This window comes from Bubalus bubalis, chromosome 8, assembly GCF_019923935.1.
Source record: "Bubalus bubalis isolate 160015118507 breed Murrah chromosome 8, NDDB_SH_1, whole genome shotgun sequence".
Taxonomy (NCBI): domain Eukaryota; kingdom Metazoa; phylum Chordata; class Mammalia; order Artiodactyla; family Bovidae; genus Bubalus; species Bubalus bubalis.
In genome coordinates this window covers 89,511,574-89,583,662 of record NC_059164.1, presented here as the reverse complement: position 1 = coordinate 89,583,662, position 72,089 = coordinate 89,511,574, and positions in this window count along the sequence as shown.

Below are 72,089 nucleotides of genomic sequence, written 5' to 3'. Positions count from 1 at the left end.
TTATAAGTACAGAAATCATACTGAATCAAGAGCCCACCCTTAAGACAGTGTTCTCTCACCTAATTACAGGGCTTCCCTGAAGCTCAGTCGGTAAAGAATCTGCCTTCAATGAAGGAGACCCTGGTTTGATTCCTGGGTCGTGAAGATCCCCTGGAGAAGGGATAGGACACACTCCTGTATTTTGAGGCTTCCCTTGTGGCTCAGCTGGTAAAGAATCTGCCTGCAATGCAGAAGATCTGGGTTCAATCCCTCGATTGGGAAGATCCCCTGAAGAAGGGAAAGTCTACCCACTCCAGTATTATGGCCTGGAAAAATCCATGGACTGTATAGTCCCTGGGGTCACAAAGAGTCAGACACAACTGAGCAACTTTCACTTTCAACTAATTATACTTGTAACAACCCTGTTTGCAAATAAAGTCACATTCTGAGGCCCCAAGGATTAGGACTTCAACATATTTTTAATGGGGGACACATTTCAACTCAAAACATAGGAAACACTGTAAAATAGTTTAGAGTATGTCATTTTAAATATAACAGGGCAAATAATCAATTATGTAAAGCCAAATTACTCAACTGAGGAATCTCAACATCTTGCAGTTTCTCAAATAGCCAATCTAAATTTTAACCCATTTAGTTGGTAATTAATCTTTTAATAGCCAAGGCAATTAAGAATAGCAAATTAAGCAAATTGTTGTTTTAGTGATTAAACAGAATTAAAACCTCAAGTTGAAAGCAGGCAGAGCAAAGGGGGACATTACAAATATCCTGACTATTTGCCTTCTATCCCTTTTTAGTGTGAAAATTATTATGACGTTATTACCCATCAAGTACATAAATGAAAAGATACTGAAAATAAGTATTATCTGGTTAAAGACAACTTAGTAAAACAGTATTTGCCATTCATCTGTCTCAAATTTATTTTCTTTATTTTACCTTTTTCTCCTTATTATTTTGCTCAAAAGACTCTCATATTTTGGCCAGATAAGCTCCATATAAGGACCACATGAAATCACTGGGCTCAGCACAGTTTCTGATTCAATACATCTAGAATGTGATACAGGTATTTACATCTTTACTATCTCCACCTCTATGATTCTAATCCAACTATATCACATATTACACTTTGAGAAACACTACTGTTTTGCTACTGGAATTTACACAATATTTTTAAGACCTCATACTCTTTTACATTTTGTACATTTTCTATCAACTTATGATTTTTTCAGTTGATTTTACTTTTTGGTGCTAGAATTTTGATCTACCCATGAAACTTTTTTTTTTTTTTTTTTTTTTTTTTACAAAACTCTCTAACCAAAAGGAGTAAGTATAAATCGATTATGAAATGGGTAAGACTCCTTCAACTATTTGCAGAATTCAACTTCATTCTCCCTGATTACTACCTTCAGGACTACATCAAAATATTCCTTTTCCACACCTGGATGATATCAAAGGGAAATCCTATAGTTTTCCAGGCAGAGCCAGGATTAGAACAATTTCTTTATCATATATTAATAAACCCAGTTATCTGAATCCATACTTTAAGATTATTTGCGATTTAAGGTTTCTCCCACTTCCCTATATTTAACTCAGACCAGCCAGAGAAATCTGAAAGAAGAAGTCAGGTGCAGTATTTGGTACTTGATTTCTCTGCTCATCATGCTATTAAAAATTCCTCCATCTGTGGTCTGATGAAGGAAGATGAGGTCAGGCACAGAGAAGTTGCAATTGTCTATCTCACCATATAACTGTTTTCTGCTATGAGGGTCTCTCCACCCCAATAACTGGCCCTGTCTGAAACAGGTATCTGAAAATGCTCTAGCTTCACTACCTTCTTTCACCTCTTTGTCCAATTCTAGACACCAGGATATTCCTACTGCACCTCTAACCTTTCTCTGCTATCACTAACAGCTTAGCCAGAATCTCACTTTTTTTTGGCATTTCCAGATAAGATTAAAAAAATGGAATCTTTATGCTTTTTAAGTTCAGGAGCTCTAGAGCAATCAGTTTCAAGAACATTTTCACTCATTCCACTTTTGCAGCAATGCAAGTGGGATTAAGGTGTTTTCCACGTCAGTAATATCCATTTCAGGGGATAAGATGTCATTCTACACTCCTAGTAGACATCCTAACATTTCAAGGGGGTTGTTCCCTTTATGCACCCCACTAGTCTCCCCCACAGAGGTATAACAGTGATACATAAATCAGTTTGGATAAACTTTCTTCAAAGGGATTCTCACTCTCTTTGATTAACCTCCTGTCTTTTAAGGCACAAGTTAAACATCAATGACCATGAAAGTATCACTAGCTTGTTCTGAGACCTCTAATGTAAGAAATGGAGGGTTTCCTGCTATGTCAGTAAACAACAATGTCACAATCATCAGCGATCCCAGCTCTCCAGGGCAACCAGGAAGGAGAACGAAGCCTGTGATCTGGCAGCCATGAGGTTACAGGCACTCCCTACGGTGAGCGCTGAGGACAAATGCATGATACTGGCCCCAGATAGCTGAGATGCATATGGAAGGAGTGATTTCAGTGAACACAGACTCTTGCATCTTCCCATATATAGAAAAGTGCTCAATCCCTTAACCTGAGATATTTGGTTTTCATTCACAAAAATACTTTTGATGTTCAGACTACCTGTCCTTTGTTGCAAACTTCTATATAACCAGACCCCTCCCCTGCCCCTCAGAGCAGTTCTCTCAGGGTCACTTGAGATGCTCTCTCCCAGGCTTGAAGTCCTAAAAATTTCCACTTAATAAACTATAACTCTCAAATTTTAGGTTGTGACTATGTTTTAAGTCAACAACTACAAATAAACATCTCCCATTTGAACTTTGGGAAATTAGATGCCTATTTTCTCAACTCATCAGCTTCAGCCAGGAATCTCAATCAAACTGCACTGAGCTATTTAATATTCAAGTGCAGAAGATTCCTCTCAACTATATAGTTCTGTTAAGAAGGTAAGTATCAACACTGCATGTGGCATAGACTGCCCAAAGTACCCAGATTCTGATCATTTTAGTTGCTTTTCTAGGCTACTGGGATGAGGGTCAGGACCTATGGTGCATGGTTTCTCTCAATCTTATTTAAATTGAATAAAATTAGTAGTTGTATGTGAGATGAGAGCTGAAATGAGTAACTCTAAATCCGGGGGAAACATCCAATGGATTTGGAAGAGAAAAGGAACCAAATAGTTAAACTGAAAACCAGGAATATGTGAGCCAAGGAGACACAGATCAGGCAAGATAGAAAGACATGTGGAATAATTCCAGAGAAACGAGGTGCTGTTTATTTCCTCCCAGGGTGTCTCAAGCACAAAGCTGAAGAATACTGGCTAAGACACGAGGCAGCTCTGCACAGTTTTCAAGATTCTCAGGTGTTTTTGTTTTGAGAAAGTTTGCATGCCTGAGCTCAGTCACTTCAGTCGTGACCAACTCAGCGACCCCATGGAGTGTAACTGACCAGGCTCCTCTGTCCATGGGATTATCCAGGCAAGAATACTGGAGTGGGTTGCCATGCCCTCCTCCTGGGGATCTTCCCACCCCATGGATTGAATCTGCATCTCTTATGTCTTCTGCACTGGCAGGCAGGTTCTTTAGCACTAAAGCCACCTTGGAAGCCCATTGAGAAGGTTTAGGTATACTTAATTATTTATTTGCCAAAGTGCCTTGAAATAAAAACATTTTTTTTTATTTCCACTGTAATTGAACCTTTTAAGATGTTATCATCTGTCTAAATACCAAGGCATACACAATGGAAATAGCCCTTATATGACTATATTCCTTTAATGTACATCTATTTTGAGGACATGGCATTAACTGCAGATTTTCCATTTCTGATATACTGTTTTAAAGTGGTTTAAAATTTTATTTTACATTTTGAAGAGGAAAAACTAAGAAATTTATAAGATTTTCATTTGTTATTAAGCTACTCTTTGGTTTGGCAAATTTAAAAAAGCATTACCATTTCTCTCTCCTGTTCAAAATTATTTTAATCTCATGAATTTCAGGCTATTTAAAAATTTGAAAGTGTATCCGACTGAGCTTAATTAACACATTCTCTTCTAAGTCAAGCTCTCTCACTATCTGTTGGAAACCAACTTTTTCATTAGTGATTGTAATAATCTTTCCTAATTGTGAATCTCTCTCTGTGTTTCTCTATCCATGTATCTCTATCAATCTATGTTTACTTTCTATGTAATTTGTCCATATATATTTTCTAGAATTCCATTTCCACTCCAATTTATTTTAATATCATACTCAACATGATCTTATATTTGCCTTTAGTTTATACAGGAACAGTGCAAATGATACTTTTAATATTTCAAGGAGTTTTTTTATATTTCATAAGACTTTGAGCATAAACATCAGATGAATCTTGCAGCTGATATATGAGGCATCATTATTGATGGAGGAAGGAAGAATTCTGGACTCTGAGGCTTTGAGATGCTTTGGGTCTTTGGAATATTTTTGAAAAAAAAAAAAATTCCAGCCACCAAGCAGGAAATTAAATGGGATTGTTAACCTTCAACATTCAGAAAATGAAGATCATGGCATCTGGTCCCATCACTTCATGGGAAATAGATGGGGAAACAGTGGAAACAGTGTCAAACTTTATTTTTTGGGGGGCTCCAAAATCACTGCAGATGGTGACTGCAGCCATGAAATTAAAAGATGCTTACTCCTTGGAAGGAAAGTTATGACCAACCTAGATAGCATATTCAAAAGCAGAGACATTACTTTGCCCACAAAGGTCCGTCTAGTCAAGGCTATGGTTTTTCCAGTGGTTATGTATGGGTGTGAGAGTTGGACTGTGAAGAAAGCTGAGCACCGAAGAATTGATGCTTTTGAACTGTAGTGTTGGAGAAGACTCTTGAGAGTCCCATGGACTGCAAGGAGATCCAACCAGTCCATTCTAAAGGAGATCAGCCCTGGGTTTTCTTTGGAAGGAATGATGCTAAAGCTGAAACTCCAGTACTTTGGCCACCTCATGTGAAGAGTTGACTCATTGGAAAAGACTCTGATGCTGGGAGGGATTGGGGGCAGGAGGAGAAAGGGACGACAGAGGATGAGATGGCTGGATGGCATCACCGACTCAATGGACGTGAGTTTGAGTGAACTCCGGGAGTTGGTGATGGACAGGGAGGCCTGGTGTGCTGTGATTCATGGGGTCGCAAAGAGTTGGACATGACTGAGCGACTGAACTGAACTGAACCTTCATTAGGGCCTCATAATGGAGAAGGCAATGGCACCCCACTTCAGTACTCTTGCCTGGAGACTCCCATGGACAGAGGAGCCTGGTAGGCTGCAGTCCATGGGGTCGCTAAGAGTCAGACACAACTGAGTGAGTTCACTTTCACTTTTCACTTTCATGCACTGGAGAAGGAAATGGCAACCCACTCCAGTGTTCTTGCCTGGAGAATCTCAGGGACGGGGGAGCCTGGTGGGCTGCCATCTCTGGGGTCGCACAGAGTCGGACACGACTGAAGCGACTTAGCAGCAGCAGCAGTTAGAGACAGAACATTTAGTGCTTTTTAAGCAATGATCAGAATCAAATATTACAATCAACATTAAGCAACATTAGTGCTCTGTTAGCACAGTTGTCAATAAAGAGCTTGGCTTTTATCTCATCTGTGTTTATTATACTTCCTCTGTTCCAGTCTATACACCTTTGGGCAGATATTTTGTATGCAAACTGCTAGTTTTAAGATTGAACATGATAAGTATTGCGGGTTGATGAGCCCAAATTTTTCAACTATCACTCCAGAGAAGCAAGGCAGTCTGGCAAAAAGTACCTTTCCTAGATTCAGGTGGGGGTATGTTAGAATAGTTAACCCACTGTATGCTAGATGTAAAAGTCTGTCTATATCACTAGCCCTCACTTCAAAGTCTTTGGGAATTCAGCTAATTCATCTCTGTCCTAATTCCCAGAGCTGTTAGTAGAATTTAGGTGAGAAAGCTAACGAGTCTGAGTTCTGGATGGGGTGTGGATTTTGCTTCCCACATACAGTAGAGAACTACTCCAAACTAGGAAGTGTATCTAGATGCAGGGGAACCAAAAATTGGCAAATGCTCATTGTGGTGAGTAGTTTTTAAAAAATCTATAAGAAATCTGACACAAAGATGAAAATTCAGCATGCAACACTCAGCATTAATCAGAAAAGCAGTATTGGAGGGAAGATCAAGATGATGGAGTAGAGGATGCAGAGCTCACCTCTCCCAAAGTGAAAGTGAAAGTCGCTCAGTCGCTTCCAAGTCTTTGCAACTCCATGGACTATACAGTCCATGGAATTCTCCAGGCCAGAATACTAGAGTGGTTAGCTTTTCCCTTCTCCAGGGGATCTTCCCAACCCAGGGATCAAACCCAGGTCTCCCACACTGCAGGCAGATTCTTTACCAGCTGAGCCACAAAAAACACATCAAAATTACATGTACATGTGAAGCAATTCTCACTGAAAAAAAAATGAAGACTGGCAGAAAGACTCTTCTACAACCAAGGCTGTTAAGAAATAGCGACACATAGGAAGGGAAGTGATCACATAGGGGCCTGTGCCTCTAGGAAGGGACACAGAAGAGGGGGTTATACTAACTGTTCATTCATATACTGTGCACCCTAGCCCTGAGGATTTGACAACCAAGGGTATGAATCTCCTTAGCTGGCTTGCAAACCAGTGGAACTGACAGTAAGGCTGTAAAAAACCTAAACTGCACTTGTGAAGAACACATGCATGCTTTCTTACTGCCGAAACAGGGACTGTCAGTACCAATCACAGTACTTGCTGTGTAAGATGCTCAGTGAATGTTGAATGACTTACTCTATAAAGGAGCTTCAGTTTCTTCAAAAGTTTTATTCGAGGGAATAAAATAATATTTATTGTATGTTTCTTACAAGAATTTGAGGTATTATTTGTAAAGAACTCATTTAGTTTGTGATTTTATTGTCTGGCAATAGTAGAAAAATCAGTAAGTGCTAATTTTCTCTTCACCCTGTTTTCTGAACACACACATACACACAGAGCTCATTCAGTTACATTTTTGAATTTATAAATACTTTTATAGCCATAATCATGCATATGAGAAAAATATAGTTATCACACTTAAAACTAGACATTAAAATTGCATTATGTATATGAAAAATGATTATTAGCAAGCATCGCTTTCTTATTACTTTTGTCAAACTGATTTCTAATAGAAGCACATCACGTCTTTTGTTAACCATGTACTATGATAAAGGAAAATATGGGATTTGCAGCCTAAGCATGTCAAATTAAGTTGAACATAGAAATATTACAGTAAATATAGATTTTCTACTGCACATAATTTTAAATGGAAAGCTTTATGTCAAGTCAATGTTTACCTATTTATCCAGGCCTCAACATGGTACTTAACATTCATTTAAATCATCATGAAAGATCTATTTATAGTTGACCCCTCAAGCATTAAGTCACTTGAGACATATATCTTGTACTTGGGTTTCTATAGAGAACTGTTTGTCACAAATAGCTGAGTGGTGATCAATTAGTCTTTTTTGTATGTTATCTCAAAAAAAATCTTACTTAATCATTTTTCTGAATAGATTTAGTCATTTATATAGTATTTTATCACATCATATTATGTTATACAATGTTATACTATATATGTCTACTAAATCTCTTACTGTGTATACCTGTTAAATAGGAAGGTAAAGTTTTGGGGTCCTTGACAAGAACAGATAATGTATTGTGCACTACAGTGTATCACATTTTATGTGAAATGATCGAAATTATGGTAGTCCAGATTTGGATTGAATCTATTCAGATTCAAAGTCCTTGTTTTCTACACCTTTGACAGTGATATGGTTTCATCTGTTATTGGTTTATTCGATAGCACTGAATGAGATGAGTTTCGTTTTTATATTTCACATTCTCATTTAATGCATTCCTACAACACAGCTGGGAACAGTTGTAGTCGTAAACTCAAATGATTATGTGGTTTCTAAAATGAAGGAAAACTAATAGAACTGATAGAGCACAGTTTTTAAATCAAAAGTTAAAATCTTAGAGATTTGCAGTTCATTTGTAGCTTTAGGCCAGTCTGATCACTCCCATCAGCCCGAATAAAATTAGTTCAGTTGAGTGTAATTCAATTACTATGTTTAAAAGCCGGTAGCCTCTCAGAAGGGTGTGGAAAACATTCATTGCAAATGTATTTTATGGTGTGTGAAACAGTTTCTATTTTTTACAGCATGTATATAGGAAGTAAATACTTTTCCATTTGGTAGAGAACCAAAGAGCTCAGGCAAAAGTGTGTGAAGATAAATTTAGGAAGCTGAGTGCAATTTGATTTTCATATTATTTTTAATATTTTGAGTTTATTTTCCTGTGATGTGTGTGTGCTCGCATGTAGTTTAGACTGCAAGTGAAGTGGCTGAATTTTGCATCAGATCTTCAAACAAATGTAAGATACATACATATACATACAAACTATATAAATATGAATATAAATTAAGTAATAACCACTTGTAATAAAATTAATTTTACTTCATAGGAAATTTTAAACCCAGCAGTTATTGCTAATTGTTGGCAATATAACTTACAGGGAAGGGACATAACAAAGAACTACATAGCAAGCCTGGCAAGAATACTGGAGTGGGTTGCCATGCCCTCCTCCAGGGTATCTTCCCAACCCAGGAATCGAACCCACATCTTTTACTTCTCCAGTATTGTAGCAGGGTTCTTTACCACTAGCGCCACCTGGGAGGCCCTAACTACCACTGATTGTAAATCTTAAATAAATATCTACATGTAAAACATTTTCGCCAAGTACATACAAAGTGATTGAACCAAACATTTGGTATATTTCTCCATACTTCCTCCCTTGATTTGCATAGGCACTCAGATTTGAAACAAAATATCAGCTATCTGTGGCATGAGATTTCAGGACTAGATTATTTATACTACTTGCTGCTGCCCCTAAATCACTTCAGTTGTGTCTGCCTCTTTGTGATCCTATGGATTATCGCCCGCCAGGCTCCTCTGTCCATGGGATTCTCCAAGCAAGAATACTAGAGTGGATTGTCATGCCCTCCTACTGACTATCTGCTGTACCCAGGGATCAAACCCACATCTCATAGACAGGCAGGAGACACTGCTTAGTTCACATATTTAACTTTTTATAGGAGTATGTTTGCTTTACAATGTTGTGCTAGTCTCTGCTGTACAACAGAATCAGCTGTATGTATACATATATTCCCTCCCTTTTGCACCTCTCTCTCACCCACCCCCATCCCACCCATCTAGGTCATCACAGAGCACTGACCTGAGCTCCCTGGGCTATTTAATTTCCCTATCATTTCTTTCTGACCCTTAAAGCTAAATACTAATTTAAAGACTAGTATTTGAAATAGAGCAAACTCATACTGGAACATAGAATATATTTCCTATATATAAGATTATTGAGTTTATTCAAACTTGATGTGATCAAACTATAAAACTGTAAAATTCTTTATTTCATGTATAGAAGGAGCTCCCTCTTTGAGTAAAGGGCATATAGATTGCATCTCACACACAAGGAAAAGAAATTCAAAGCAGAACACAGGGAATTTTGTTCTAAGAAGCTTAGAGCAAATTTTAGCATATTTTGTTCTAATATTCAGGAACATAAAATACAATAGTTACTGAAAACACAAGCAGGGAGAATGATGCCGTCTACAGTATATGAAGCCATTCCTCTGAGCGACAAATACCATTTAGTTGTGCTCCGTTCTTACTAGAACAAACTCCTAAAGGAAGGAAGTTTCAGCCAAATTTTCTCATTTATCATGAAATGACATTTTGCTTTCACTTTCTATAACCCAACTTTGTTCTTTAATATCTGCCCATTTTATTATCTAACCAATGTGAGAACCTCAAAAAAAGTAAATTTAAAAAGCCAATACATTTCTGCCAGCTGTGATCTGTGCTAATGTGAAAAGAATACATTGAAGTATCGGTTGGCATCTTCCCCTAAGCTGTACACATGCAACGCTGCTCTCACAAATATGCAGAGATATACTTTCACAAATTATGTTATTAAAGATGTGGCTCCCGGCATTAGCTACTAAGCCTGACTTTGTTCTCTGAGGCTTTTATATACATTTTTAAAATAAAAATCTTATGAAAGTGAAAGTGTTAGTCGCTCAGTCATGTCCGGCTCTTTGTGACCCCATGGACTGTAGCCTGCCAGGCTCTTCTCTCCATGGGATCTCCAGGCAAGAATACTGGAGTGGGTAGCCATTCACTTCTCCAGGGGATCTTCCCAACCCAGGGATCGAACCCAGGTCTCCCACATTGTGGGCAGATTCTTTACTGTCTGAGCCACCAGGGAAGCCCAAAAGTACAGTGTGTATTGTACAATATATGTACAATAGTGGAAAAATACTAAACCATCATCAGTAGACCTATTAGATGAAAATTACTAATACCAATCAAATCATCTATTTCACTACTGTGGTTAAAATATGTCTGATTATTTTGCTAACTTGATTCATGCTTGTTTTGTACAGAGAAGAGAGAGCAGGACGGGGTAAAGAAAGATGCAAAAGATATAATTATGGGAAGATAGCGAGCTTATGTCTCTGAAATACTAATCTTGTACCCATCTCCCTATATTAAAATAACTCAGAGAGCCTGGAGTATCCCTATGACCTTAATTTAAACAAAATCTCCAGTGGAAAGGGCAAGTGAATAGATTCATCCTCTGGGCATTGGGTGAGAGCTAGGGAAATGAAGTCAGAGAAGAAAGCCATATATTCTACCCGAAGATCCAAGAAAGTTAGTGAGCTTCTCTCTGCATCTCAACTGTCAGGTAATCCCTGACCAGCTAGTTTTAACTTCAGCAGATAATGTCACAGCATCCATTTTTACATGTCTGTCATTATTCAAGTGATCCCATAAGTCTACCTTTACAGCTAATGAAAGGACACAAAATAAACTCTAATTAAAGAAAAGTAATATATTCATCTTACTGAAGGAGGATCAGTAAACTGGGGGAGGAAGATCCAGCCCAAAATACAAAATTATGGACTCCTGAAATGGCAACACACTCCAATACTCTTGCCTAGAAAATCCCACGCAGGAAGAGCCTGGTGCAGGCTACTGTCCATGGGGTCCTAAAGAGTCGGACACGACTGAGAGATTTCACCTCATGGAACTATAATGAATGGAAAAAAACAAAAACATGTTTTAGGAAAACTATAATAAAAACTCCCAGTGACATAAAATCAACAGTGCAAAAAACTTTTCAGAATTAAAAAAAAAGACAATGAAAACATGACTTTTAAATGAACAGACTGAAATAAACAAAACTGAAAAATAGAATGACACCACTAAAATCTGAATCAGTGTTCTGAACGATCATATGGAAACATCTGACAACATGAATATAAGTTCCAGAAAAGCAGGTACATAATGTAGGTACCTTTCTATAGTTTAAGCACCTAAAATAGTACCTATGGAAAGGCTTATTAATGAATACATACCAATACAAAATGAGTTAAGAGATTAAGAATGAAAGAGAAAAACACACTTAAAAAGTTTAAACTGTACACACCAAGACAGGAGATCTAGAAGGAGAAAATCATCAGTCTACAATATAATAAACACAAGAATGCTAGGATAGATTGGCAGTGGAGATATGCACAATATACACATACATATAAACATGCATATACATACACATATACATATATATATAGTGTGTATCTTAGTGAAAAATACAAGTGATAGAGCAATACGTTTAGTGTGATTTCATTTTTTAAAAACAAAAACACAATTATGTATATTTAAATAATGGTACACATACACAATGGAGTATCACTCAGCCATTAAAAAGAATACATTTGAATCAGTTCTAATGAGGTGGATGAAACTGGAGCCTATTATACAGAGTGAAGTAAGCCAGAAAGAAAAACACCAATACAGTATGCTAACGCATATATATGGACTTTAGAAAGATGGTAACAATACCCCTGTGTTCGAGACAGCAAAAGAGACACTGATGTATAGAACAGTCTTATGGACTCTGTGGGAGAGGGAGAGGGTGGGAAGATTTGGGAGAATGGCATTGAAACATGTAAAATATCATGTATGAAACGAGTTGCCAGTCCAGGTTCGATGCACGATACTGGATGCTTGGGGCTGGTGCACTGGGACGACCCAGAGGGATGGAATGGGGAGGGAGGAGGGAGGAGGGTTCAGGATGGGGAACACATGTATACCTGTGGAGGATTCATTTTGATATTTGGCAAAACTAATACAATTTTGTAAAGTTTAAAAATAAAATAAAATTAAAAAAAATAATAATCCAAATATTATCAAATCAATGACTCAACATGTGTATGAACTTAAGAATGACATAAGCATAACAGCAGGTATTTATTAATGTTTACATCAGAGGAGTAGAATCGGGAGGTGACAGGGTCAGTTTCTACTCATATTTATGCATTCTGAATATTTTATTCATTGTTCAACTTTTTAATAAAGATAAATCCAAATGGAATATACATTACACACAAAAGGCAAATAAAGCTAGTGAATCTGAGATGTTGATAATGTTAGCAGCTGAGTCTAAAAGGAAGTATATTTGATTAGTATTACTACAGAGCTTCCCTGGTGGCTCAGATGGTAAAGAATCTGCCTGCAATGCAGAAGACCCTGGTTCAATAACTGGGTTGGGAAGATACCATGGAGAAGGAAATGGCTACCCACTCCAGTATACTTGCCTGGAGAATTCCATGGTCAGTATTTCTATAATTTGTGACAGCATAAAATTTGTTTGAGTGCAAACACTAGGGTTAAGCTGCTTGGACTGAAATCCTGTTTTTCCAAGAAGTCACAGGAACTGCAGGAACAATTTCCTCTCTGGTAATGACTCCAACCTCTTGCAAGGTGGTTGAGAGGATTTATGAATTAACAAATGCAAAGAATTTATAAGATGAGAGGGAGGATTATAAGATTAGAGATTTTAGTTGGCATTACTGCCCTGCCCAATACTTTGGGCAGACTACTGGGCATTTTGCCCACATTGAAAATAGACCTTAGCAAATCTGAAAGTCAGAAATATAGGTGAAGTCTGTTTCACATAATAACCCTCACTCACAAGTTTCCTCAACCAGTCTAGACTTGGAAGGTAAGCTGAACGCTCTCCTATCGTCCCCCAGATGGATAGGATAATTTGAAAGTGATCCTTTGCTCAAGGCCTGTAAACAGTCTGGCCACTTTCCTAGATACCTCCTCATGCCAGGGCACCTGCAGGGAAAAGAGATAGAGGAGGATACCACTAGGCCAGTGTGTTTCGAGCAGGCAGGGAAATTCCTAATACCTCTCCCTAGGCTCCCCAAATCTGAAAATGTGGCTGTAGATAATTCTAAAGGTGATGCACAAAGATTCTTGGGTCAGGTTGCAGTTTATATTTTCCTGCTAATGGATTTTAGAGCTTTTCTTGAGGGCAGTTTTTCAGTTACAAAATATAACTGAAATGAGAATAAATGTTTATAAGTGGAAAGCCAGGGATAACTAGTGCAATGTGGCACAGGTCAGCACTTCCCTCACATTTAAAAATATGTGTAGTGAATATTCATCAGTATCTCCCCTCACCGAATGGGTAAGATTAGCTCTTCATCATAAGACACCCTCTCACAGGTTTTTTTTCGTTTTATAAGTTACATAATTTGATGACAGCTTTGATTCAAGGAAGGATAAAAAGGAGATAAATTTTCTGAATCTTTCTTCCAACTTTTAAAATCATAACCACTAACTTATACTTTGTATTGTTCATGATATTAATTTTACGTAAATTCATTTTTTAAGTCTTTTTCTCTTATAACATGGAGTGTGTGTATATATATATATTTTTTTTTTTTTAACAGACGAATTAGTATCTGTGTGCTTATGTGGGTCTATCGCATGTGTATGTGTATAACATAGTTCAGGATGAATGTTCTACTCGTTTCTCTTTACTTATCTACCTAGCCATCTACTTAGTGACTGGCTGCCACTGTTTGGTAGTACAGCATAATTTAACTAAATCTGTATTATAACCTACTAATATAATAAAAACATTGTAACACATATTGTTCATGTATTTTTGTGAACTTATGTAACTTTTCCCTTTGAACAAATTTCAAATACAGAATTCAGGATCAAGCATTTATGTTTTTTTAACTTGTCGATACCTAATGACAAAAGTCTGCAGTACGTTATACACAGCCACAGAAATATGTGCTATTTTAGAAAGATTAGGAAAAAATACATCAGATTATTGCTTTTCTTCCCATTTCTTTTACTCACAGGAATAAAAGATTACTGATAGAAGTTTGTACACTTTCCATATCATGTTTGGCACCTATTTCTTTTATGTGTTCTCTGTGAATTTACATCATAAGCTGACTTTTCTGTAACATTTCGGAGATTTTTTTTTTTTTTACTGATTTGTAAACAGCTTTTTACAAATTAAAGTTATTAACTCTTTATCATTTTACATAACTCCTTCACATTTGATATTTGTCTTTAGTTCAATGAGTTTCTTTTTAGTCACGTAGAAGTTTTTACATTTTATGTAGTAAACATATTATGTAGTAATATATTATGTAAACAATATTGTAAACATATTGTAAATAATAGGTAAACATATTATGTAAATATTTTATGTAGTAAACATATCCTGTATTAGTGCTTCAGGAAGTAACTGCATAAACATTGGATATTCCAAATGTAAAGGTATTTCCTTTATTTCAGAAATGCAGAACTACCAAATCATCAGTATTCTACAATAACTGCCATTAGACTCAGAGTCTGGAAGAGTAAATTTATGACAAAGTACAGAATACACTGTATACTGAATATACAACATTCAGAAAACAAAGATCATGGCATCCGGTCCATGACTTCATGGCAAATAGATGGAGAAACAGTGGAAACAGTGGCTGACTTTATTTTCTGGGGCTCCAAAGTCATTGCAGATGGTGACTGCAGCCATGAAATTAAAAGACACTTACTCTTTGGGAAAAAAGTTATGACCAACCTAGACAGCATATTAAAAAGCAGAGATATTACATTGTCAACAAAGGTCCATCTAGTCAAGGCTATGGTTTTTCCAGTAGTCATGTATGGATGTGAGAGTTGGACTATAAAGAAAGCTGAGTGAAGAAGAATTGATGGTTTTGAACTCTGGTGTTGGAGAAGACTCTTGAGAGTCCCTTGGACTGCAAGGAGATCCAACAAGTCCATCCTAAAGGAAATCAGTCCTGAATATTCATTGGAAGGACTGATGTTGAAGCTGAAACTCCAATACTTTGGCCACCTGATGTGAAGAGCTGACTCATTTGAGAAGATCCTGATGCTGGGAAAGATTGAAGGGGACGACAGAGGATTAAATGGTTGGATGGCATCACTGACCCAATGGACATGAGTTTGAGTAAACTCTGGGAGTTGGTGATGGACAGGGAGGCCTGGAGTCCTGCCATCCATGGGGTTGCAAAGAGTCAGACATGACTGAGCTGAACCGAACTGAAGAGAATAGACACCTTGATAGTTCTAACTACTTTTCTAAGCTCTAAAGAAAACAAACTTCTGGCATGCCTTTTACTTGCATTAAGAACTTTTCCAGACCACTTAAATGAGTTACACAATCATCATATAGTTAATCATTATCACTTTGTTGCAGGGAGAGAGAAGGCACTTTTATTAACTTTTGTTTAGAGGAAGAAAGTGTAGCACAGCACAATTTCACTGAATGACCCCTGTTAGTCCACAGACAGAAAGAAGATAAATAAATCCGCTTCTGCCCTAACTAACCCAGTCCCTTATTTGAACTTAGTTACAGGCAGCTGGGATTTCAGTTATCCCTCAAGTCCTTAAATTTGGAGGGGCACCAGCATGAAGTCTACTGGATTTGCAATATTCCTGAGCAGCTTGGGGAAACACAGCACAAATGACCCCAGGATGCAGGAGGTAAAGTAAAATAATTACAAAATGCTGGGATGTAAGCCATCTCTCAGTATGAACGTGAATAAAATTCTTAACATTGTCAAGAACCCAAGTGTGAAAATCGTAAGACGGCTGTCAGAACAATTGCTGGGTGCAGTTCCAGAGTGAGAAGACATTGAGATGCATCAATTATAATCTTTCCTTGAAGTTACTCACATTAATGAAATTTCACCTACTGAGTACTTAATTGTATAGACAACTGAGCTAGAAAGGATTCTGGTTGCTACTTCTAGGTTTAACACAAGTCCAACATATATGAATGTCAAAAAGAAAAAGAATGTCTTCTCAAGTACTTTTTGGATCTCTGTAAAGACTGCCAGCTGGCATGTACCAACTGTGGGATTTATAACTAATGCCCCTCCTGAAAATAAACCACAACCCACTCCAGTATTCTTGCCTGGAAAATCCCATGAACAGAGGAGCCTGGTGGGCTGCAGTCCATGGGATTGCAAAGAGTCGGACACAACTGAGCATGCACACACCCCCAAAAATACAATTTCCCCAAGAGTATAAGGAAAGATTGAAGGCAGGAGGAGAATGGGACAAGAGAGGGTGAGATGTTTCGATGGCATCACTGACTCAATGGACATGAGTTTGAGCAAGCTCTGGGAGTTGGTGAGAGCTAGGGAAGCCTGGTGTGCTGCAGTCCATGAGGTTGCAAAGAGTCAGACACGACTGAGCAACAGAACTGAACTGATAAGACAATGAGTTAATGTAAAACATGGTATATTTATCTAAATAATCATCCCTTTATTTTATCTGTATGAAGCGAAAGTTACACAGTCATATCTTACTCTTTGTAACCCAAAGGACTATAGCCTACCAGGCTCCTCTGTCGATGGAATTTTCCAGGCAAGAATACTGGAGTGGGTAGCCATTACCTTCTCCAGGGGATCTTCCTGCCCCAGGGATTGAAACCAGGTCTCCTCCATTGCAGGCAGATTCTTTACCATATGAGCCACCAGGGAAGACCCCTAAATAATCTTACCTTCATTTCACCCGTATCAGCTCAGCTGCTCAGTCGTGTCCAACTGTTTGTGACCCCATGGATGGCAGCACGCCAGGCTTCCCTGTCCATCACCAACTCCCAGAGCTTGCTTAAACTCATGTCCACCGAGTTGGTGATGCCATCCAACTGTCTCATCCACTGTTGTCCCCTTCTCCTCCTGCCTTCAATCTTTCCCAGTATCAGGATCTTTTCCAATGAGTCAGTTCTTTGCATAAGGTGGCCAAAGTATTGGAGTTTCAGCTTCAGCATCAGTCCTTCCAATGAATATTCAAGACTGATTTTCTTTAGGATAGACTGGTTGGACCTCCTTGCAGTCCAAGGGACCCTCAAGAGTCTTCTCCAACACCACAGTTCAAAAGGATCAATTATTTGGTACTCAGCTTTCTTTATAGTCCAACTATAAAGCTATATAGTTCATATAAACTATATAGTTCACCAGTGTACCCTAACCAATTATGACTCAGTATTCATTATTATGATATTAACCATCTTACTTTCAAAGTATTATAGTTGATTTGATATTTTTCATTATGGTCTATTTAAGATATTTTTCTTTGTGCACATTTGACAGCCTGGATTATACTTGGAGATGCCTGGTCACTTATAGAGTCTCAAGAATAAGATGCTGCACACACTGAGTCTTGTCAACTACAAATTGGCACTTGCCATCTACCTCTAAAGGATTAAACCATGGTCTGCTGTAGCTGCTGACCTGCAATACCCCTTGAATGAGTTCAGGGTGGAGAGCAAAATAGGCACTGTGTGTCTCAGGGCAAAACTGGCAGAACAGGTCTTCAGATAGTTAGATATTCTCAGGAGCTGATTTTATGAGCCCAATTCTTATACCTCCTCATATCTAGAAAAGCACTAAAATCCTTCATAGTGACAACTGTTTCTTGTGACTAGTAGAAGCTTCTTGAGACCAGCAGAAACTTCCTACCAAAAAAAAAAAAAAAGTGTATGTTACTGTCCTTCCCCAATCTCTTTGAAGCAGTTTCTCAGAACTATCTGAGGGGTTGTCTTCTGGGCTGCAGTCCTCATATCAGTCAGTTCAGTTCAGTCACCATCTACAGTAATTTTGGACCCCAGAATATAAAATCTGCCACTGTTTCCATTTTTTCCTTATCTATTAGCCACGAAGTGATGGGACCTGATGCTATGATCTTAGTTTTTTGAATGTTGCAGTTCAAGCCAGCTTTTTCACTCTACTCTTTCACCTTCATCAGGAGGCGCTTTAGCTCCTCTTTACTTTTTGCCATTAGAGTATATCATCTGCATGTCTGAGGTTGTTATTTCTCTTGGCAATCTTGATTCCAGCTTGTGCTTCATCCAGCCTGGCATTTTGCATGATGTACTCTGCATAGAAGCTAAATAAGCAGGGTAACCAAATACAGCCTGATTTACTCTTTTCCCAATTTCAAACCAGTACATTTTTCCATGTCCAATTCTAACTGTCACTTCTTGACATGCATACAGGTTTCTCAGGAGGCAGGTAAAGTGGTCTGGTATTCCTATCTCTTAAGAATTTTCCATGGTTTGCAGTAATCCACACATTCAAAGGCTTTAGCATAGTCAATGAAGCAGAAGTAGATATTTTTCTGGAATTCCCTTGCTTTTTCTATGTTCCAATGGATGTTGGGAACTTGAACTCTGGTTCCTTTGTCTTTTCAAAATTCAGCTTGTACATCTGGAAGTTCTTGCTTTACATACTGTTGAAGCTTACCTTGAAGGATTTTGAGCATTATCTTGCAGAAACCTTTGTTCTATTTATGTTCACCTTCTAGGTGATCTTTCCAGTGTCCCGACTGACTTTTCTGAAGCAGCAATGAAAAGAAGCAGAACATGATCACAGATACTAGCCACTCTCTGTTCCCTATGGTACTTGATCATCCTTCCCTTCCAGGCTGCATCTCCCACTGTCTCATTCCAGTGAAGAGTTGTCTCTTTGGTAAAGCTTGTGTAGCCCAGTAAAGATGCCACACAAAACTAAATCCTCCCTCAGTTCTCCGGCTGCCTGATATATTTCTAATAGAATGACTCTAGTACAGTATGCTTGAAAGTCTTGTATACAAGACTTTACTCATTCTCCTCTTGATGCATCAGGTCCTACTAAGAGTGAGTGAGAGTAAGAAGCAGATATTGAGGCTTCCATTATAACATCTCCGAAACACCAATTAAGGAACTCATTTGGAGATTTGGGGGTAATGATAATTTTGCTTACTATTAAAATGATGCTTTTGTATGAGTCAGTTTTTTGTACTGTCTGTTGTGTTAGTGTACTTGTTAGAATACTGAACACAAGAATAAATCTCCATTAGACTCCTTTTATTTCTTTCTTCTTAAGTGTACTTGATATCTTTTATTCTTACAATTGTATTTGTGCATGTAACATTTTGTTTCAGAATATTACAATTTATTTATTTATAAAACACTTAATAGTTTATTTATGTATTTATTTTAATATAAATTTATTTATTTTAGTTGGAGGCTAATTACTTTAAAATATTGTAGTGGTTTTGCAATACATTGACATGAATCCGCCTCGGGTGTACATGTGTTCCCCATCCTGAACCCCCATCCCATCCCTCTGGGTCATCCCAGTGCACCAGCCCCAAGCACTCTGTATCATGCATCAAACCTAGACTGGCGATTTGTTTCACATATGATAATATACGTGTTTCAATGCCATTCTCCCAAATCATCCCACCCTCGCCCTCTCCCACAGAGTCCAAAAGACTGTTCTATACATCTGTGTCTCTTTTGCTGTCTCGCATACAGGGTTATCATTATTATCTTTCTAAATTCCATATATATGCATTAGTATACTGTATTGGTGTTTTTCTTTCTGGCTTACTTCACTCTGTATAATAGGCTCCAGTTTCACCCACTTATTAGAACTGATTCAAATGTATTCTTTTTAATGGCTGAGTGATATTCCATTGTGTATATGTACCACAGCTTTCTTATCCATTCATCTGCTGATGGACATCTAGGTTGCTTCCATGTCCTGGCTATTATAAACAGGGCTGCGATGAACACTGGGGTACACGTGTCTCTTTCAGTTCTGGTTTCCTCAGTGTGTATTCCCAGTAGTGGGATTGCTGGGTCATATGGCAGTTCTATTTCCAGTTTTTTAAGGAATCTCCACACTGTTCTCCATAGTGGCTGTACTAGTTTGCATTCCCACCAACAGTGTAAGAGGGTTCCCTTTTCTCTACACCCTCTCCAGCATTTATTGCTTGTAGACTTTTGGATAGCAGCCATTCTGATTATTTCTTAACTATAGGAATTTTGTACCAACCTGATAAGCTAATCTGTGCTGTGTAGCAAAGCAAACACAGAATAGCAATGGCTGACAACATGTGGTTTATTTCTTAATCCATGTTAAATGTCAACTACGGTTTGGCTGCAAGCCTGTTCAGTCAGCGTTCAGGCAGGAACTCTGTTCCTCTTTAGTCTGAAGAAGCAGCCCATGTTTGGAACAATATTGGTAAAAGGAAAAGAACAAAATGAAATCACAAAATGGTTCTTAAAACTTATCTTCAAAACTAGAATATGTTTTATCTGCTTATATCCACTGGCCAAGGGAACTCATACAGCCAGGAAGTATTTCAGTGAAATAGGGTATACAAGACTTGCACAGAGAGGAGGACTGAATGGGGGGAAAATAGTATCCATTTCATCTTCCAAATACATATAGTTTTAGAAACAAGGAGGATGCTGTTAGCATTCTCTTACACAGGAAGTACATTCAAACACATGTAGTTCTGAAACATCTTAATTTCCAAGGGGAAATGTATAATTACAAAGAGTAACTGTCTTTTATATTGAATTCAAGGTGTAGTCCATGATATTAAAAGAAATGCCCACAACCGTCTTCCTTAATTGAGATGCTAATTTTTGTTCTTAATCCATGGAGTTTCTCTTCTTTAACTTCAGAAATGTGGCAAGAGCTGTTGTACTCATTGCCTTCTGGGAAGAATTTGTTATGGGTCCCAAAGGAGAAAGTGCCTACAAGTTACATTTATGGTCTTTTTCTTCCTCAAGTTTCTACCATCTATGTTATTATGCTAAACATCATAGAAAGGGAACAGAGAATGCCTTTGAGAAGAGGAGAGGAAAAGAGAAGTGAGAACAGGGAAAAAGAGAGAGAAGGGCAGTGCAGGACAGAACAAGAAAAAGAAAAAGATAAAAACAGAGACAGAGAGAAAGATAGAAAAAAAAAAAAAAAAGTGGGAGGTTAAACACTGTCCCATCTCCAAACACAATGCAAATATGTAAGATTTCTGTGTTTCCCATCAGCCTATCAAGATAACAGATTGTAATACAAACCAAGTTGATTGAAAGAAAATTAAATAACTACATTTCTTTAAAATGTGAGTTTATGGTCTGAGATTTTCACACTCTTTGTTTAACAAAGGGAGCTTGATATTGGTCAATGACAAATGACCTATGGTTGCAGATTTGAAGTTATTTCCCTCACTTCCTTTGAATTTTTTCCTCATTTCTTCATGCTTACCTATTTCGTTCTTACATATAGATAGACAAGGGACAGAAATAACCTTAAAACTATATTATGGGAAATTGTGGAGGATCTAAAAATATTTTTTTCACTATCATATCATACAGAAAAAGTGGAGGAAGACATGTCTGAAAAGCAGTTAGGTATCATAGTACCTCTGACCTGAAATGCTTTTACAGCCTCTTGACTTGTTTCATCAATTCATGTCCTCTCCAAGCCTCATTTCATCCCACCCACAGCAATCTCCCTAAAATATCATTTTGCAGTATCTTGACCCAAGAACCTGTAATAGCACCTTGTTTATAGCAAATCAAATCCAAGTGCCTATATTCATATTCAAGATCGTTTATCATTGAGCACTGAAAGTTTGCATTCCACCACAATTCCTATGTTGAAAAATAACCCCCAGTGTGATGGCAGTTAGAGGTGGGGTCTCTGGGGGTGATTAGATCAAGAGAAGAGAGCCTTCAGATGAATTCAACTAATCTCCTTTTAAGACAGCTGCCAGAGAGCCCCCTTGCCTCTTATGTAAAGAATCTACAAAAGGGTCACCTATGACTCAGAATGTGAGTTTTCACCAGACATCAAAATTGCTGATTCTCTTGTCTTGGAATTCCCAGCCTCTACAACCATGAGAAACATGTTGGCTGTTTATAAGCCACAAAGTCTATGTCATTCTCTTACAGCAGCCAAAAGAGTCTAAGATACCATGTTTAATGTATAAATCCTACTTTTTGTTTCTTTTTTTTCCCCACTAACTATTCCCTCCTCCGCATGTTTTCTCTGGCTTCATCTCCCACATAAAATGTTCCTCCACTTCCATTGTGCTTTCATATTCTAGAATTTAAACTCATGTTTTTTTTAGCTTTAATTTAATTATCTTAAAGGAAAAGCAGAATATCTGTTGAGGGTTATTACCAGAATTGAACTACTTTTCTGGAGTGCACAGGCCATGATCTATGATGTGGTTGGTGTTATGTACATTTCATTCCCTCTCTCTCTCTTTTGATAGGCATAATTGAATATTTCTACTTTTAGGTGATTATGCCTTACTTCACTTGTTCTTGTTCTTTCCCTTGAACAAGAAAGTTAAAACCAACATCATGGACCACCAACCAGGTGTCTATTCACATACAGCTTAACCTGCTTAACATATATATTTCAATTTCTCTTACAGCTATTGTTCTTTACTGTCCTCTGTGCCTCTAGTTAACCACCTCTCCCTATAATCTGACACATATTTTCTTTTTAATTCAAGCTCTATGCTCATCCTATAATTATTTTACACCTCACGCAAACCAGCACTATTAGATCTATTAGACTGTGTTGCATTTTTTGGATTAAATTGCTATTTTCTTTCTAGACTACAAACAAATACCTTGGGAGAAAAAAATCAATTCCTCTCATTTTTATATTATCAATACCTATCACAGTGCTTGGCATATCTGGTGAATAAGAGAGTGCTGCTTTGAAACACTTATGGATCTGTTTCATAGAGAAACTATAAGATGCAAGATGAACATATATAGACAGGACAAAGGACCTGGATTCCAGTCCATGTACACATACTTGATGTGAAACCTATGGAAGATTGCTCGCTCGGCCATTCTGATCCTCATTTAACATCTATAAAATGGAATTTTAAATATCTACTTCTCTATCAAATTTACTTTTAGAGTGAAACAAAGTAATGAATGTAAGATTATTTCAGGTGCTACCGTGGAACAACAAACTACCAAAACTTATTGGCATAAACAACCATTTCATTAGGGTACCAATCTTTTTTTTGTTTGTTTGTTTTGGTTTTTTCACCAAGAGGCATGTGGGAACTTTAGCTCCCCAACCAGAGATCAAGCCCCCACTCCCCACATCAGAAAATGAAGTCTTAACCATGGACTGCCACAGAAGTCCTTAGGCTGCCAATACTGCAGTTCAGGAATTAATCATGGAAAGGCTCAGACAGAAGTTCACCCTTGGAGTCTCTCTGTGGCTATTGTTAGCTGGTAGCTACAGCTGTGATTATCTGATATTCTACCTTGTTTTCCGAAACAGTCCTTTGAAGTCCTGAAATTCCACATAAAATATTCTATGATCCTGAGGCTCAGAGTAGTTGAACTTTGTATGTGGTGGCTCAGGATTCCATGCACAAGCAATCCAAGCAAAAGACAAAACTGTATTATCTTTTACAGCCAAGCTTGGAAATCAGGTAACATAACTTCTCCTGATTTTTTTTTTTTTTTTTTTTTTGTGGTTATAAATGAAGAACCCAAGTTTCACAGATGCAAGGGTATGGGACATAGGCTCACCAACTAATAAGAGAGATTTTTTTTTTTTTTTGAATCACCTTGCGAATGTGCTAAGTCCCTTCAGTTGTGTTTGACTCTTTGCGACCCTATGGCCTGTAGCCCACCAAGCTCCTCTGTTCATGGGAGTCTCCAGGCAAGGATACCAGAGTGGGTTGCCATGCCCTCCTCCAGAGGATCTTACCAACCCAGGGATCAAACCTGCATCTCTTATGTCTTCAGCACTGGCAGGTGGGTTCTTTACAACTAGTGCCACCTGAGTGAAAGTCGCTCAATCATGTCTGACTCTTTGCAATCCCATGGACTATACAGTCCACAGAATTCTCCAGGCCAGAATACTGGAGTGGGTAGCCTTTCCCTTCTCCAGGGGCTCTTCCCAACCCAGGGATCAAACCCAGGTCTCCTACATTGCAGGCAGATTCATTACCAGCTGAGCCACAAGGGAAGTCCAGAGCCACCTGAGGAGCCCTTTTAATCACCATGTAACTATAACTCATACAGGGTTAAACAAATGTAACAGATTATCTCAGTTTGCTTTGAAGAGGTCGTTTAATCAATGTTCATTATATTGTCCCTATTGTCAAAACACATGTCTTTCTTCTGTTTTTCATGACAACATAATCTGCAGGATTTTCTACTACTCACTGCCTCCTTTTCAGTCTCTTTCTTTTCTCTCTCTCTTTTCTGGCTCTGACTTTTCCACCTTTAACTGTTGAACCATCTAGGGGCTTGGTCCTATGTTCCCTTGTCATCTCTATAACAGAAGGATTACCTTCAGTCTTCAAACCTGAAGTACCATGTGTATGCCAATGAATGCTAAATACACTTCTCTAGACCTGAAACTTCTCCTCACATCTAGATTCACTGATCCCAAAACCTACCTGAAATTTCAACTAAACCAAACTCCACACATCTAAATAGAACATAAAATGTGATATCCCAAACCTGTGTCCCATCAGCGGATACCATCACTACTCATCCAAACTTTGTCTAACTTTCTCTTAAAATGGATGCACAGAAATCCTAGGTTCCAAGTCTGTACAGTGCATTGGATATGTCATCCCATATACCATTTGGGAAATACAGACAAAAGAGACACCAGCAATCTACTCATTGTCAGGAATTTTCTCTCTGAGCATGTAGGAACACGCTTCCCTCTCTTCCTCCCTATATCACACACACACACACACAGTCTTTTCTCAATTTTACTAAAGGTGCTCATATTCATTGAAATATGCATATCTAAAAGAGGCTAAGAAGGAAAAGAACACAGCGCAAATGTGTTGTTTGTCTTAAAGTCAGTGTTAGCTATTTTAATATGAATTTAGAAGCACTGATTCTTAAAAATTGGAAGGGATTAACTCCAAAGCCTTGACTGCTAACCCAAAGGTCACTCCCTTCTTGGTAGGTGGGAGTGTCTCTCTTTTCTTCAATTACACTCTGAACATCTGGCCATCTGTTCACTTATCAAGTGGGAGGATATTGCATACTGTTAGCCATCCCAGAAATCCTGTTCTTCACACCTGTTATTAGTTTGGGTACATATATAATGATATTTAGTTAATAAGATGAAGATTACTGAAGAGCTTCTAAGAGTTTCTTACCTTTCTTGTCGGAAACATGAAGAGAATGTCCCTTTTCCTCTGGGACACATAATGTCCCAGAACTGTGTGAGCAAGTGGTGTTTGGAAACATGGAATACTGAATCGGGAGGAAATTTTCCCTAAGATAAAACACTTCAGGATGTAGACAGAACAGATGTAAGAACTTGGGTCTTTGGTAATATCATTGAGTCATCAAATTATCTAGCCATGGAATTATCCTTTTTCTGTGTTTCTGGCCATGAGAAAAAATAAAGTATATGTTTATTTAACCATTTGAGTTGGGTTTTAGCTTTAGCTGAAAGTATTCTAACTTATTTAAGGACCTTAGAGATTAACTTGGCTTTCCTGATAGCTCAGTTGGTAAAGAACCTGCCTGAAATGCAAGAGACCCCAGTTTGATTACTCGGTCACGAAGATCCGCTGGAGAATGGATAGTCTACCCACTCCAGTATACTTGGGCTTCCCTTGTGGCTCAGCTAGTAAAGAATCTGTCTGCAATGCGGGAGACCTGGGTTTGATCCCTAGGTTGGGAAGATCCCCTGGAGAAGGGAAAGGCTACCCACTCCAGTATTCTGGCCTAGAAAAATCCATGGACTGTATAGTTCATGGGATCACAAAGAGTTGGATATGACTGAGCACTGATTGAGTCATCAAATTAACTAGCCATGGAATTATCCTTTCTCTGTGTTTCTGTCCATAAGAAAAAAAAAAAAATAAAGTATGTATTGATTTAGCCATTTGAGTTGAGTTTTAGCTGTAGCTGAAAGTATCCTAACTTATTTAAGGACCTTGGAGATTAACTACCCTAGCCTACATAAAGAAAGCTAAAAATATGAAATAGCTTATTACAAACCACCGAGGTAGAGAGACAGAAGTCTTCTCTCTCACTTATCTTTCCTTTCCTCCCCTCCCCTCTCCTCCTTCTGTCTTCTTTCTCTCCCCTCCTCTATTTTTCCTGTCTCTCAGTCTCTCCCTCCCTCTCTCTTTCTCATAGCATATCCCCACATACACATTAATCATGTGTTTGCATGCACACAAACACACTCACTCACTCACTCAATCTTCACTCAATTCTGCTTGCACCTTGGCCAAATGAAAACCAGAATTGAGAACTGTCAAGTCAATTCAGTACATAGCTGACTCAACATATTGAATGTCTAGCTAATCTGCCCATTAGATAGTTAAGAATTTTTATGTTTGTTTTTATATAATAGGTTTCAGAAAATTTAGTATTTGGATTTTTATGCAAAAATTTATTTTGGTACATTAACTGCAGTTCAGGATTTAATACATGCAATAAAATTGAATCCGTACATAAAATATATTTTGAGATATATTCTGAAAAATGGGAGCCACTGAATAGGTACTATTTTAATAGCTATTCATTTCTAATAAAAAATAATCCTATGGGCTTCATAAAAACACAGACTATTATTGAATCATAAAGGGGCTAATTAGTTTTGTGAATTTAAAATGCTGTGTTTGCATATGAAAACTAATTACTGATTATATGCAACCTTGGATTGAATTTTTTTTTTCACATGCTATTCTGTTGACTGTAAACCTACATTTACCAGAAGTTGGAGGCATTTCCCTAGCATCTAGATTTAAAGCACTTGGTCAGTAAATAATTTTATTATTTACCACATATATAAGAAAAAATATAATCTCAAAATCTTTAAGGAACAACTTATACTTATTCTTTGCCAGAATTATACACCATGGAATCTAATCTAAATTTGATGTATAATATGTTAGCTGTAGTATTTTAGTAACCCTAGCAGAATTCTAGCAATTACATATCAGAGCATCAGCTAATTGAATTTAACCTTTACATGTATGTCCTGAATCATTTATGACCACAACATGAAACACTTGAATAAAAAAGAATCAATTTACTTGTGTATTATTTCTAAATTAATGAGAAAAAATGGAATTAAATAAACAAACATACCTGAATCACCAAAAAATAGAGCCACACAGAAAAACTATTTGCAAAATGGGCATTTATTTTATGCAATATATATCAGTCTTCAGAAGCTGGAGTTGCCCTGCCTATAGCCTTATTTCTCCCCAGGGAATTATCTGATAAAAGTCTGTCACCATGACTTCAGTGTCTTCTTCATTATTTGTCACTAGCTTAAAAAGGAACAAGAATGAAGTACACTGTTTCTCTTATTCTTTTGCTCAACCTTCTTGGGATCTGTCCGGAGTAAAATTTTATCTAGGATCTTAGCCAGCTATCCCTTGAATACTATATTTCAGCTGAATGAGGAAGAGGAAGAAAGAGAGGAGAGAAGGAGAAAGAGAAAAAGGAAGAAGAGGAGGGAAAAGAGGAGCTCTCCAGCATTACTGTCACTATCTTGGACTGTAACTTTACATTAGGCAAGTGTGTCAAAAAAACAAGTATGTCTATAGCCCTTTAAGAATCTTCTTTTCTACCTTATGTGATAACCCATCCCTTTTATGTATATTTTTAATTACCTAACACTATAATCTCTTATTTTCTCTGAATCTTTTCTAACTTCATACCCAGAAAAAAAATTTGATGATTGTACAATCATTTATTCATTCATTAGGCTTATATATATGTACCTAAGATGGGTAGAGAATGGGACTCTCAATCCCAGGCTCATAGTTTTGAGTCACATGTTGGGTGGTTTCTCTTCAATATTTTGGGTCTCCCAGGTGGTGCAAGTGGTAAAGATTCCACCTGCCAGTGCAGGAGACACAGACACATGGGTTAGATCCCTGGGTCCAAAAGATCTCCTGGAGAAGGGAATGGAAACTCGCTCCAATATTCTTGCCTGGAAAAGTCCATGGACAGAGGAGCCTGGCAGGCTAAAGTACATGGGGCCGCAAAGAGTCAGACATGACTGAGCATATACATAAGATGAAAACACAATTTTATTATACAATTTCACAGAGAAGGAGAAGATTCTGAAGTTTTAACTAAGGGTCACCTGAAGACATAGGTTACTTCTTTGACAGCACAAGTAGAACAGATATCAGAGATTATCCCCTTGGTCTAGTTTCAATCCTGTTTTTTCACTGCAACAGTATTCTTCATCCATCTCACTTCTAATTTTATACCTTATTCTGAATTCCAAGTATGCTCAGAATTATTTTGTTATTAGAATATTTGATTTTTTTGACTCAAAATAAGCTCTTGTTTTAAAATAATGGACCTAGGTGATTCTGACACATGGCATTCCATAGTATTCAGTCCTCTGAACACAATATTCTATACTTTAAAAGGTGTTCTTCAATGTCTGCTCCTTTATTCTCACTCATTCCTGGTTCAATGTCCCACACAAATTATTTTTTTTCCTATTTAAGACCATAGCCTGTTTCAGGTTTTTATCATTTCATCTTTCTAAAGTAGAAGCATTTGTGTTAGCAGAGAGCTCATGTAGTCCTCAGTTCAGTTCAGTCACTCAGTTGTGTCCGACTCTTTGCTACCCCATGAATTGCAGCACGCCAGGCCTCCCTGTCCATCACCAACTCCCAGAGTTCACACAAACTCATGTCCATCAAGTTGGTGATGCCATCCAGCCATCTCATCCTCTGTCATCCCCTTTTCCTCCTGCCCCCAACCCCTCCCAGCATCAGAGTCTTTTTCAATGAGTCAACTCTTTGCATGAGGTGGCCAAAGTATTGGAGGTGCAGCCTCAGCATCATTCCTTCCAATGAACACCCAGGACTGATCTCCTTTAGGATGGACTGGTTGAATCTCCTTGCAGTCCAAGGGACTCTCAAGAGTCTTCTCCAACACCACAGTTCAAAACCATCAATTCTTCGGCCCTCAGCTTTCTTCACAGTCCAACTCTCACATCCATACATGACCACTGGAAAAACCATAGCCTTGACTAGATGGACCTTGGTTGGCAAAGTAATGTCTCTGCTTTTGAATATGCTATCTAGGTTGGTCATAACTTTCCTTCCAAGGAGTAAGCGTCTTTTAATTTCATGGCTGCAGTCACCATCTGCAGTGAATTTGGAGCCCCAAAAAAATAGTCTGACACTGTTTCCACTGTTTCCCCATCTATTTCCCATAAAGTGATGGGACCTAGGTACCTTGTTAAGCAGCTGAACAGTTCTGAGTGGTAATGGCTGGAAATGCCTGCACGGCTGTCTGGAACCCATGAGGAAACAGAAGCACTAACAGAGGTGGTGTTGACAGGAAAAATAATAGAAACCATGACAACCAAATATGTAATACTCGAAAGGATGCCAATCTTTTGTCATTATTTTTAGAAAACATTCTAAATTTGAAAACTGCCTCTATGACTCCAAATGGGAATCACTCAATATTTCATCCAGCAGGTGTACACACATACAAGCTAAGGATTTTCATACATTTAACAATCAGTCCAAGCCACTGAGCAGAGATGATCTTTGAAAAAAGCTTGTAGATTATTATCAATTCAGTTCAAGTAACAGCAAAAATACCGAGAAGGTGGTTTTTGAGCTGTGAAGGAAACCAGAAGTCTTGGAAAATAATAAATGAATCATTTACTTATTCAGTTTGCCCCTCAACTAGAGCAGAGCCTTCACTTCGAGATGCCACCTTAAAAAACAGACAGGCAAACTGAGGTTCTGAGAGGATAGTGATAAATTGAATAAAAAGTTAGAAGCAAAAAACTGAATGGAAAGCCTAATAATTAATCACAATAATCTTTAAGATATTATATTTTAATATTTCCCTTGATGTCAGTAATAAATAAAATATATTAGAAAGACATGATAATGTGGGTTTCTCTTCCACAACCATTCCCATTTTAATTAAGTCAGTATTTGAATAGTGATTGAACTTTTTAAAGTTTATGCTTAGAATTTCTTATAAACTTTATAAAAGCAATTCAAAAATTTAACAACTCTATATATATTTTAAACCCTTTGCATCACTGAAAATATATTTCACAGTGTTTATGATACATTCTTTCCTGATACACATATCTCTGTCTTTAAAATTAATCTTTTGGTAAAAATTCAGATAATATGTAAGTACAGATATTTCTCTCACACTGATCTTGTTGCGATTACTACTGAAAAAGTGAATTTGAATTTCTTGATTGGCAACAAAATAAGTGTTTCACGTAACAAAATAAGAAAGAATTTGATATCTTGGGAAAATTCTTAAATGAAAAAATCTGATATATGATTGTACCTAAATAAACATGTTTGTAATATTAATATATAAGATGACATTTAAGCTGTGAACTATGAGAACTGATTAGCATTCAACATAATAGAAGAATGCTTCCAGAATACATGATGCTTATAAATCAATTAGAAAATTATGAACAACCCAATAACAAGAGAGTTCACAGATGAAGAAATCTGAATCCTCTAACAGAATTTTCTTTAATGCACTTTTTTTCCCCTGCCCATAGTTTGGCCAAGGTAACCAGGCAATAGGTTCCAAAGTAACATCCTAGAGCAGGTTTTGAAAATATGGTAAAGGACATCTGTAGTCATAGCCTTTAGTCTATCACACCCAATGAGGTCATAAAGACCCCAATGCTGAAAAGAAGTGGGGAAGTGAGGAGGGAGAGCATTGGTTTCCTGAAAGTGATGCCATAAGATTCAATCTACAGAGCACATTCATAGAGGAGGAGCACCAAGGCTGGCTGGTGTCAGAACAAGGCTTTGGAAAGGGCAGGACTGAGGCTGGCTAGCTGCTCTGACAGCCACTGCAGGAAAGGGAACTGTTTCTGGGGAAGGCTGAACTTGCAGACTTCGTGGGAGTAAAAACATGAGTATGAGGACTGGGAGCCAAGATGGCATTGAAAGGGCTGTTGTTATCCTCCAAAGAGACTGTGCTAAATGTATCACCCGAGATCAAAAGTTAAGAGTCAAGTCACAAGCTGCTAATCAGAAGACATTACCAATAACAGCTGAGAAGAAACCTAGACGCAGCAGCAGCAGCAGATTTTCAGGAAACCAGAAAGCACCTCACGACAGAGTCAGATTTAAACCACCACCAAATCCATCAAGCTTTATTTGAATAAACCATCCCTCTTTCTTATTTTCCTTCCTTTGTTATGAAGCTTAACTACTGATGTGAGAATGTTTTGAAACTGGAAGAGACAATGATATATTTATTATATGATCTAAAAGATTATGGAAAGCCCTAGATTTTTACCCAGGTATTGAAAAAAGGAACCAACATTTGGGTGTTTTATGGGTGTTTGAGAGCAAAGAATAAAGTTGCTTTCCCAATGCACCATACTGGATTCCAATTTTTCATAAGCATCACAACATATGAAATAAACATTAACTTCTCTAGTAATCAAAGATATACATATTAAACCAAAAATAAACTTTTGTATCACAGATATCAAATCTGCAGAAAACTAGTCTTGCAATATAAGTGTTGACAAGAGCTTGGAGAAATAAAAATCCTCATACACTACTGCTGGGAGTAGAAGTAGATATAGCAAGTGTATGTTAATAGATATTAAAATTTGTATTCATACCCAAATAACAGACTAAATAATTCTTCTGCATCTACATGCTAGAGGATCTTCTATATGTGAGAAAGGAGTAATTACAAAACTCTAACTACAGTCCTCTTTGTGAACAAATAAAATGCCAATATAATGGAATGGTAAATTATAAAACAGAGGATAAAAAATTATTACTATATCATGGCTAAAAGTTAATGTATTCAGTTCAGTTCAGTTCAGTTGCTCAGTCGTGTCCGACTCTTTGCGACCCCATGAATCGCAGCACGCCAGGCCTCCCTATCCATCACCAACTCCCGGAGTTCACTCATACTCACGTCCATCGAGTCAGTGATGCCATCCAACCATCTCATCCTCTGTCGTCCCCTTCTCCTCCTGCCCTCAATCCCTCCTAGCATCAGAGTCTTTTGCAATGAGTCAACTCTTCGCATGAGGTGGCCAAAGTACTGGAGTTTCAGCTTTAGCATCATTCCTTCCAAAGAACACCCAGAACTGATCTCCTTTAGAATGGACTGGTTGGATCCTGCAATCCAAGGGACTCTCAAGAGTCTTCTCCAACACCACAGTTCAAAAGCATCAATTCTTCAGTGCTCATCTTTCTTCACAGATACATGCATATATATTTAAACAGAATATAGAAATGTAACATTTGGTAAAATATTTGCCTAGATGTATAAAGGATGAAAGTAATTATAACATTTTAAAACTGAAATAATATTTATTATTCTTGTGAATTCATATATGCGAATGTAGGTGGAAATATAAACATAATGGATTTAAAGGTATACAATAAACTCACTTCAGCATTCTCCTGTGCTGGTCAAGTGTTTTTGACTCCATTTATTCTGGCTAACTGGGCTTCCCTTGTGGCTCAGCTGGTAAAGAATCTGCCTGCAATGCGGGAGACATGGGTTCAGTCCCTGGGTTGGGAAGATCCCCTGGAGAAGGGAAAGGCTACCCACTCCAGTATTCTGGCCTGTATAGTCCATGGACTATATAGTCCATGGGGTCACAAAGAGTCAGACATGACTGAGCAACTTTTCACTTCACATTCTGGCTAACTGGATTAGTGGTATATTTTAAATTATTTTTTAATTCTAAATCCCGAAATTGTAATCACTTATCAATCACATCTATTCCCTATTATATTTTTATCATTGCATCACAGTATAGAGGAAACAAATTATAAAGTCACTAGGATTTTACATTTTAAGAACAGTACATATCTAAGGCTCTTTAAGCAAGAAATAAAACAATAATCAATGATTTTTATAATCATTTTTCTTCTTTTTAGTGAAAAGGCATATAATGTTTATCATGTCAATGTAGCACACTACACAGTATATTTTAAGATATGATGTGTGTGCTCATATGTGTTTTTAGAGCTGTATACTGTAAGTACATACTGTATCTTTAGCCATTACTACTTTTGGAGCTGTTATCCATCTCTTATTAATCATATTAGCCAGTATTACAGATGGAAAAGTTAATAATATAAAACTGCATTCTCTGCATTTTTTGTTTAGGACTACAAAGTTTTCCTTCTTTTCAGTCAAGTAATCAAATTCTATCCCATATAATTAACACTAAAATAAAACCATAGTTTTTATGTTCCCAATTTACTGGTGTTTCAGACAGTTTACAGAGACAACATTTCTTATTCTAATTCCATTGGTATAGAAAACAGATACAGAATCATTCAGAGTCATAAATGTGTCCAGTTAGCCCAAAAAGAAAGCATCAGTCGTATCTAGATTAAATTGGATTTTAGTGGTTACTCAGCATAGGAAGAGCAAGTGACTGATAGAACATGTTTCTTCCCCTAGTATCTTTTTACTGCCTTACAAAATGATTTGTCAATTGCAAGCAAAATTACAGAAGAACTGAAATCTAAGTCATTAAATTAAAATGTAACATAAATAAACTCCATTTCTCTCCTCTTCAATTTCCCCTTCATTTCTTTTTAGTATAATGCTCCTGCCCCAACCTCACTTATTACAAAGTATCCCAATTTCCCATCAGTATCATTAATCTTCTTTTGTATTTGCTATACGGAGAAGGCAATGGCACCCCACTCCAGAACTCTTGCCTGGAAAATCCCATGGACAGAGGAGCCTGGTAGGCTGCAGTCCATGGGGTCGCTGAGGGTCAGACATGACTGAGCGACTTCACTTTCACCCTTCACTTTCATGCATTGGAGAAGGAAATGGCAACCCACTCCAGTGTTCTTGCCTGGAGAGTCCCAAGGACGGCAGAGCCTGGTGGGCTGCCATCTATGGGGTCACACAGAGTCAGACTCCACTGAAGCGACTTAGCAGCAGCAGCAGTATTTGCTATATAGTTTTGACTTCCATGGTCAAATACTACATTAGCACTTAGATTTCAGACTGTAAGTAAAAGTTAATTACATTGTTGACTGTACAATCAATTAGCAAATATACAGTTTGTCTCCTGGATAGAGCCATCCTTATTCGTAGCTGGACTACATAAATATTTCAGTTTGTCTTCCAAACAAAATTATTACCAAACTTGCTGGTAACTAAAATTTAGCAAAACAACCATGGTTGTTTCCTCCTCAGTATAACTCTGCAGGTTCATCGGTTTATTTTAATAAAGATATACCAAAAACCGAGTACACAAAAAACTTAGTTAACCTAATGCTACATTTCAGCCAGTATAATAATATATGTAATATAAAACAGCAAATCTAGCTTAAAGAAATAATCATGCATATAATGTTAGGCTAAGCAAAGCCACTATTTCCTATCAAAGTCTACTTTATCCATTCTTCAATTATATTCTATTATAATGAAAGTGAAAGTCGCTCAGTTCTGTCTGACTCTTTGCGACCCCATGAACTATACAGTCCATGGAATTCTCCAGGCCAGAATTCCAGAGTGGGTAGTCTTTCCCTTCTCCAGAGGATCTTCCCAACCCACTGATGGAACCCAGGTCTCCCGTGTTACAGGTGGATTTTTTACCAGCTGAACCATAAGGGAAGCCCTCTTATTATAAAGAATGTGTTTATTAGTATTAATAGAATTATTTATAAGAGAGTAAACAAAAGGAATATTTTGATGTTTTTCCTTTTGTATCTACCTGTTGCTCTTTTATTCTGGTGACCACTTGGCATTCATGCATTAAATTTGAAAATTTGTAGATAGACTTAAGTGTTCTCCAGTTTTTGACACCAATGATATTGTTTACATTCACTGGTATTCTTCCCAAAATTCAGCATACTAGCAACATGCTGCTGCTAAGTCACTTCAGTCGTGCCTGACTCTGTGTGACCCCATAGACGGCAGCCCACCAGGCTCTGCCGTCCCTGGGATTCTCCAGGCAAGAACACTGGAGTGGGTTGCCATTTCCTTCTCCAATGCAAGAAAGTGAAAAGTAAAAGAGAAGTCGCTCAGTCATGTCCGACTCTTCGCGATCCCATGGACTGCAGCCTACCAGGCTCCTCCGTCCATGGGATTTTCCAGGCAAGAGTACTGGAGTGGGGTGCCATTGCCTTCTCAGTCAAATAACAAAATGATGCAACTGCAGTAGCTCTCTGGGTGCCTGGCCTTGAACCAGTCGGAGTCAAGTACTTACCACAGGTAGAAAGGCTGCTACGACCTCAGCTTTCTAGACATGCATACATACATGTAGACAGACGCTTCAGCATCTGAGCCACCAGGGAAGTCCATACACATACATACATACACGTGTGCATATATACACACACATATATGCATATACTGGGGGCATATACACATATATACATATATGTAAACATCAGCTGCAGCTGACATCAAGAATCAGAATGCAAGTTTAACATGCAACATTACTCACCAGGCTTCCCCTCTACTCTGCAATACCACTTGCATGCAAAAGTCACAAAAATGAAGAATGGCAGACAGTGAGATCTCTCTCCTGCTTCCCAAACCACAATGTCTCAGCTGCACTCTGACCCAAGCGCACATTTCTGTAAAATACTGAAAGAACTAGTGACCATATGCTTCTCGCAGCTGCAAAACTTCTTCGTGTTTCTGGCCTTTGCTCCTGGACTCCTGCACATTGTTTGGTAGATCAATTATAATAAAATAGATCCCCAAATTATGATCTGCCATTCGCTTGACATCCTGTGAAGCAAACCGGATAAAGGTAAACCTTTCCAGTTTTAACTTTCTCATCACAGCCACCACCTGAAAGTAGCTGGTAAAAATCATTCTAAGGCAAAAAGACTACTGAAATGTTCCACAGGAAATTTAAGGAAAACATGAAGCTAAACCTGTAAGTACATTTCAGAGGACAAAGGCACAATGTATTAAAGTCGAGCCAGGTAGATTCTCACAAGAACTCTTCTCATGTTATTGTGCTGTACTACATTTAGTACTCAGATTTTCTCTTACCAACAATATTTGGAACCTTCATGTTAATCTTTCCCCAAAGGCATGGATTTCGGAATTTAAAATCTTAAATTTATACCCTAGCTCTGTCTCCTAGTAATATTTTAACCATCATAGAATCATCTAAGTTTTCAGAGGTATTAAATACTCTTCCTCACAATAACAATGATAAAGACAATATCACAAGTCTATAAGCTATTTTAAGGGTTAAGTTAGATAATATATACATTTTTTTATGTATACAGTCACTTTATAAGAATTGGAATATTTCTTCTCTACAGTGGAGTTAGCACTGGTTAATATTTTTGCCATTTCACCTCCTATAGTTTCTAAAAAATTGCAAATCAAATAGAATTCCTGTGCCTCTTTTCTTTTTTTATCCCATACCCATGTGATTTACCATCTCTGCCAAGGGCACTTTCCTTGTGACAATCTGAATTACTGACCACACAGGAAAAGACTGAATAGTCCTGGGGGCCAAATTCTGCCAGCTTATATGCATTGAAGCTTAGCTCTGAAAAGCAGAATAAGTTAAACTTTCCATGAACTGATAGCAGCATTTGTACATAATTTATAATCTGCCAATACCCTATCATCCAGAAAAGTGTTTCTTTACAACTATATTTCTTAGGAATTTCTAACGGTAGCTCTGAGATAGGAACTTCCTCTGAGATTTTCTTCATAAGCCTATTAAATGACTATATTTACAGTTAAAGAGGAGACTGAAATAACAGGATAATATTTTAAAATCTTGTATATTTGAATCATTTTTGTATTCACAACCAAATATACACATTAATTTGTCATTACTTTCTTTATCTGAAATAATCAGCTATCACACTTTTTAAACACAGTATCATTTAATTCCAGCTATCTCACTCATCTTCTCTCCATATATGCGTTACTTGGTGTCACAAACAACTCAGTATTTTCACTCCATCTATTAGCCCAATAGAACCTAACATTTTCCCTTTTCTTGCCTGTATTCCACGATTCACTGTTCTTTAGTCAATCACTGAGTAAAAACCTGAGCCTTGGTTGAATTCTATAGTCACTTTTCATGAAGCTTCCATTTAAGCAGAAGTGAGAGGTTCTTCAACCTGGCAGCCAACTTCTTTAGGTCTTAATGGTACCCATGAGGGCCCATTGGCACTTCATTCTCCCATTTGTCTAAAATTTTAAATTCATATTATGTAGAATTCCAAACATAGTAAAGTAAACCAAGTAAACCATATACTGTAATAAACTCCAATATGTCTCTCATCAGGCTTCCCAGTGGTAAAGAACCTGCCTGCCAATGCAGAAGACTCTGCTTTGAACCCTGGGTTGCGAAGATTCCAGAAATGACAACCCACTCCATTATTCTTGCCTGGGAAATCCCATGGACAGAGGAGCCTGGTGAGGTATATATGTATACATATACATATACATATACATATACATATACATATATATACATATACATATACATATATATATATATATATATATCCAGTCCCTGGGGTCACAAAGAGTCAGACATAAGTTAGCAATTCAGCATACTCATCCTCCTTTAACAAACATCAACCATGTACAATGTTTATTTCATTTAAACTTTGCACACTCACTACCTACCTGACTTTCAATTCAAGAGAAATATCCATATATTGAAAGGTAATCACATGAACAGTTTGATTTTAATAAATGGATAAGCATGTAATCCACATTCAGATCAAGATACAGAACATTTCTTCCACATTGGAAAGTTATCTCGTGGCCTTTGTTAATTCAATCCCCTCTACACAGAGGCAACCCAGTGTTTTTATTCCTGCTCCCATAGATTAGTTTTCCATTGATTACATTAGGTTGGTTTAATCCTTTTTCTAATGAAAGGCTGTGTGTGTGCTCACTTAGTCACTTCTGACTCTTTGTGACCCCATGGACTGTAGCCTGCTAGGTTCCTTCTGTCCATGGAATTTTCCAGGCAAGAATACTGGGCTAGGTTACCATGTTCTTCTCCATGGGATTGTCCCAGCCCAGGGATCATACTTGTGTCTCTTGCACCTCTTGCATTCACAGGCAGACTCTTTACCACTGCACCACCTGGGAAGCCCAGTGAAAGATTAGCTCGTTGCAATCAGCATTACATCTGTGAGCTTCATCCTTGTTGCATGCATGTTTAATCCCTTTTATAAAGGATATTATTTCATTTAAAAAATAATATCATAATTTATTTAGCCATTCCTCTGTTGATGACATCCGAGTTGTTTCCATTTGCAGCTGTTATGAATAAAGCCACTGTGTGAACTTTCTTATAAAAATCTCTGGGTGGACATCTGCACTCATATTTCTGGGGTAAATATGTACAAGCAGAAAGGCTCTGTCAAAGTGTAGCCATATGTTTAATTGGCCCTTCAATCTGATTAGATGTAAAAACACAAATGATTCCACCACAAATAGAATACTGGGAGTCAATGGCATGATCTGACAATGGAAATACACAAAATATCTCCATTTGATATTCCTAATCAAACACTAATGAGAACCAAGGATCTGAGTGACCATGTATATAATATTTTAGGTTATTTATGCCAAATTAATGAGTATGATGAGGTGGACTGGTTGCTCCTAATGACTCTGGACAAAGTGGGAAAAAAAGGATGTGCTCAGGAACTCAAACTCCCAACAAAATTACTGCATAAAGAACCTGAGAATTTCTATAGCTTCCTGAAAAGAGGTCCACATCTCCAGTAGCTGCAGAACTAAAATGGCTGAGATCCAAACTCAGAAGCTTATCCTCCAAGTGGCTGAACAGCAAAGCAAATTAAATTCTCAGCCTCACAGGGTATTTGTTGTTAAAGGTAATAACAACAAAACCAAGTACTCACACATTTTAATGGGGATATGTGGTAAGACCCTGATACAGCTGACGACACTGAGCAGTTAAGTTCTGATGAATCATCTTCGCCAGTAGAAGCAGCTTCCCCAACCCCTAGTTTAAGTGGTCTCTCCACCTACTAACTATGCATTGCCTGAGGATATTGGAATGACCTTTCCTGAGGCAGTTGCCTTACAAGACAACACAGACTCTACTGAGGGCTCACCCCAATGACTTCTTTGTTTCTAGATCTATAACTAAATTCAAGCCCCGGTAGTTCTCTAAAGGTGAGGTATACTACCCTCCAAAAGAAGTTTTTGAGTTTTCTACTTTATACAGGTAGAAATCTGGGGAATATGTGTAGGAATAGATATTAAGGATGTGAGATAATTGTGGAAGGAACATAACGTCAGAAAAGGCGAAGTTTTTTGACATGGGCCCACCAGGCAGGGATTCTGCATTTAATGCTGTAGCTAACCTGGGAGGTTCCAGCTTTCGTGATGAATATGCGAAATAATGTATGGATGTGAGATGTGTGGATGTGAGAGTTGGACTATAAAGAATTAAAAGACGCTTACTCCTTGGAAGCAAAGTTATGACCAACCTAGACAGCATATTAAAAAGCAGAGACATTACTTTGCCAACAAAGGTCCATCTAGTCAAGGCTATGGTTTTTCCAGTAGTCATGTATGCATGTGAGAGTTGGACTGTAAAGAAAGCTGAGTGCCAAAGAACTGATGCTTCTGAACTCTGGTGTTAGAGAAGACTCTTGAGAGTCTCTTGGACTGCAAGGAGATCCAATCAGTCCATCCTAAAGGAAATCAGTCCTGAATATTCATTGGAAGGACTGATGTTGAAGCTGAAACTCCAATACTTTGGCCACCTGATGAGAAGAACTGACTCATTTGAAAAGACCTGGATGCAGGGAAACATTGAAGGCCGGAGGAGAAGGGGACGACAGGATGAGATGGTTGGATAGCATCACTGACTCAATGGACATGAGTTTGAGTAAACTCTGGGAGTTAGTGATGGACAGGGAGGCCTGGAATGCTTCAGTCCATGGGGTCGCAAAGAGTCGGACACGACTGAGTGACTGAACTGACTGACTGACTAACTGATGCAAAATAAATTAGTGAAGGGAGACCCAGCATCTCTGAAGAACTCTGAGGTCAGTCTTTGTAGGCTGAACTCACAGTGGGGACAGAGGCCACTGAATGGGTAAACCTGAGTACAATGTAAGTCACTGAATCCCAGGATAACAGAAATTAAATGACAGCAGACAACTACCCAAGGCAAGATGAGTATAGCTGTTGCAATGTATAGTGGAGCCAAAGTAGTACTCAGAACAGTCTAACACATATATACAGTGGAATTGGCTAGTGATTAAAGTCTTTCTAGAAGTGAAATATGTAAGAAGCTTACTAAATTCTTACTGGATCTATGGAAGTAGCTTCTGACCTAAAATGAAGAGACTGCCAGATATTCTTCCAGCAAAGACGGTTTTATTCAAGATCAGCTGAGAATTACAATTAAGGGTCTGGGCCTGACAGTCACACATAGTTGGACGTGACTGGACTTAACACACAGACTTCACGCAGCATGCAACCATGGCAAATCAATCACAAGCCCAAGGAGAATGCTTTTACAGAGGGGAAAAATTGGGAGGGCCATAGCAAACCAAAAGTCCAGGGTTCACTGGTTGAGCCCTTGCCAGGAAAGAAAAAGATTCTTTCTTCCTCCTGTTGGGCTCTGGCAAGTGCCTTTTCTTCCATCCCTGTCAATAAGGTCCATCAGAAACAGTTTTCTTTTAGCTGACAAGGCCAGCAATGCAACCTCAATGTCCTTTCACAGAGGTATATATCAACTCTCCAGTCCTGTCATAGTTTATTTCACATAGATATTAATGTTCTTTCTCTTCCACAAGATATCACCCTGGTCTAATTCACTGAGGTCATTATTCTGATTCTCCAATGGCTTAGTGATAAAGAATCCACCTGCAATGCAGGAAATGCAGGAGACATGTGTTTGATTCCTGGGTCAGGAAGATCCTCTGCAGGAGGAAATGGCTATCCACTCCAGTATTCTTAACTTGGGGAAAAACCCATGGACAGAGGAGCCTGGTGGGCTACAGTCCATGGGGTTGCAAAGAGTCAGACATGACTGAGTGACTAAGCACTTGGCACCAGCACATTCTGATTGGACCTAGGGATCAAGCAGTATCAACTACTCTAGACTCACTGGCAAGGCATCTAGGTGCCAGACTGTGAGATTAAATCCAATAAAAATTCTTGGCCTTTTATCTCAGTGAAATTTCAATGGGTCCAAAGGTGCAGGTTATATCAAAAAATCCCTTCTAAGGTGAAGAACGAGTTGCTGTATCTGGCCCATCTTACAACAAAAAAGAGACACAAAGCTTAGCAGCCATTTTTGGATTTTAGAAGTAACACCTTCCTCGTTTGGGTGTGTTAGTCCAGCTCTTTATCAAGCAAGCTGAAAACCTCTAGCTTTGAGGGGGGCCCAGAACAAGACAAGGCACTGCAACAGGTCCAAGCTGCTATGTCAGATACTCTGTCAATTGGGTTACTGGATCCAGTAGAGCCAATGATACTTGAAGTGGCCCTGGCAGACGGGGATGTTCTTTGTAGCCCTTGGCAATAGGCTCCATCACAGTTGAAAATGTGGAGCGACACTTCCAGTTTATCTCCTTTTCTTTCCAATAGACAGAACTTTGAAAGATGCTTAAGGAAAGCTATTATGTCTGATTGACTATCCTCCCCTTTATACATACTTATACTTTTGTCAGACTTAATTGTCTCCTTTTATTTAAAATTATGCCTTTCAACATTAATGGGTATTTGCTATAAAAGTGTTAGCATGACTATAGGTGAATATACAATTTTAAAATATAGCAATTGTTTTATTTCAGGAGAAAGCATTCTATCCTCAAACTTTTGAATGTGAATAGCTTTTTCTTGTCTTTCAGTAGGATATTCTCACTGCATATGCATGCACCTTAACATCTGTGCCATTTTGTTTTGAATGTTTGACAGAGAAATTATTCAACAGGTACCCCAGCTGTCAAAGCACGCCATTTGTGATGCTTCAACAAGCAGCACAGACTCTTCAAACTATATTGCACCTGAGCAGGGGGAACCTCCACTGGGAACTACTGCCTTAAATGTTTCAAATCATCCATAGGACACTTACACTTTTCAACATCAGGTCTCCTCTATTTCTGCAAAATTGGTTTCTGCTGATCATCTCTTTCTTATTTGTCACCTAGGATGACACTGATATGATTGATACTGTTTACTCACTTCTCAACGGTCCCTTAAATACTGTCTTATCTTTGACATTTCACTTATCTCTGCCACTTTACTTGTCAGTTATTTATCTCATGTATTAATTATTTCTTTATTTAATCGTGACCTTTTTCTGAAAAGTTCCATGTGCTGATGTACATTTTTTTTGGTATCAAAAAATATTCAGTAGTAGAAGTGGAGAGAATTTATGAAAATATGATATAAGAACAGTTCTTAAAAGTTACTTCTCGGAAGCACATCTCATACCACTGCTGTGTAAGAAAATCTATTCACATAGGGTATACCTTTGATGGAAAAGGCAATGGCACCCCCCCTCCAGTACTCTCGCCTGGAAAATCCCATGGACGGAGGAGCCTGGTGGGCTGCAGTCCATGGGGTCGCTAAGACTCGGACGTGACTGAGCTACTGCACTTTCACTTTTCACTTTCATGCATTGGAGAAGGAAATGGCAACCCACTCCAGTGTTCTTGCCTGGAGAATTCCAGGGACGGGGGAGCCTGATGGGCTGCCATCTATGGGGTCGCACAGAGTCGGGCACAACTGAAGCAATGCAGCAGCAGCAGCAGCAGACCTTTGATTATTTTATGTAAAGTATTATTTCAAGGAATGTTGTGCCATTTAAGATATGCCACAAGGGAATGGCACTCACTTTCTACTTCTCTAAACCTATTATTCTTCCTCTATTATGTGTCTCCTTTGGCAACTCCTTATCTTTCCCCATATCCTAAACCATAAAACCATCCTCAAAATCACATCCTCATATTCCTACATTCATCAAATTCCATTAAACCTATTCCATTTACTCATTCAGACAAATATTATTAAGTACTTGATAACTGCCAGGGAATTTGATACAAAGGCAATGCCAAAGAATGCTCAAACTACCACACAATTGCACTCATCTCAAACGCTAGTAAAGTCATGCTCAAAATTCTCCAAGCCAGGCTTCAGCAATATGTGAACCGTAAACTTCCTGCTGTTCAAGCTGGTTTTAGAAAAGGCAGAGGAACCAGAGATCAAATTGCCAACATCCGCTGGATCATTGAAAAAGCAAGAGAGTTCCAGAAAAGCATCTATTTCTGCTTTATTGACTATGCCAAAGCCTTTGACTGTGTGGATCACAACAAACTGTGGAAAATTCTGAAAGAGATGGGAATACCAGACCACCTGATCTGCCTCTTGAGAAATTTGTATGCAGGTCAGGAAGCAACAGTTAGAACTGGACATGGAACAACAGACTGGTTCCAAATAGGAAAAGGAGTTCGTCAAGGCTGTATATTGTCACCCTGATTATTTAACTTATATGCAGAGTACATCATGAGAAACGCTGGGCTGGAAGAAACACAAGCTGGAATCAAGATTGCCAGGAGAAATATCAATAACCTCAGATATGCAGATGACACCACCCTTATGGCAGAAAGTGAAGAGGAACTCAAAAGCCTCTTGATGAAAGTGAAAGTGGAAAGTGAAAAAGTTGGCTTAAAGCTCAACATTCAGAAAACGAAGATCATGGCATCTGGTCCCATCACTTCATGGGAAATAGATGGGGAAACAGTGTCAGACTTTATTTTTGGGGGCTCCAAAATCACTGCAGATGGTGACTGCAGCCATGAAATTAAAAGACGCTTACTCCTTGGAAGGAAAGTTATGACCAACCTAGATAGCATATTCAAAAGCAGAGACATTACTTTGCCAACCAAGGTTGGTCTAGTCAAGGCTATGGTTTTTCCGGTGGTCATGTATGGATGTGAGAGTTGGACTGTGAAGAAGGCTGAGCGCAAAAGAATTGATGGTTTTGAACTGTGGTGTTGGAGAAGACTCTTGAGAGTCCCTTGGACTACAAGGAGATCCAACCAGTCCATTCTGAAGGAGATCAGCCCTGGGATTTCTTTGGAAGGAATGATGCTAAAGCTGAAACTCCAGTACTTTGGCCACCTCATGCGAAGAGTTGACTCATTGGAAAAGACTCTGATGTTGGGAGGGATTGGGGGCAAGAGGACGCCAGAGGATGAGATGGTTGGATGGCATGACTGACTCGATGGACGTGAGTCTGAGTGAACTCTGGGAGTTGGTGATGGACAGGGAGGCCTGGTGTGCTGCAATTCATGGGGTCGCAAAGAGTCGGACACGACTGAGCAACTGATCTGATCTGATCTGACATGAGAGGAGAAGATAAATATGCATGATCCCTGACATCATGGATCCTATGGACTCATTTGAGAGAGAGACAAACATTAATCAACTTCACAAACAGCTGCAGTTATACCACAGGTACACAAAGAAGTTGTTGGTGCTCCTAGTGCATATATTAAAACTGCATGCAGTACATATATACAATGGAGTATTACTCAGTCATACAAAGGAACACATTTGAGTCAGTTCTAGTGAGGTAGATGAACCTAGAGCCTGTCATAAAGAGTGAAGTAAGTCAGAAAGAGAAAAACAAATATCATATATAAATGCAAATATATGGAATCTAGAAAATGGCACTGATGAACTTATTTTCAGGGCAGCAACAGAGATGCAGACATAGAGAACAGAATTGGTGGACACAGCAGGGAAATTGAGGGCATGGGATGACTTGAGAGTAGCATTGAAACATATACATTACGAATGTAAGAGAGATAGCCAGAGAGAAGTTGCTGTATAACACAAGGAACTCAACCTAGTATTCTGTGACAACCTAGAGGGGTGGAATGGGGTAGAGGATAGGAGGGAGGTTCAGGAAGGAGGGGGCATATATATACTCATGGCTGATTTACATTGTTGTGTGGCAGAAACCAATACAACATTGTAAAGCAATTATTTTCCAATTAAGAAAAAATTAAGAAGTGGTGAATCATGCTCAAATTAGAAAAAATAATAGGCTTGGAGCAGATGAAGAAAGATCTCAGTGTTTCAGCTGAGGGAACAGAAGGTGCAAAGGCTCAGTGGACAGAGGAGTAAGTTAGGTCTGTGATACTAATAGAAGGCACTGTACTGACTGGGTAAAAGTGAGATAGGAAACTTGCGAAACGCGCCTTCTCTATGTAAAACCTTATGAGATATTAAGGAATCTGGTACTTAGTATATAAACTTTTTAAAGCCAATGATTCACTTCAAGCAGAAAATGGAAAATGAGAAATTGGCACAATCAGATTTGAGGTTTGAAAGGAGATCACTCAGCTGTGAGAAGAAAAAATTGGAAAGGAGCAGTGGCTGGACATGGGGAGATTATTTCAGATGCTCCTGAGGAAAGCTGATCTCTTTAATATAAAGTCAGTGTTAAAGATCACTTATTGTTATCTAAATTGTATAGCTTGGGGAAAAACTGGGAAGGAACCAGGTTTAATGTAGTGAAGAATCATAAAATTTCTAGACATGTTGATTTTAAGAGGTCTTAGAGAAGGCCAATAGGTGATATCAAACAGACTATAGATCCATGCCTAGAAATTCTAGACTGAAGATATAAATCTGACTTAACTACATAGAAGAGATAATTAAACCCAAGATGAAGCTGCTTAAGCATCAGAGAAGACCTAAGACTGGGATGTGATGACTTCTGGCACATAATATCTGAGGAGGTAACAATGAAATTAGAAAACAAAGCAAGAAGCGGACAGACAAAATCAGAGAATGGTACCATAAAAGGCAAAGAAAGAGATTATTTCAAAAAAAGACTTATCGGCAAGAGAAATGAAAGCATCTACCTAAACAAAACTTGTATACAAATATTCTATAAGCAGCATCACAGCCAGAAATTGAAAACTACCCACTCAACTATTGAATGGCTAAACACTATGGAAAACTACTCAGTCATAAAAAGTAACAAAGTAATGAAATATGCAATAATATAGAAAACAGTAAAAGCATACCACTAAATGAAAGAAAGTGAAGTTGCTCAGGAGTGTCTGACTCTTTGCAACCCCATGGACTATAGCCTACCAGCCTCCTCCATCCATGTGATTTTCCAGGCAAGAATACTGGAGTGGGTTGCCATTTCCTTCTCCAGGAGATCTTCCTGATCCAAGATTGGAAGGAGGACCCGAGACCTCCAAGGAGGTCTCCCGCGTCATAGGCAGACGCTTTACCATCTGAGCCACCAGGGAAGTAAAAGAAAGTGAAAGTGAAGCCGCTCAGTTGTGTCTGACTCTTTGCAACCCCACGGACCGTAGCCTACCAGGCTTCTCCATCCATGGAATTTTCCAGGCAAGAATACTGGATTGGGTTGCCATTTCCTTCTCAAGGAGACCTTACCCTTCCTCTTCCTGACCCAGGGATTGAACTGAGGTCTCCCTCATTGTAGACAGATGCTTTACCATCTAAGCCCAGGGATGTCCTCAAAGGATTCCCTTGTGGCTCAGCTGGTAAAGAATCTGCCTGCAATGCGGGAGACCTGGGTTTGATCCCTGGGTTGGGAAGATCCCCTGGAGAAGGGAAAGGCTACCCACTCCAGTATTCTGGCCTGGAGAATTCCATGGATGTATAGTCCATGGGGTCACAAAGAGTCGGACATGACTGACTGAGTGACTTTCACTTCTTCACTTTACAAGAAAATAAAAGAAGATAATGACAGAACACAAAATTCAAAGAAAAAGAGAAAATGATCATGAAATAAAAGACATTAATGCTTCTCTGGAGCTGGGGGTGGGAGGAGGGGAATTGACACCAAAGTGTCAGAGTGGAATTCTTTAGAGTTCTGGAAGTATCTTATATCTTGATCATGGTAGAAATTAAATGAGGCAAGTTACACCTCAATGAAGTTGAGTAATGAAGGGAGTTGTAGGTTAAAATGAAATGTTACTGAGAGGCCAGGTGTGATTGAAACTGAAAAATATTTCTTAAGTTAAACACTGTAGATACCAGGTTTTTGTCAGAAACTACTGTACTAGAAGTTAAATCAGGGTGATTGTTTTTAAGGGCTGAAATAATTTATAATGACCAAAAAACAAAAAGAATAACTTTTCTAAAACTTAAGACAATTAATTAATCACTTCAACTGTTTAACTTTTCAGGTGATGGGGGATTCAAGTGGTAAAGAATCTGTCTGCATAGGAGGAGACCTGAGTTCTATCCCTGGGTCGGGAAGATCCCCTGGAGAAGGGAATGGCTACCCACTCCAGTATTCTTGTCTGGAAAACTCAGAGGGACCTGGCAGGCTACAGTCCATGGGGTCGCAAAGAGTTGGACATGACAAAGTGACTAATACTTTCATTCACACTTTCATTTAACTCTTCATCCTTAATCAAGTCCTAACAAACACATATAATACTTCTTATGACTAATATAAATTTTGCTTTGTTTTTATTTTACTTTGTTTTTGTTTTGTGTTCACCATAAAAACTGTCAACCACATCCACACTGAGGATGGACATGATAATGACTACAATTCACTACCTTAAGATTAGAGGTGGGAGATCAGTTATTTGGCAATTGCATCCATATGTTATTACTATCATTTGAATTTTCATTTTTTTTCCCCTATTACATTGTATTCATGAGAGTTTTTAAGCTGCTTAGAGCAATCTACCACTGCCTGACTATAAATTACGTTAAGTTCATACCTAACACTTACGATGATCATTTCACATTGTTTGCTAGGATTATCACTTTTAAGGGCAAGAATAATCTTAACAATATCAGAGCTGTAATTTGATGTAGATTTCTCAGGTACCTTGAAAATTTTAATTGAACAGAGAGTTAAGATCAAACATAGTTTGATACACTTCAAATCCATAAGTGACTTTAATTGTTAAATATTGATTTGCACATTTAACTGACTACATCAAAATACTTCAGATGGTTTTGGAACATTTGATATAGTTAACTCAAAGTGAATCATTTATCTTGAAAAGCAAATATAAAACATAATATATACACATAAAACAGAAAGTCTTTCTAAATACAGTACTCACTTTGGAAATCAATTTTATACAGATGTTTTCTTCACCCTAATTCTAAATCAATCCTAACCCTGTATCAAGAAACAAGAATACATTAAAAAGCATGAAATGTATAACATATTTTATGATAGATATGGAATAATCTTTATTTTCTTATCTATTCTGTAACTAAATTTTCATTAGTTAGGCTTTTGATTTGGTGATTTAAGATATTCTTAAGCAGTGTTGTTGACTCACAGTCTATTCACAAGGACCAGAAAATCAAGTGTGAAGGCAATGCCCATCATTATATAAAAATCTAACCCAGTGAAAACACAAGAGCATTGAACATAGGAAATAGATATTGCAGTTTGCACCCTAAAATCGGGCACTGTATTCTGCCTCTACGAGAGATGCTGCCACTAGTTCTCAATGGCGGCAGAAAAGCCACTTGGTGAAAATCTGGTAGAGCTACTATAACCCAATAGTAAAACAACTTCTGTATGATCCAGTTTTCTTTATGTCATTACATCCAGTTTCATCCAGAGCTAGTCCATCTGACTAGTGAAGCACACATGTGATGCTTAAGTTGTAACTTCTAAGGAAACTGCCAAATACAGAATGGAAATATTTCAGCTTCTATGGTGAGAAGACTGTCAAAGAAGATGGTAGATTCCTCTAATATGAGATGAAGTTTCAGATGTTGGTATGTCAAACAATAACCAAAAAATTACTACAGACATTAGTAATGATTTTCTAGAAGCAAAAACTATAATGTACTTTCTCTATGCACTGACAATTACTTATATTTACTCAAAGGACTTTTTACAATACATAAGCATTAATTAATGCTCACCATTTGTAGCCTACTAGACACTCTTTAACTATGAGTCAGCATTCTATAACTTATGACTGCATTACTTTAAAAGCGTGAGGTTTTAAAATCTATTTGTGACAAGCTCACAGATAACATCATACTCAATGTTGAAAAGCTGAAAGCCTTTCCTCTAAAATGAGAAACTTGACAAGGATGCCCATTCTCACACTTGTATTTAACACAGAACTGCAAGTTCTAGCCACAGAAATCAGGCAAGAAAAAGAAATAAAAGACTTTCAAATGGGAAACAAAGAAATAAAACTGTAACTGTTTGCAGATGGCACGATACTATGAACACCACAAAGTCTGCACCAAAAAACTTTAGAACTAAAAAGGAATTCAATAAAGTTTCAGGATGCAAGATTAACATATAAAACTTTGCTTATTTATACATTAATAGTGAAATATCAGAAAGAGAATTCAAGAAAACAATCCTATATGGTTACAAACACATCAAAAAAGAATAAAATACCTAGGAATAAACTTAACCAAGGAGATAAAAGACCTGTACTCTAAAAAATAGAAAACACTGATGAATAAAATTGAAAATGATACAAAGAAATGGAAATATATCAAGTGCTCCTGGATGGGAAAGTTTAAACATTATTAATATGTCCATATTACTGAAAGCAATCTACAGATTTAATGCAATCCCTCCCTCCCAGGTGGCACAGTTGGTATAGAATCTGCCTACAATGCAAGAGGCCTAGGCTCAATCCCTGGGTCAGGAAGATCCCGTGGAGAACAAAATGGCTACCAACTCCAGTATTCTTGCCTGGAAAATTCTATGGACAAAGGAGCCTGGCAGGCTACAGTCCTTGGGGCTGCAAAGAGTTAGACATAACTAAGTACCCACTTCCTCCTTCTATCGAAATACACACTGCAATTTCAAAGAGCTATAAAGTAATCCTAAAATTTATATGGAACCACAAAACCCCCAAATTCCTAAAACAACTTTGCAAAAGAACAAATTTGAAGATACCACATACTCTGACTTCAGTGTCTGTGTGCTAAGTCGCTTCAATTGTGTCAGACTCTTTGCGACCCCATGGACTGTAGCCTGCTGACTTCTCTGTCCATAGGATTCTTCAGACAAGAGTATGGAGTGGGTTGCCATTTACTTCTCTGACTTCAAACTACAGTACAAAGTTACAGTAAACAAAACAACATGCTCTTTACACAAAGCACACACACAAATCAATGGAATAGAATTCAAAGCCCAGAAATAAAGCCATACTCTTATGGTCAATTAATCTACAACAAAGGAAACAAGACTAAACAATGTAAAAAGGCAGTCTCTTCAAGAAGTTGTTCTGGGAGAACTGGACAGTTATGTGTTAAAGAATTATATAAGAACATTTCATTATACCATATATAAAAATAAAGTCTAAATGGATTAAAAGACCTGAATGTAATACTTGAAATCATAAAATTCCTAGATAAGAGCATAGGCAGAATATTCTTTGACATAAATTGCTGTGATAATTTTTTAGATCTATTTCCTAAGGCAAAAGAAATAAAAGCAAAAGTAAACAAACAAGACATAATTAAATTTAAAAGCTTTTGCACAGCAAAGGAAATCATTGACAAAGCAAAAAGATAACCCCCAAATTGGATAAAATATCTGTAAATGATATGACCTATAAGGAAATATATATTTTTATATAAACACTTATACCACTCAGTATTTTTTTTCAAAGCTTGATTAAAAACTGGAAAGAAAATAAGAAAACATTTTTCCAAAGACATACAGAGGGTCAACAGGCACTTGGAAAGATGTTCAATATCACTAATCGTCAGAAAAATGCAAATCAAAACCACAGTGAAATATCACCTCACACCTATTATAATGGCTACCATAAACAAGAACTCAAATAACTAATGCTGGCAAGAATGTGGAGAAAAGGAAATGCTAGTAATACACTGTTGGTGGGGATGCAATTGGAGGAGCCATTACGGAAAAACAGTATGAAGGTTCCTCAAAAAAACTAAAAACAGAGCTATCACACATTCCAGAATTTCTAATTCTCAGTATATATCTGAAGAAAACAAAAACACTAATATGATGAGATACATGCACTTCAGTGTTCATCACAGCATTACTTACAATAGCCAAGCTATGGAAGCATCCTAAGCATCCATAAGTGATGAATGGACAAAGAAGATGTGGTATATACAGACACACGTATGTATACATATACAATAAAAGATTGCTGTGTTGTGCCTAGTCAGTCATGTCCAACTCATTTGCAACCACATGGGCTGTAGCCCATCAGGCTCCTCTGCCCATGGGGATTCTCCAGGCAAGAATACTGGAGTGGGTTGCCATACCCTCTTACAAAGGATCTTCCTGATCCAGAGATCAAACCAACATCTCCTGTATTGCAGGAGATCATCCTGGGGGAGATCAGTCCTGGGTGTTCATTGGAAGTACTGATGTTGATGCTGAAACTCCAATACTTTGGCCACCTCATGCGAAGAACTGACTCATTTGAAAAGACCCTGATTCTGGGAAAGATTGAGGGCAGGAGGAGAAGGGGATGACAGAGAATGAGATAGTTGGATGGCATCACGGACTCGATGGACATGAGTTTGGGTAAACTCCAGGAGTTGGTGATGGACAGGGAGGCCTGGCGTGCTGCAGTTCATGCGGTCGCAAAGAGTCAAACATGACTGAGCTACTGAACTGAACTGAATGTATGTGCTGTGCTTAGTTGCTCTGTCGTGTCTGACTCTGTGCTTCCCCATGGACTGTAGCCCGCCATGCTCCTCTGTCTATGTGGATTCTTCAGACAAGAATATTGGAGTGGGCTCCCATGCCCTCCTCCAGGGGATCTTCCCAACCCAGGGATCGAACCTAGGTGTTCCATATCACAGGCAGATTGTTTATCATCTGAGCCACCAGGGTAGCCCATGCTAATGTGTGTGTATATATATTGCACCCATGAAATTAAAAGACACTTACTGCTTGGAAGGAAAGTTATGACCAATCTAGACAGAATATTAAGAAGCAGACATATTACTTTTCCAAAAAATGTCCATCTAGTCAGGGCCATGATTTTTCCAGTAGTCATGTATGGATGCAAGAGTTGGGCTTTAAAGAAAGCTGATCACTGAAGAATTGACGTTTTTGAACTGTGGTGTTGGAGAAGACTCTTGAGAATCCCTTGGACTGCAAGGAGAATCCAGCCAGTCCATCCTAAAGGAGATCTGTCCTGGGTGTTCATTGGGAGGACTGATGTTGAAGCTGAAACTCCAATACTTTGGCCACCTGATGTAAAGAACTGACTCATTTGAAAAGACCCTGATGCTTGGAATGACTGAGGGCAGGAGGAGAAGGGGATGACAGATGATGAGATGGTTGGATGGGGTCACCGACTCAATGAACAAGAGTTTGGGTAGACTCCGGGACTTGGTGATGGACAGGGAGGCCTGGCGTACTGCAGTTCATGGGGTTGCAAAGAGTTGGACATGACTGAGCAACTGAACTAAACTTACATATACATATATAAAATACCCTTCCATGCTGTCAATAAGTAAACACAATTTCTTAGTCATGTTTTACAAACACTATTTGATATGTTACATGCTTCCGGGAGAGGACAGTTATCTGTTCGCTAAATAAAAAAACTCTTCTGATTACAGGCTGGCAACATTTAAATAATTAATCAATTTTATGAGCGGTCCTCCTGATATCAAACATGACACATACTAAAACCTAGCAGAAGTACAGATTGTCTTGAAGAAGTGTGTAAAATCTGAGGATCACACACACACACACACAAAAGCAATACTCAGAAAATTATGCTACTTAATTACACTGCATTGACATGGATTATAAAAGCTATTTGTAGTCCTAGATATGGTGGGTAGATAAAAATTATATTTTGCCTCCATTGCTTAAGGTTGAATGAGACTGTAGATGCATAGCTAGAGAAATGATGAAAGGAAAAACTAATGAGCATAAATTAAAAATTCTCCTTATGTCTCTACTGATATAATCTCCCCACTCTCTAATGTGTTTCCCTCTCTAGGTCACTTAGAAACCTCTGAGTCCTGAAATTTTGTCTGATCTGTCCACCCATACTATTGTATTCTTGCCAATCTGATATTGGGATTTGGAGGAAGGAATAATCTAACCCTTCTCACATTGACTGAGCTAACAGAATTGAGTATGACTTGAAAAGAGAGAGAGGGAACCCATCAGGGAAGAATGATAGAGGCAGGAAGAGAGCGATGGCTGTAGCCAGTGGCAGCATTTTATAATAGAACACAGTAACCATTTACAGAGTAGGTATCTTTAGAAATTTCACACTAAAATCAATATGCCAGCTCTGATATACAGCTCTGCCGCAGGCAATTATTTTTTCAAGACAAAAAAATCATAACAGATTTAACAAAAATAGAAAGTGAATGTATACCCAGAGATTGAATATTTCCTAGGAAGAGAAGGAAGCAAGAAAACTACTAACTGCCTATTATGCTTTAAGCATTAAAAAAAAAAAAAAAAGCATGGCGAAAAGCCTGGCAAAATGGACCATTTTCTCCAGGATGGTCTGAACTCAACAGTAAGAGCCCCAAGTACTTGGACATACCTTTGACTTAAGTTTTTCTACCCCCCCCCCACCTCTATCCACCTACACACACAAACACATACACCCATTCCAGTGTTAATATTAAATGGTTCTTCAGATTTACAAATATTTACCTAATTCTAACATGACCAGGTACTTTAACTGACTTTCTTTAGATGAAGAAGACAGTTTTTGTCTGTCTCTTTTGGGAAACTGACAATGTGGACACATTTTCTCAGTTTAGATTCCATCAGGATGGTGCTGCATTTTAGATTCACTTGGATATAGCAGAGAAATGGGAGATCACACACCACTGACAGAAGTGTAACTAATGGCCCTCTCTCAGAATTTCTGACTTAGGTGTTGATAAATGTAAGTTAGGAGGACTGGCAAGAGTTAGCAGAGTTTTTATAGAATTAACAACCAGGCTGTCACAGCATTCAAAGTGAGGAAAGACAGTCCCTCTTACTGACTAGATACTACTGGTTCTCAGTAGATTCTGATAATGATAATTATGATAACTAACAATTTTTGATTGAAATTATGTGACACTTTCCTAACTATGTAATGCAAGGTAACTTTTTAAAATTTAATTTAATCCTGCAAGATAAATGCTATTATTATTCCATTTCTACAGTAGGAAAAGGAGGTACAATGCTTTCTAAAATGAAAGAGTAAAATGGTTTTTGTTTCATGGAGAAGACTTGAGGCTAAAGAAGTTGTATAAATGTTGTGAAGACAGTGTGGTTTCAATGAGAAAAATGGAAAAGCAGAATGAGAACTGAAGTAAAATATGTTAAAATTCCTCCTAAACATAAACCTGAATAGGAAATAAAATATTGGAAGTAGAAGATAAATGCAAAGAATCACTGTTTTCTTATACCCTCCTCTCAGAAAAACTCAGAAATCAGATGAGACAATGTATTTACAGGTTTCAATATTTTCAATATTCATTCAAAAATTTTTTGACATTCAAAAACATTCAAAAATTTCAATATTGTTTTCAATAGTTATTGCTAAAAGCTTAGTTTATAACTGTGGATATTACAGCTCTCACAGAATATCACTTTTTGATACATTTGTGAATGAATTACTCATGTAGACAGATTTTATTCTTGACCCATTATAACAGCTCCTTTCTTTAAGGCATATGCAGTTTATATCTCACAAACTATCACAATCTCTTAGAGATGGGTTTCTAGACCCACATGCAACAATAGCCTAGTGTAGGTTAATTGTTTTAGCTTTCCTAATAAACAGCAGACCAGAAACAAAAACAAAACTTCTACAATATGAACCAAAAAACCCAGGATTTAAGAGTTTTATTTGATGCATGCATTCTCCAGTTTGCAAGAGGATTTACCCCCCACCCCACCCCACTAATATTTTTCATCAGGCAGTTTTATATATTCATTTATGCAACTACCTTAAATGTTCCCATTGGTTACTGAAATTTTTACTCTAACATAAAATAAGGAGATGTAGTCTGGTTCAGTGAAGGAGGAAGAGGGCAGGATGATGGGAAGAATGGTGTCACTTCATGTTCTAGCACACATCACAGCCTGTTCTTGGAGAACCAATAAGGAAGAATTACCAGCACCGGTGGTAGGAGGTGAATTCAAAGAACACCTGGGAATGTCTTATGACATGAAGTCTCATTCTGAAATCACCCAGAGCACATGGAAACAGGTTGACCTTTGCTCAGTGAAGTGAGAGGCCTCAATGCCTTCCTGAGACACACAACGCAATCGATTCCTTCTTGATGCTTCCAGACCCTGTCAAGCACTGCAGGCTGCCATCTCCTATCTCATGGACACACTGCCGAGGACCAGATCGTGAGCAAAGCAGCAGATATTAGTTCTTATATTTTTCTTAGGATTTTCTTCCTGAAGTTGCCTTTGAGTTTTGGTTTTGATACTTTATATATATACACATATATACACATACATATATATGTGTATATATATATATATATGTTTGAGAAGAATATACATGCTTGAGTACTATGCTTCTGAAATCTCAAACATCTGACTAAAATGAGAAAATGGTCGTGCCCTTTCTTCACTGTTCAAAGACGTGGGCACTGGAATATGTGCACTCTTACTATCACTCTTTTGGACAAGTTTGGGAATTTAACATATGAATATGGCATCCGAGCCACCTGCACAAGATTTCTACAACCAAATCATGGTAACCAATAGCTACTGTACACATGGCTCATTTCAAGTCTATGTAGCCACCTATTATCACCATATGTCTTTTATTTGATTTTTAGTAATAGGAATATCTTTTCTGAATCATTTATTTTCTATTGAGAGCTCATAAAGGAGATGGTCTGCAGATCCAATATGGGGAAAAGGAACACCATTACTGCGTTAGACTCACGGTCCATAAAAACCAGTATTTATTGCTGAAATCTGCTTTGAAAGATCTGCAATGAGGAACCATTGCTGTCCTTCCCTAAAAACTACCAGAGTTTAATACGATCCAAGCCAGTTGTGCGTATGACTGGTGATGGAAGTAAACTCCAATGCTGTAAAGAGCAATACTGCATAGAAATCTGGAATGTTAGGTCCATGAATCAAGGAAAATTGAAAGTGGTCAAACAGGAGATGGCAAGAGTGAACATTGACATTTTAGGAATCAGTGAACTAAAATGGACTGAAATGGGTGAATTTAACTCAGATGACCATTATATCCACTACTGTGGGCAAGAGTCCCTTAGAAGAAATGGAGTAGCCATCACAGTCAGCAAAAGAGTCTGAAATGCAGTATTGAATGCAATTTCAAAAATGACAGAATGATCTCTGTTCGTTTCCAAGGCAACCATTCAATATAACAGTAATCCAAGTTTATGTCCCAACCAGTAATGCTGAAGAAGCTGAACAGTTCTGTGAAGACCTACAAGACATTCTAGAACTAACACCCAAAAAAGATGTTCTTTTTATCACAGGGGACTGGACTGTAAAAGTAGGAAATCAAGAGATACCTGGAGTAACAGGTAAATTTGGCCTTGAAGTACAAAATGAAGCAGATCAAAGGCTAACAGAGTTTTGCCAAGAGAATGCACTGGTCACAGCAAACACCATCTTCCAACAACACAAGAGAAGACTCTACACATGGACATCACTAGATGGTCAATACTGAAATCTTTGCAGCCAAAGAAGCTCTATACAGTCAGCACAAACTAGACTGGGAGAGGACTGTGGCTCAGATTATGAATTCCTTATTGTCAAATTCAGACTTAAATAGAAGAATGAAGGGAAAACCACTAGACCATTCAGGTATGACCTAAATCAAATCCCTTATGTTTATACAGTTCAGTTCAGTTCAGTCACTCAGTCGGGTCTGACTCTTTATGACCCCCATGTATTGGAGCACACCAGGCTTCCCTGTCCAGCACCAATTCCCAGAGCTTGCTCAAATCTTTGTCCATCAAGTCAGTGATGCGATCCAACTATCTCATCCTCTGTTGTCCCCGTCTCTTCCTGCATTCAATCTTTCCCAGCATCAGGGTCTTTTCCAGTGAGCCAGTTCTTTGCATCAGGTGGCCAATGCATTGGAGTTTCAGCTTCAGTATCAGTCCTTCCAATGAATATACAGGACTGATCTCCTTTAGGATGGACTGGTTGGATCTCCTTGCAGTCCAAGGAACTCTCAAGAGTTTTCTCCAACACCTCAGTTCAAAAGCATCAATCCTTTGGCGCTCAGCTTTCTTTATAGTCCAACTCTCACATCCATACATGACTACTGGAAAAACCATAGCTTTGACTAGATGGACCTTTGTCAGCAAAGTAATGTCTCTGCTTTTTAATATGCTGTCTAGGTTGGTCATAGCTTTTCTTCCAAGGTGCCAAGCATCTTTTAATTTCAGCTTCATGTACAAAGATATTTAAATTTCTTCAGAAACCACTAGTGCATCTTGCTTCATGCTGTGACTCAATCTCTGGTTTAAATATCTGCCTTTTTTAAGGATTTCCATAAACTACCTTAATACCTAGATCTTCTTCATACTTTTTTCATTTGTTCCGATCTTCACGGGCCTTTGGCTCTTGCTTTGGTTTCCCTTGGGTTCTCTGGTTTCAGCCCTGTCCTGAAAGCCTCCACTCTATGGCTTCTAGGTTGGAGTCTTTTGACTCTGCCTCTGATTTGCATGGTTTTTAAAGACTACTCACAAGATGCACTCCTCTTAGCCACCCCACTGGAAAAACCAATGGTCTCAAGGAATTAGCCAGATTCTGGTCCCTATTATGTAAAAGATAGTTTTCTATAGTAATGAGTATGTGATTAAAATAAAGTGAGTCATAAACATCAAGATTAGGCTTGTAGTTACCGTAGTTTTGACTATGAAACTGGAAACTAACGATAGACCAGTTTGTGAGAACAATATTCTTACTTATGGTGTGGTAGTATATTATCATCTTTTTTATGAAGTACAGACTTGGAGGACAGAAAGAATCCTGTGTATGCCAATATGAAATGCTCTTTAGCATTTCCAATCCTCAGTTTCTTCAACTGTCAATTAAGGATAATATAATATTGTCTCCCAGGGCCATTAGTATGTTTGTCATGCCAATAGTCTGACACCAAATAACATTTAAGTAAAACAGTAAAGAGTAGTAGCAGTCTGAGCCAGAGAGAGTATACAATAATGTATTTAAAAGTATTAATGCCTGAAACACATGTGATGATTTATTCAAATGGGTTATGCAGAGGCATAGCATGATCAAACAAAATTCTGGGAATACACATGAGTAGATGGCCAATAACAATGACTCAGAAGATATAAAACATGATCCTTCATACAGTTAGAACAGGTGACCCTCTGAGGCTCTGTGTTCATATTAACGAGGTATGCTAAGATCATCTGATTGAAAGCATGGCCAAATTATATTGTGCATCAACTTTCTTCAAGCAGAGGAGTCAACTGGTCCAACTTATTTTACTACAACGGACTTTTATGACTTCCTTGACCAGAGTGTTACAGAAAAAACAAAACAAAACAAAACCTGTGCAAAGTGCAAAGCTTAGTCTTTAGGAGGTATTATGGCTTTTCTTTCTACCTTCTTTGAATGCTGACCTGAGACTGCCATTTAAGGATGAAAGCCTTCATGGGGAACTGAAGGTGTCTCAGAGGATACTCGACACCAATGTCAAAATTGTGAGGGAACATTTATCCCAGTGATTCTTCATCTGGACATAGTCGCATGAGGACAATCGGGTGAAACCAGCAAAACTCTGTCCAGCCAAGTCATGTGGTCATGAGAAATCATAATATTGATGTGAATCACTAAATTGTGAGACGGTTTTTTACACAGCATTAGATAACTGAATCACCATTGATTAATTTAGAAATAATTGAAAAACTTTTATCAGGAAAGGATCTAAGTAAAGCTGAATATACTGCATCTTTGAAACATTTTTCAGCAGTTTTTGTCCCAAGTAATTTACATCTGTTGTTAGAGAACACTAGTTTTATGGAAATCCTGTAACTACAAAAAAAAAAAAAAGATTATCATAGAAATATAAAGTTAAAAAAGGTTCAGATCTAAAGGTTTACACTTTCATGAGCTCCCTTATTAGAAGTCATTCCATGGGTGACAGTATAACTGAAACTGTAATCCTTACAGGTTTTAACAGCTAAACACCAACATGTCCCTTTGGAATCTACTATAATTCCATTTAAAAACTATAAGGTGGGGGTGGGAGGGAGGCTAAGAGTGAGGGAATATATGTATATTTATAGCTGATTCATGTTGTTGTACAGCAGAAACTAACACAACAGTATGAAGCAATTGTCCAATTACAAATAAATGAAATAGACAACAAAAAATTAAAAAAAATAAAAACTATAAGGTACTTATAAGCAGATCTTAGCTTAACAGTGTTTTTTTTGGGGGGCGGGGGGTGTTTAAAGTGACTTTCTCTGAGTTTTGCTTGAAATGATACCTAAAGAATTTTACGATTGTTGTTTGTGTGTGCATGCGTTTGCTCATGTGCGCTCAGTCGTGTCTGACTCTTTGCGACCACATGGACTTTAGCCTGCCAGGCTCCTCTGTCCATGGAATTTTGCAGGCAGGAATACTGGAATGGGTTGCCAGTTTTTACTCCAGGGATTTTTCTCAACCCAGGGATCGAACCCTCATCTATTGTGTCTCCTGCTTTGGCAAGTGGATTCTTTTCTACTGGTGCCACCTGGGAAGCGCCCGTGTGATTGTTTTGGTCTCTATAAGTCTGAGGAAAATGAAAGACAGAAACAGAGACAGAGAAAGATAAGACAGACAGAGACAAAGAGACACACATAAATCACTCAGGTTTCTAATTTTAATCTTCTAATCTCCTGGGATAAAATTAGGAGAAACACTCATTCTTAGAAGGGAAATAAAGCTGAGAAAAAGTAGAATACTCTACAGCTGTTAGAACTGTTAGAATTGTTTAACTGTTGCGACCCTGTAACCTTCAATAACATTACAGGTATGGTGAGAGGCAAAGGACCAAAATAACTTATCAGATCAGATCAGATCAGTCGCTCAGTCGTGTCCAACTCTTTGCGACCCCATGAATCGCAGCATGCCAGTTAAAAATACTCACATTGATGATGGCACTAAATACAGAAGGTACTCAAAATGCCTTTTACTATGTAAAAAGGTTTTTGGCTATTTTCTAAATCTGATAAATTTCATTAAGTTGACCTTAGTTAAAAATTTCCAATTTTTTTTTTTTGTTTCAAATGCATTTGGAGATTTCAACGTTGAATGATAAAATATTATAGACCACAATATTTTAATGCAAACAGAGTAAAATTAACTTATGTTGATGTATAGCTGTATGAATTCTCACAAGTGCATAAAATCTTATTATTGAGTGAAGACAAAAAAAGCCCCCATATTGTTCCTTTGTAGTCACCCCTCAGCCCACTCTCAGCCAGCAAATGATATTCTGTTCTCCATCCCTATAATTCTGCCATTTACAAAACAGACCATGAATTTTAGATGCACGGATTTTATTATGTAGAGATGATCAGCCTTTAATGAGATAAAATGGTATTTTTCACAAATGCTGTGTAGCCTTCAGAGGAAAACAATTTCCTTTGTAGCTCCATCAAGCTGTGATTTTTAAACTGGGGTAGAAAAATCTTTACCAGGGACTATTCTGTAAGAGAATCCTCTAACTCAGTAATAAAAGATTTGGTGGGAGGAACTGAAAGTAACCTTGAAAAGCTAACAGAGGCAAAGGCCAGTGAGTGGTTAATGCTTTAACACAGGCCATCTTTCAGTTCAATATAAATTGTGTCTTTCTTCATTTTAACAACAAAACAAAACAAAAAGACTAGAGGACATACAATAATCATAGAAAGCACAATAAAAATAAAAGTAGATATTTACTATATGTTCACTCACTGATTTAACAAGAATTTAGTGAAGCATTTACAATGATGGCTTGGGACAAAGAATGAATTCAGAGAAACACGATATTTTCCATCATGCAGTTTATATTATGGTAGAAAAACACAGACAATAAATAAGCAGGCAAATAATTTAAATAATTATAGTCTGTTTTATATACCCTTAGGTAGGTTTGAAATCTTCTAAAAGCTTACAAAGTATTTTAGGACAATTAGTTGTACACCAGTAGGTGATTCAGAGAAGGCAATGGCAACCCACTCCAGTACTCTTGCCTGGCAAATCCCATGGACAGAGGAACCCGGTAGGCTGCAGTCCATGGGGTCACTAGGAGTCGGACCCAACTGAGCGACTTCACTTTCACTTTTCACTTTCATGCATTGAAGAAGGAAATGGCAACCCACTTCAGTGTTCTTGCCTGGAGAATCCCAGGGATGGGGGAGCCTGGTGGGCTGCCATCTCTGGGGTCGCACAGAGTCGGACACAACTGAAGTGACTTAGCAGCAGCAGCAGCAGCAGCAGGTGATTGGGAAACCCCACTAAGTGTGGAAGTGAATTAGGGAATGGAAGGCAGTCAATAAATAGTATTATGAAGGGGCCCAGTTCCTCTTCTGAACCCTGGAGAAATGTGTGGAATGACCCTCAGATTTATTCTAAGCTAAAAAAAAAAAAAAAAAAAAAAAAAGCTAGTGTTTCTACCTACTTGTGTCTCTTTTTCTTAAATTGTTTTACTTTTTATTCTTCAGACTGAAGAATTTCTACTGATCTATCTTCCAGAACATCTATTTCTGCTTTATTGACTATGCCAAAGCCTTTGACTATGTAGATCACAATAAACTGTGGAAAATTCTGAAAGAGATGGGAATACCAGACCACCTGACCTGCCTCTTGAGAAACCTATATGCAAAGCAACAGTTAGAACGGGACATGGAACAACAGACTGGTTCCAAATAGGAAAAGGAGTTCTTCAAGGCTATCTATTGTCACCCTGCTTATTTAACTTATATGCTGAGTACATCATGAGAAGCTCTGCGCTGGAAGAAGCACAAGCTGGAATCAAGATTGCTGGGAGAAATATAGATAACCTCAGATATGCAGATGGCACCACACTTATGGCAGAAAGTGAAGAGGAACTCAAAAGCCTCTTGATGAAAGAGGAGAGTGAAAAAGTTGGCTTAAAGCTCAACATTCAGAAAACAAAGATCATGGCATCTGGTCCCATCACTTCATGAGAAATAGATGGGGAAACAGTGGAAACAGTGTCAGACTTTATTTTGGGGGGCTCCAAAATCACTGCAGATGGTGACTGTAGCCATGAAGTTAAAAGACGCTTACTCCTTGGAAGGAAAGTTAGGACCAACCTAGATAGCATGTTCAAAACCAGAGACATTACTTTGCCAACAAGGGTCTGTCTAGTCAAGGCTATGGTTTTTCCTGTGGTCATGTATGGATGTGAGAGTTGGACTGTGAAGAAAGCTGAGCGCTGAAGAATTGATGCTTTTGAATTGTGGTACTGGAGAAGACTCTTGAGAGTCCCTTGGACTGCAAGGAGATCCAACCAGTCCATTCTAAAGGAGATCAGTCCTGGGTGTTCTTTGAAAGGATTGATGCTAAAGCTGAAACTCCAATACTTTGGCCACCTCATGCGAAGAGTTGACTCATTGGAAAAGACTCTGATGCTGGGAGGGATTGGGGGCAGGAGGAGAAGGGGACGACAGAGCATGAGGTGGCTGGATGGCATCACCGACTCGATGGATGTGAGTTTGAGTGAACTCCAGGAGTTGGTGATGGACAGGGAGGCCTGGTGTGCTGTGATTCATGGGGTCGCAAAGAGTCAGACACAACTGAGCGACTGAACTGAATTGAACTGATCTTCCTATTTATTCATTACAATTTTTCTACTATCATGCATCCACCATTGTATTAATCTACCAAATTTTTCAACTCTAGAATTACACTATTCAACTATAGCATTTCCATTTTTTATTTTTACTTCTCCTTTGAGATTTCCTATTTATTAAGTCATTACAAATATATCTTTAATTTTTGAAATATTGTGTTATTCAATACTTTGAGCATATTTCTAACAATTGCTTGATGCCCTTTCTGCTCAATCCAATATTCAGCTAACTTAAGATCAGTTTTTGTTGCTGTTTTCCCCTTAACATCGGCCATTTATTTTACATTATTTATTCTACTTCATATTTTAGTGGTCAGCTACTGATTTGGGCATGTGCACACTATACTCAAAAAACACAAGTCCTGTGTGTATATGTCTATTGGGAATCTCAGGTGAACTCCAGCCATTTTTCTATCTTCATGGCTTCAACTGTACACCAGGCTTTCTCAGTTCTCCCTTTGCATGTGTGTAGATTTCTATCAGTAAGACAGGTTTGGATGACTTGTGTGGACCTATCATTCTAAGCTCTGCTCAGTAAATTTCTGGCAGGTCTGTAGCTTGCCCCAACTGTGACTGTGACTTCTGTCTGACAGATTTATAAACTTCATCTCATTTCCTATGAGTTAGTAAATTTTACTAATAATGTCACCCATGTGAGTTTTTAATTATATTGGTCCAAAGGGAACCCACCCCCTCTCGCAGCAAGACTGATTCTCATGGCCAGAGTCCACCCAGGTAACATTACCATGCTTGCTGCCAAAAGTTGGGTGGACTTGATTAGACCAGTACCAGGAAGGAATGTCATAGACTTTGCTACTCTTACTGAAACTGTTGGCAGTTTTTATAAATGTATACCTCTCAGTTTGTTTGTTTCATCGTTTTTCAGGGAACATATTATGGTTGTTTTCAACCATTCTGACCAATTTTATACTTTTTAATTTTTAGGAAAGGACCGGCCAAATTTTTTTTTCACCTTTTTTTTTTTTAATTTTATTTTATTTTTAAACTTTACAATATTGTATTAGTTTTGCCAAATATCGAAATGAATCTGCCACAGGTATACCTGTGTTCCCCATCCTGAACCCTCCTCCCTCCTCTCTCCCCATACCCTCCCTCTGGGTCGTCCCGGTGCACCAGCCCCAAGCATCCAGTATCGTGCATGGAACCTGGACTGGCGACTCGTTTCATACATGATATTATACATGTTTCAGTGCCATTCTCCCAAATCTCCCCACCCTCTCCCTCTCCCACAGAGTCCATAAGACTGATCTATACATCAGTGTCTCTTTTGCTGTCTCGTACACAGGGTTATTGTTACCATCTTTCTAAATTCCATAGATATGCGTTAGTATACTGTATTGGTGTTTTTCTTTCTGGCTTACTTCACTCTGTATAATAGGCTCCAGTTTCATCCACCTCATTAGAACTGATTCAAATGTATTCTTTTTAATGGCTGAGTAATACTCCATTGTGTATATGTACCACAGCTTTCTTAGCCATTCATCTGCTGATGGACATCTAGGTTGCTTCCATGTCCTGGCTATTGGGGTACACATGTCTCTCTCCCTTCCGGTTTCCTCAGTGTGTATGCCCAGCAGTGGGATTGCTGGATCATAAGGCAGTTCTATTTCCAGTTTTTTAAGGAATCTCCACACTGTTCTCCATAGTGGCTGTACTAGCTTGCATTCCTACCAACAGTGTAAGAGGGTTCCCTTTTCTCCACACCCTCTCCAGCATTTATTGCTTGTAGACTTTTGGATCGCAGCCATTCTGACTGGTGTGAAATGGTACCTCATAGTGGTTTTGATTTGCATTTCTCTGATAATGAGTGATGTTGAGCATCTTTTCATGTGTTTGTTAGCCATCTGTATGTCTTCTTTGGAGAAATGTCTATTTAGTTCTTTGGCCCATTTTTTGAGTGGGTCATTTATTTTTCTGGAGTTGAGGTGTAGGAGTTGCTTGTATATTTTTGAGATTAGTTGTTTGTCAGTTGCTTCATTTGCTATTATTTTCTCCCATTCTGAAGGCTGCCTTTTCACCTTGCTAATAGTTTCCTTTGTTGTGCAGAAGCTTTTAAGTTTAATTAGGTCCCATTTGTTTATTTGTGCTTTTATTTCCAATATTCTGGGAGGTGGGTCATAGAGGATCCTGCTGTGATGTATGTCGGAGAGTGTTTTGCCTATGTTCTCCTCTAGGAGTTTTATAGTTTCTGGTCTTACGTTGAGATCTTTAATCCATTTTGAGTTTATTATTGATCAAATCTACCTCTGTTCCTCCCAAGTTCCTTTATACTAGCACTGAAAAGACATGGTGGATAGGCTACGACAAATTTTTATCAAGTTCCCCCACTAAAGTAAGTCATATGAATTCTTCACTTTTCAAAATTCTTGCTGTGCTTTATAAAATAATGGTTATGATAGAGTTGTCAATATAAAGCAGTGAAAACTCAGTTGCAGAGGAAAAGGTTGATGTCTTTACAGCTGCATATACATTGTGTAATGAAAAATTTTTTTCTGAAGTTATACAGAAAAGACGTCTGTCCCAGTCATAACTTTGTCCAAACTTTTTAATTTATTTTTAATTATAGGATAATTGCTTTATAATATTGTGTTTGTTTCTGCTATTCACTAACATGAATCAGCCATAGGTATACATATGTCCAGACCCTCTTGAACCTACCTCCCTATTCCAACATTTTTACTGGTAGCACAGATAAAATAAAAATAACTCACAATGAGAATATAAGCTAATGGCAAATATTTATCCTCAGTTTTAGTTCTGATAAACTTAACTATATAATTTAGTATTTTTCTATTATGTGTTCCAATTTGAGGTTTTCTTTTTGTCCTGAGAATGCATACCTGTGCAATTCATCCTGAATCCATCTAAATTGATTCTTTGTTAAGCTAGATTTCTCTGAAAGCTCTCAGTTGCCAAGCTGCCTTTTGAAAATGAAATATGCTTCTCATTATATTAATCCCTCACTTAAAGTGATCCTTGTTTCAGTTCAGTTCAGTTGCTCAGTCATGTCCAACTCTTTGCGACCCCATGGACTGCAGATACCAGGCTTCCCTGTCCTTCACAAATTCCCGAAGCCTGCTCAAACTCATGTCCATCTATTCGGTGATGCCATCCAACCATTTCATCTTCTGTCGTCCCCATCTCCTCCTGCCTTCAATCTTTTCCAGCATCAGGGTATTTGCTAATGAGTCAGCTCTAACCATTGTGGCCAAAGTACTGGAGCTTCAGCTTCAGCATCAGTCCTTCCAATGAATATTCAGGACTGATTTCCTTTAGGATTGACTGGTTGGTCTGATCTTGCAGTCCAAGGGACTCTCAAGAGTCTTCTCCAACACCACAGTTAAAAGCATCAATTCTTCAGCACTCAGCTTTCTGAGTCCAAATTTCCCATCCATACATGAATATTGGAAAAAACATAGCTTTGACTAGACAGACCTTTGTCGGCAAAATAATATCTCTGTTTTTCAATATGCTGTCTAGGTTGGTCATAACTTTTCTTCCAAGAGGCCAGCATCTTTTAATTTCATGGCTGCTGTCAGCATCTGCAATGATTTTGGAGCCCAAGAAAATAAAGTCTGTCACTGTTTCTACTGTTTCCCCATCTGTTTGCCATGAAGTGATGGGACCTGATACCATGATTTTCATTGTTGGAATGTTGAGTGTTAAGCCAGGTTTTTCACTTTCCTCTTTCACTTTCATCAAGAGGCTCTTTAGCTCCTCATGGCTTTCTGCCATAAGGGTGGTGTCATCTGCATATCTGAGGCTATTGATACTTCTCCACCAATCTTGTTATTGAGTCACTACTTTACTCCTTATGCCATGTTGAATTCATTTGATTTCCAATTACAATTTTATTAATTCTTCTAACTTTATTCAATTGCTTGCAATGGAAAAATTAATGCAAAGCATATTATCACTAGCATATCTGAATTCAACACAGATTAGGACAATTAAAAATTATCAGAGACTATGAAAAGGGAGCTGTAATTTGGAAGCAAAGCTATTAGCAAGATGAATACATCCTGAAGTATCCTGACGCACACTGATCTAAGCAGAGGATACTCTTCTCTTCACGATACAAAGTGAACTAAGAAAATAAATCTATTACATGCATGTACATATGTATATTTGTGTGTATTATGTATATTTGTGTGTATTATGTATGTATGAATTAGCAAGGCTTATCAAACAAAACATTGTACAGTGAACTAAGAAAACTTATACAAGTATGTGTATGTATATATGTGTCTATCAGCAAAACTTATTAAAGATAGTTGCAAATATTTTGAAAAAAATATTGTCAAACTCTCTTACATGTTAAAACTGGGCTACTGTTTCATAGAGCATGTAGTAGCCTACTTTGGTCCTCTAAGACCCATCTGATTTTGCAGGTACCAAAATGATCTTTTAAACACCAATATATTTGGAGGTATGGTGGGGACTATAACTTTGCATCCTTTAGAGATTTAAAGATAGCACAATATCCTCCATTCCTCCCCCTACAATATTATTTTTTATTTTCTTGTGTAGGGAAGTGGGACAGTTTCAGACATTTCAGAGGTTTCTAGCCTCATAGCCCTGTATCCCTCAACACGGGCTTATGCCAGGTACCAAGTATATCAATCCCAATTACACATTCAGAGTCTGGGTAAATACTACCAAGTGGGCATGCAAACTTAAATGAACACTCTATAAGCTTAACATGGGCTAGGAGTTCATCTATTAGCTGGAATCACATGCCTGCATTCTAACAGGGGGCCATGATGCCACTTTGGTTCTCTGGATATCAACTTGCACCTGTGTCTAGTGGGCCTTGAGATGTCTGGGCATTTCTCTTTCCCCAGTGTATAGTTACTTAAGTTAACAGCCACAGATACCCTTGGGGAAGGACTGAAGGAATTATTATTTATAGTTATTATGGTATCACAGATTTTTTCTTTTTGGAGATGAAGTTTCCTCTCCCTTCAGTGGGTTCCAAGTGTGAAAATTATCTCATGAAAGGAAAGTGGGACAGAGATGGTGACACTCAAGCTCCTAATGCTCCATCATTGACATCTTTCTGTAGAACAAGCTGAGGTGTATTCTTGCTGGCTGACCATCTCTTTTTCCCTTGACTACCAGGTTCCATCAGTCATCTCTGTAATTCTCCGTGATCCAGATCTCTTGACTGGCACTCTGATCCTTTCCTTCTCTCCAATAGTTGTGCACAAAGCTTCAGTTAAGTAAGCACCAACTTCCAGCCTCTATAGGTTTCAAGTTCTATGATTCTTGCTACTTTTAGTGAGCCTAGGTATGTCATGGCCTCTGCTATCATCAGCCCTGGGTTACAAAGAAAAGCCAACAGGGAAAATTTTAGTGATGCTGAAACCAGCTCCTCTCACCTGTTTTCTAACAATCATCATGTTTTTCTCAAGTCCTGATGCACACACCAAACCTCTCCTAATTAATCAGTGTAGGTTTATACCTCCGGTTATCTTCCCTCCAAAATAAGGTATACTGCCTGAAATCCTTCCCTGTAGAAGAATTTCCTTCCTTCAGAGCCACACTCTGAATGGATCCAACTGCAGCAGTGCTTTTCTGTCTGATGCTAAAAAAACCATGGGCACCAATTGTAAACCAAGTTTGACCTATCTTTCCTTGTCAACCTGTTATAGGACATCTCATGATAATACAGCAGAGACTGAAGGATGGTGAGAAATACATCAGTGACGTAAGCTCTGTGAGAAACTTAGACATGTGTCCATGCCCTTTTTTCACAATCAAGGAGGCCATCTTGTTCTCTTTATACATTGTGAGTAACCCAATGCAAAAATCCCAGTACATGTCACTTGTTCTCTGAAACTACTCTTGATGGTAAGAATTTGATAGCAAGTCAGAGTGTAACTAGAAAATAGAAACCACTTGAGGATGAAAATAGACTCATTTTTAAGGATTTAATCTATGGGAATATTAAGAAGACAATCAGGGGACAAAGAATATTCATTAATGATTATATAAACATTCATTGAACTTACATCATTTATCTTTGCAGGAGTATTATGCAGGTTTATTTACTAGAATGAGTTAAGTGGATTTCATGATATTTCAAGATTTCATAAATGTTTATTCTTTGTCTCATAAAGCAATGGCTTAACAAGCTTGGTTTCTAAGGAATTCCATAAGAAAATATATTTACTTTTATCATCAGGGTTTGTTTGTTTGTTTGTTTTTTAAGAGATATCTTTGGTGATGGACAGGGAGGCCTGGCGTGCTGCGATTCACGGGGTTGCAAAGAGTCGGACACGACTGAGCGACTGAACTGAACTGAACTGATTCCTAATTATCAGTATATATTTAGCTTTGAATAAACCTCCAAACTTCCAGAATTTGACTTTCTCTGACAAAATAATTCTGAGAAAAAACTGGTGTCAGTTAACTAATGGAAAGAAAAAATATATGTAAACTATTCACCTCACACTGCTCTTTCATATGTCTCAGTTATTTGCATACTTCTTTAAATTCCAAATTAGCATCCCATTTGCAAAATTGGCTATTTGGACCTTTTTACATTCTAACCTGTTGTAAGCTATTATTAATGCATTTACAGCACACTAGCTAGCAATGGCACCTTGATAAATTGTAATCAGCATTAGCTAATTTTCTGTTGTAAGAGCTGTAACTTGTGCGAACCTGTGGATATTGATCATTAGCACAATGATCCATGTCACAAGCATCTCCATTTATCACAACCTCATTTTCATTAATGGCATTAGTAAACACTTTAATTCACTTCCTCGAGTCAACAAAATGTGATAGAGCTTTATAAATAAATTCAAAGTTTTGGGGGGAGAGCAAGAAGTGTTTTAAATCTATGCTAATAGTGACACAAAAGCTTATATATTAGATGAGGCATCATTCACAGCATATCAAGTGGATGCTTGATATTTAAAGAAACAGTTTCAACCTTTAAAATTGATGGCTCCTTCTTAATGGTACCTAAAAATATGTTTAAATATAATGCTTTTTTTCAAATATAAATTTATTGTAAGTGTATATTACATCTTGAAACAACTCTTTTTAATCCAGAGTGTGAATAAACCCATGCTGAGAAAATTTTTTACTAGAAAATGCTTTCTCATCATGAATGATCCAACTATGTACAATCATCTGAGTATGCATATCTCAGAAGTCTGGAGACAGAGAAGCTTCTATTAAGAGTACTGGAAACATGTAAAATATCATGTATGAAACGAGTTGCCAGTCCAGGTTCGATGCACAATACTGGATGCTTGGGGCTGGTGCACTGGGACGACCCAGAGGGATGGAATGGGGAGGGAGGAGGGAGGGGGAGTTCGGGATGGGGAACACATGTATACCTGTGGCGGATTCATTTTGATATTTGGCAAAACTAATACAGTTATGTAAAGTTTAAAAATAAAATAAAATTTAAAAAAAAGAGTACTGGAATAGGGAATTTTATTTCCTTTCACCACTGGAGGGAATGGGGGAAAAAATATTGTTTATGATGAAAAACAAATTAGGAGCCCACATGTGAGGACTATCATTTATATTCCTACCATTGTACTTTAAATTATGTGGTATACTGATAAGCTCTAACTGAAAATACTATGCTGTGATAGCTTGATAACTAATACATGGTTTATACCCCAAAGGTAGACTAGTTAGAGAGAGACACTTTTCAAATGAACATGTTCACATGCATTCGCGTCTGTAGACATCTTTATTTTGCCTGTCTCCATCTAGAATATTTATGGAAATTTAGCCCATGGTTCACTACACCCTGAAATTGCTTAAATGCCACAACTGACCTGACAGAATCCAAGATAGGGAAAGCAGAAATAGAAAACAGAAATCTGATACATAACACAATAGGCTGAATGTCTGACTAGGAAATTCTCTATAGCCTCCCTACCCAGACAGCATTGGTAAAGGCGGCACTGACCTGAGGTCATTTTTATCCCTTCATATATTATTAAGTATTGGATTTTATGGCAAAATCCAAATGGACTTTTTTGCCAATCCACTAATTAAAATAATGATAATAACAGTACTAAAACCTTTTCACCATGTAAGTAAATGCATACTATTCTGAAGAGCTTATGCAGAAAAATAGCTAATTGCATGGCTCTTGGAAAAAGACTACCTGAGACACTTATTACTTATACCCCTTTGAGCAAGTTATTTATCCTCTACTGACTTTATCTTTCTCGTAGAGCAGGATAATGACATACTTACTGAACATAATAAGAACACTGAATATTATAAACATTACTCCTTTCTAAAGTTGGGCATGACTGAGCACACACATACACACACACACACAAGTATACCCAATAATTACTGATTCATATTAGTCTTTTTTGGTATGGTGTGGACATAGTGATATAAACACAAAAACGTTTAACTATTTATTTTGATTAATGAATATGCTCAATAGCTTAAATTTAAGCACTTTCTTGAAAAGAATAAACACAAGTAAATCACTATGTGTGATCACTGTTTCTCAGAGATGTTGGGAATCTACTAAATTGAGTGTACAACATTTTGTTTTTATATATATAGAATTTTCCGGATTGTGTTTAATCTATTCTAATGCAGATGGCAATTAAGTGACACTGGGTTTCAGCTATTTTACTGGGAAATAATTTATCTCATGAACAAGGCCATCTCTTCTGTCATAATACTTTAACAGACAGCATTAAAGGGACTCACATTTGGCTCTCTCCTACCTCCATATGGCAACTGGATTAACTTCACTATTTAAAACATCTTAGTAAATATCATTCACTTGAAAATAACCATATCAGGAATAAAGAATTGTAATGCCATCTTTACATTGGACATTTATTTTTAGATTAGCAATATAAGTCATTATGTTAAAAATGGGTCCTTAATAAAGCTTCATTTTTGCTATCAACATTTCCTTGAACATATCATAGTTGAGGCTAGCTATACATATGTGTATAGACAC